This window comes from Pelobates fuscus, chromosome 5 (genome assembly GCF_036172605.1).
Source record: "Pelobates fuscus isolate aPelFus1 chromosome 5, aPelFus1.pri, whole genome shotgun sequence".
In the NCBI taxonomy this organism is placed as follows: domain Eukaryota; kingdom Metazoa; phylum Chordata; class Amphibia; order Anura; family Pelobatidae; genus Pelobates; species Pelobates fuscus.
The window spans coordinates 168444003-168516091 of record NC_086321.1 but is presented as its reverse complement, the minus strand read 5'-3'; the positions used below and the strand labels follow the sequence as shown (position 1 = coordinate 168516091).

The following is a 72089-nucleotide window of genomic DNA, read 5'->3' as shown; positions in this document are numbered from 1 at the left end:
CACGCAAAAATAAATAATTTAAATTATTACAATTATAAACACAACACTTATGTTTTTGCCTCCATTTTTCGTGAGCTGAACTCATAGAGCTAAGACTTTTTCTATGTACACAAAAGGCCTATTTCTCTCAAATATTGTTCACAAATCTGTCTAAATCTGTGTTAGTGAGCACTTCTCTTTTGCCAAGATAATCCCTCCACCTCACAGGTGTGGCATATCAAGATGTTGATTAGACAGCATCTTAGGCTGGCCACAATAAAAGGCCACTCTTTAATGTGAATATTTACTGTATAGGTGGAGTCCGGGGGGGGGGGGGGGGGGGTTTCGAGTTGATCGGGTTGTTGATTGTGGTGTGTGGAATGTTGGTCCACTCCTCTTCAATGGCTGCGCGAAGTTGCTGGATATTAGCAGGGCCTGGAACACGCTGTCATATACGCTGATCCAGAGCATTCCAAACATGCTCAATGGGTGACATGTCCGGTGAGTATGCTGGCCATGCAAGAACTGGGATGTTTTCAGATTCCAGGAATTGTGTACAGATCCTTGCAACATAGGGCCTCAGAATGGGCCTCAGGATCTAGTCACGGTATCTCTGTGCATTCAAAATGCCATCAATAAAATGCACCTGTGTTCGTTGTTCATAACATACGCCTGCCCATACCAAAACCCCACCGCCACCATGGGCCACTCGATCCACAACGTTGACATCAGCAAACCGATCACCCACACAATGCCATACACGCTGTCTACCATCTGCCCTGTACAGTGAAAACTGGGATTCATCCGTGAAGAAAACACCACTGTAAAGTGCCCAACGCCTTTGAATGTGAGCATTTGCCCACTCAAGTCAGTTTCTGACAGTATGTGCGGAAATTCTTTGGTTATGCAAACCGATTGTTGCAGCAGCTGTCCAGGTGGCTGATCTCAGACGATCTTGGAGGGGAAGATGCTGGATGTGGAGGTCCTGGGCTGGTGTGGTTACACGTGGTCTGCGGTTGTGAGGCCGGTTGGATGTACTGCCATCCAATTCTCTGAAATGCCTTTGGAGATGTCTTATGGTAGAGAAATTAACATTCAATTCACGGGCAACAGCTCTGGTGGACATTCCTGCAGTCAACATACCAATTGCACGCCCCCTCAAAACTTACGACACCTGTGGCATTGTGCTGTGTGATAAAACTGCACATTTTAGAGTGGCCTTTTATTGTGGCCAGCCTAAGGCACACCTGCGCAATAATCATGCTGTCTAATCAGCATCTTGATATGCCACACCTGTGAGGTGGATGGATTATCTGGGCAAAGGAGAAGTGCACACTAACACAGATTTAGACAGATTTGTGAACAATGTTTGAGAGAAATAGGCCTTTTGTGTACATAGAAAAAGTCTTAGATATTTGAGTTCAGCTCATGAAAAATGGAGTAAAAAACAAAAGTGTTGCGTTTATAATTGTGTTCAGTGTATAATATATATTAAGGGTACTTAAAAAACACAGCCTTTAATTTCGTTTTTGATCGCGATTTTTCACCTATTGTTTTTTCGTATTGCTTTTTTTATAGGAGGTTTTTGGCAATCCTTGTTGATTTACTGCTGCCAATCACCATACATTACAAAGAGTGTTCAGACCTTTTTCTTTTTACATCCCTTGTATAGCACAAATGCCCGAGTAAAATAATTAATTATAATCTACATGTACTCTAAGTATCCAGTGTTGTGAATGATGATTCACCTGTTGGTGTTCTATACTGGAGGTTTGAGGCTCTCAAGTCCATTGGCATTTATACACAATTAGCTTTTGATCATTATTCTTTAGTGATAATATTTTTAACCCTCAAACCCTCCGAAAAGGAAAAGTATAACACAGAAAAAAACAAAAGAAGGGCTGCGCCTAAAGAATAGCAATACAAACAAACACCAGAAGCAATACATTTTTTTCCATATTATAGTAGTAGAGTCTTTGTTATGAATAAAAAGTCTAAAAACTTAGAACATTGATGACTCTACACCAAGTACCAAAATAGACTTTTTATTCATAACAGAGACGCTCTACTTTTTGTTTTGATTGCTGCTGGTGTTTGTTCGTATTGCTATTCTTTTTGGCGCAGCCCTTCTTTTGTTTTTTCTGTGATATACCATAGGATGGATGAGTTTTCTACCCATATTGCTCGGTTATCTATATTCTCTCCATGGTACTAGGTCAGAGCACAGGAGCTCCACCACACATAGCCATAAAAAATGAGGGTCTATTCCAGCCTGGAATGTTCCTTAACTAATAAGACAAAGCATCATTATACATTGTCTTGAAGTGTTTGTGTAGGAATATTAGTTTTATTTCACTTTGAAAAGTCTCAACAGAAAAGGAATTGACAGCAAGAGATTTCTAACAATGAATAGAAACAGTATATATCAACCAAATTGAAACAGCAACTTGAAGTTTTGTAACCAATGAGCAAGACATTGAGGCTGGTTCAGGATTTAGTATGGCATTTAAAAATGAAATAATGGATGGGACATTAAGTAATGCTGTCAGAGTAACTAGTAGCAGTAGAGAGACATGGGGACAGGACTCAGGGACATAAGACTTTCACAAAGACTGAGCCCTTTGGTTTGTTTGCCACTGGGATTTAGTGACTAATAAGAGTCTGTACAGGTGACGTTCTTGAACAAAAGTCTGGAAATTGGATTAGGGACACAGATAAAACAGTTTCATAGACAAAAGACTTATAAACAAACAAACTGTGCACACTGAAATGCACAGTAGCCAAGCCATAAAGATATGAACCGGCAAATAAGTCTTGACTATTTGTAAAAATATGTGGCTGGGTTATTATGGAAACTAATTAGAAACATTGACATATCTTTCATCAGGATAATCTGAGCTTTCCACTCCTAATTTAAAATTACCCATCGCCACAGTTACTAAGTAGTTGGGAAGGTGCTTAAAAACAGATGGGAAAGAACACGCTGATAATTTGAGAAAGGACAGTGAAAACCAAATCATTGTCACCCTTTGCTTGTCGTTTCCATCAACAGTCTGCACTTATATTTGAGTGACTGGATCTTCATGCTATGACCTGGGAGCCCCTGCCCATCCTTGTGCAGTATCAAGGACAAATCATGAGTGCGATTCCTCCTATTTATATGAGGAAAGATTACCCTAACCAACAGTCTTTGAGACTAATTATTATTAATACTATTATTAGATTTATATAGCTCCAACGAATTTCGTAGTGCTTTACAATGGGTGATTGAGTGAAGGTCACATTTTTACCTCTTATCAGTGAGTGTTCTCACTCACTCTCAAAGTATCAATACTTTGTTTCTGACCATTTTCGTCAGTACAATGTTTTTAAAAAAAATAAATAAAATAAGATAAATAAATGAATAAATATTCATTCTTGGGTTATCCAAAAACATTTCAAACCTCTAGGTAATTGAAGGAAAAGATACTTTTCCAATATTTATTTTTAAGCTATTTTACCATTTGCTTCTTTGCACTAGACTAGACTGAAAGAAATTGCTTTTGGTGGGAAAAATATATAAAAATAAATAGATGTAATATAAAATGTCAGGCATAACAAATGTTTTTAATGTAATGCTACCACAAAAAAATGCAGCTGATGGGGTTGTGACCTTTTTGGAGCGAAGATTAATACAAAGCCAGCAAAGGATCAGACTTTACACAACTTAAAGCTTTCCTACAAAAATGTCCATTGTTATTTCTCTGCAGTGTATTTTATTTGTTACAGATGGTAAAAAAAATACTTTTCAAATGACAAAAACAGATGAATCACTGTAGCTGGTTCCCAATGTGACTTTTTTAAATCTTATATCTTTCACATTGTAAATAATTCAGATTAATGATAGTATATAGGAGTACATGAACAAAAAATACAGAACAAAACATTACATTAAAGGGATCCTAAGCCGTTTTCCTGTCACTATAGGTTCATGCAGTGCCCCCCTCCCTCGCGACTCCCTCCTGAACCCATTGCCGATGTCCCTCGGCGCTGGGTTAGGCTCCACCCACGCTCCTCAATGGCTGTGCTTGCATTGGGATTTCCCCATAGGAAAGCATTAAAAGTGGTAGGCACATATACAAACTGTTGTAATGCCTACACCGTTCACCTGATTTGGATGTAAATACCCTCAAATTAAAGCTGAAAGTCTGCAGTTAAAGCACATCTTTTTCATTTCATTTCAAATCCATTGTGTTGGTGTATAGAGCCAAAAAGATTATAATTGTGTCAATGTCCCACTATTTATGGACCTGACTGTATTTCTTGTTATTTGTTTAATGGTTTTATTTCCCTACATGAATAACTCTGTCTTATCTATGTAATTTTCAATCGTTCCCTTTGTTTTTGCTTAAATGACCCTCAAATCAAATGTCCATAGATGCATCTCCCCCATCCTTTAGCCCATTTGTCCCTAATATATCTCTCTTCCTCAGCCTGATTTTAAAACTTACACAGCCCAGCAAAAAACCCAGAGCTCCATCAGCTGTTCCACTGCCCTTTGCAACAGGTAGCCTTCTGGAAGACCGTTTCCCTCCCACCCTACCCCTCACCCACCCACAGCTCATTTCCTCATTTATAGTCTCCCACAAAACTTTCATTTTCCTGAAATGACAGGTGCAAACACTGATCAGCACATCCTTCCAGTCTCTTAATCCTTTACAATACATACCCACTCTCCCTACAAATAGCTATAGATCACACGCCAATATTATATACTTTTATTTATTTTTTCATTTTTATTTTTCACCATTTGTGTTTCATTTTCATCTACACACCTCATACCACTAACATGAATCCAAATACGAATATACTGTTATTCTTAATAACCCTTTTCTCACTCCAATTTTGTTCACATCACTACCGCCATAAGCACACACCTCAAACTGGAAAACAAATTATCATACACCATGGCCTGCTCTGTTGCTGTAACTAATCTGCTGAGTGCTGGTGGAGAGTTATAAAAATAGCCCTCCTACACCCACGTAAAAAAATTATAAAGTATCCCATTCACTATATGGCCAAACAAAAATGATGTCCAAATTCCTATTCCTTAAGTTAATTGCCCTTGCAAATGATGTGGAGTCTAATCCTGATCCACCAGCTACTTCTAGTCCTAATCTCCCCACTCAAAAAGGCCTCTCTTTTGTGCACTGCAACATCCGTAGCTTACTCCCTAAACTGGATGCACTGCAAGCCCATTACAAACCAAAAATTACTGTGTTATCAGAATCACGGTTAACGACTAAAATACCAGACTCCGACATTGCAATACAGGGTTATTCATGTTTTAGAAATGAAAGAGCAAAGAGAGGAGGAGGCATTGTTATTTATGTTGACAAGTCCATAAAATTTACTCCTTTAACCCCTTAACGCCGTTACGGCGTGCTATGCCGTCACGGGTTAAGTGGGCTTTAAAGCCGTTATGACGGCATAGCACGCCGTAACGGCTTGCAGCCCCAGGAGGTAAGTTATACTTACCTCCGCCGCGATCCGCTTCGGGAGGACTGCCTCACAGCCCAGGCAGCCCTCCCACGGCAAATGAGGCCCCCGGGGGCCATGTGATCGCTCTCAAAGAGCGATCACATGGCCCCCTATAGCTGGCTGTGGATCTGCCAGCAGGGGGACTGTTTGAAATATCAGACAGTCCCCCTGCTGGTGGGAAGTATAAAAAATAAATAAAAGACAAGTGTAAAAATAAATTAAATATATTTTTATATATATATAATATGTATATATATTATATATATATAATATATATACATATTATATATATGTAACGTCATACAAAGTGTATTTTAATATTAATATACCGTATATACTCGAGTATAAGCCGAGTTTTTCAGCCCATTTTTTGGGCTGAAAAACCCCAACTCGGCTTATACTCGAGTCAGAGTCTGTATTATGGCAATTTGCATTGCCATAATACAGACTGGGGGGAGAGGGGGGCTGGCAGAGCTGTACTTACCTTTCCTGCAGCTCCTGTCAGCTCTCTCCTCCTCCGCGCCGTCCGTTCAGCACCTCGGTCAGCTCCCAGTGTAAGTCTCGCGAGAGCCGCGGCTCTCGCGAGACTTACACTGGGAGCTGACAGAGGGAGCTGCACAGACCGCGCGGAGGAGGAGAGAGCTGACAGGAGCTGCAGGAAAGGTAAGTACAGCTCTGCCAGCCCCCCTCTCCCCCCCACTGAACTACCAATGCTGGACCACCAGGGAAGGAGAGCCCCCCTCCCTGCCATATATCAAGCAGGGAGGGGGGACGAAAAAAAAAATATAAATAAAATAAGAAATAAAATAATAAAAAAAAATTAATAATAAAAAAAAAAGGGGTATAAGGACCACTATGGGAGGGGCGGGGGGGGGGTATAAGGACCACTATGGGAGGGGGGGGGGGTATAAGGACCACTATGGGAGGGAGGGGGTGGGTTAAGGACCACTATGGGAGGGAGGGGGGTATAAGGACCGCTATGGGAGGAAGGGGGGTATAAGGACCACTATGGGAGGGAGGGGGGGGGGGGTAAGGACCACTATGGGAGGGAGGGGGGGGGGGGTAAGGACCACTATGGGAGGGAGGGGGGGGATAAGGACCACTATGGGAGGGAGGGGGGTATAAGGACCACTATGGGAGGGAGGGGGGGATAAGGACCACTATGGGAGGGAGGGGGATAAGGACCACTATTGGAGGGAGGGGGGTATAAGGACCACTATGGGAGGGAGGGGGGGTATAAGGACCACTATGGGAGGGGGTGGGATAAGGACCACTATGGGAGGGAGGGGGGGTATAAGGACCATTATGGGAGGGAGGGGGGGGGTATATGGACCACTATGGGAGGGATGGGGGGGGGATAAGGAACACTATGGGAGGGAGAAGGGGGATAAGGACCACTATGAGAGGGAGGGGGTGGGATAAGGACCACTATGGGAGGGGGGGGGGGTAAGGACCACTATGGGAGGGAGGGGGGGGGGTAAGGACCACTATGGGAGGGAGGGGGGGGATAAGGACCACTATGGGAGGGAGGGGGGTATAAGGACCACTATGGGAGGGAGGGGGGGATAAGGACCACTATGGGAGGGAGGGGGATAAGGACCACTATTGGAGGGAGGGGGGTATAAGGACCACTATGGGAGGGAGGGGGGGTATAAGGACCACTATGGGAGGGGGTGGGATAAGGACCACTATGGGAGGGAGGGGGGGTATAAGGACCATTATGGGAGGGAGGGGGGGGTATATGGACCACTATGGGAGGGATGGGGGGGGATAAGGAACACTATGGGAGGGAGAAGGGGGATAAGGACCACTATGAGAGGGAGGGGGTGGGATAAGGACCACTATGGGAGGGGAGGGGGAAGTAAGGACCACTAGGGGAGGGGAGGGTAAGGACCACTAGGGGAGGGGTGAGTCAGGACCACTGGGGGGGGAGTGAAGGAACACGGGGGTGGGGAGGTAAGGACCACTGAGGGAGGAGGAGGGGAAGTCAGGACATATGGGGGGGGAGGGGGCGGCAAAAAATGTTTTGCCTACGGCGGCAAATATCCTTGCACCGGCCCTGCACACACTGCATTCACACACTGCATTCATGCACACACACACTGCATTCATGCACACACACACTGCACTCATACACACACTGCACTCATACACACACGCTGCACTCATACACACACACACATACGCACACACTGCATTCATTATACACACACTGTAAATAAATATTCAATTAATATATTTTTTTTAGGATCTAATTTTATTTAGAAATTTACCAGTAGCTGCTGCATTTCCCACCCTAGTCTTATACTCGAGTCAATAAGTTTTCCCAGTTTTTTGGGATAAAATTAGGGGCCTCGGCTTATATTCGGGTCGGCTTATACTCGAGTATATACGGTAAGTATATATATTAATATTAAAATACACTTAGAATGACGTTACATATATATAATATGTATATATATTATATATATAATAGATGTACATATATATATTATATATAAATACGTATAATTAAAATAATAAATAAATTAAATAATAAAATAAATAAATAAAATATTGAAACAAAATTTAATATAAATTATATATGCATATGTAATTTCATTCTAACTGTATTTTGTTATTAATATATATATATCGGTAACAAAATACACTTAGAATGACATTCTATATATATCTATATATATATAAAATACAAATAACCGCAAATATATATATATAGATAAATACATATAATTACATAAAAGATTACATTAGTATACACGTAGAATTTAAATACCTATAAATGCATATATATTAAAATTCTACATGTATATTTAAATAATCTTTTAACGTAATTATGTGATTTGATTAATTAAAATTTGATTGACATGCATGACAACACAGGGAGAAAGTGCAGAGAATTTAATTCGCAAGCACTATATTTGACCCTGTAACTCTCCAAGACACCATAAAACCTGTACATAGGGGGTACTGTTTTACTCGGGAGACTTCGCTGAACTCAAATATTCGTGTTTCAAACTGGTAAATTGTATTACAACGATGATATTTTAAGTAAAAGTGACGTTTTTTGCATTTTTTACAAGCGAACTGCACTTTTATGGTCTATATTATTGTTGTAATATGTTTTACTGTTTTAAAACACTAATATTTGTGTTTAGTGAAGTCTCCCGAGAATAACAGTACCCCCCATGTACAGGTTTTATGGTGTTTTGGAACGTTAGAGAGTCACATATAAGGCTTGCATTTCATTTTTTTCACATTGAAATTTCAATTTGAAAATGTAATGTTCTATATTTGCCCCTGTAACTTTCTAAAACAACATAAATCCTGTTAATGGGGGGTACTGTTGTACTCGTGAGACATCGCTGATTACAAATATGTGCATTTTTTTTGCAGTAAAAACAGTATTATGACATTCACAGTTAAAATGTCAGACGGAAATGCAAATTTAAAAAAAAATCTTATTTTCTCACATTTTTACTTTTATTCATAATAAATGATGTTCCATATATGAATAGTTAATGATAGATTAAAGCCCTGTTTCACCTGAACAAAATGATATATAATAAGTGTGGGTGCATATAATTTGAAAGAGGGGAACTACGGGTGAACAGACACATAGCGCAAATTCCAGTTTTTGTTTACGTTTTGTTTTGATCAGAACGTGCACTATTGACTCCGTCCTGAAGGGGTTAAAAAACTATAACTTCCCTTCTGCCTTTGATTTCCTTTCTGGCACAGTTGAGATCCCTTTCAGTAAAACTATCATTGTTGCTGGAATCTACCGCCCACCTAGCTCTCCGGTGCACTCCCTTTCCGACATATCAATAAACTGCAATCTTTGAGTTTGGATTCCAATATTGTTGAATGGGTAAGGCAGTGGCTGAGTGACAGGCAACAGAGAGTTGTAGTCAATGGAGTATATTTGAAGCTTGGGCTTGTCACCAGTGGGGCACCTCAGGGATCTGTACTTGGACCCATTCTCTTTAATATTTTTATTAGTGATATTGCAGAAGGTCTTGATGGTAAGGTATGTCTTTTTGCTGATGATACTAAGATATGTAACAGGGTTGATGTTCCAGGAGGGATAAGCCAAATGGCAAATGATTTAGGTAAACTAGAAAAATGGTCAGAGTTGTGGCAACTGACATTTAATGTGGATAAGTGCAAGATAATGCATCTTGGACGTAAAAACCCAAGGGCAGAGTACAGAATATTTGATAGAGTCCTAACCTCAACAACTGAGGAAAGGGATTTAGGGGTGATTATTTTTGATGACTTAAAGGTAGGCAGACAATGTAATAGAGCAGCAGGAAATGCTAGCAGAATGCTTGGTTGTATAGGGAGAGGTATTAGCAGTAGAAAGAGGGAAGTGCTCATGCCATTGTACAGAACACTGGTGAGACCTCACTTGGAGTACTGTACACAGTACTGGAGACCATATCTTCAGAAGGATATTGATACCTTAGAGAGAGTTCAAAGAAGGGCTACTAAACTGGTTCATGGATTGCAGGATAAAACTTACCAGGAAAGGTTAAATGATCTTAACATGTATAGCTTGGAGGAAAGACGAGACAGGGGGGATATGATAGAAACATTTAAATACATAAAGGGAATCAACACAGTAAAGGAGGAGTCTATATTTAAAAGAAGAAAAACTACCACAACAAGAGGACATAGTCTTAAATTAGAGGGGCAAAGGTTTAAAAATAACATCAGGAAGTATTACTTTACTGAGAGGGGGCAAGATGATCTTTACCACAGGTCAGTGGAGCAGAGCATTTACAATACATGAAAAGAACACAGCGTGCATCACACACTTTGAACAAATACGAAAATTACAATACAGGATGTATTTAGTCCCAACGAGGCTGGCACACATATATCCTGGCACATCCAATCAGTGTTGGAGATGCAGGTCTGAAATAGGCTTGATGTACCACAAATGGTGGACATGCAAACTTATCCGCCCTTACTGGACAATGGTGAGTGAAATTCTTACCCACCCACTACCTATGCCCCTAGAGTTGACACCTGAGGTGTGTCTCCTGTATATATGGCCTGAGAATCTAGTGAAGGTCCACGCCAAACTACTGTTCCATACATTAATAGCTGCACCCTCATTGCCAGAGCATGAAAAACACAAGAAACTCCCTCTAAACACAGGTTGGTGCAACAAATCCAAACGAACTGCGAATATGAGTTAATGGCAAACCGACAGACTAGAAAGGGAGGAGCGACAGAAGCATTTGTTGTTTCATTTGTTCATTGCAAACAGCTATAAGTCTGTACATTTTGACAATAAACCTGATTTTCAAAGGGGGTTGAATACTTTTGATTACAACTGTATAACAAATTAGTGATATAACTAATTGCCAATTATCTCTTTTTTTTTTTTATAATTCTTTATTTGACATTGACATACAGAGTTGACATGCATATGTAATTGACATTGCCTTTAAGTACATTGTTAATATGGACAGGTGGTGGTCCCATTTCGCAACACGTTTGTATATCATAATGTAGCTGACCCCATATGGTGCATGATACAGGATTTCTGGGTGTCAAGTTCTCATGTTTGGCTCTCTGGTGTTAGGTTAGATGTCAATGTTAATTTTCTTTTATTGTACACACAACAAAAACACTGTTCAACCTTAAACAGAAAAAAATTAAATCAAAATAAACTAATGGTGAGTGTTCGCTCCATGTCTCTGGGTCTGAACTAGTGGTGCGCTGACTGAGTTCTGTGATGGCCGTGCCTGTCCTGTCTCCCTATTGGTGTGCTCGTCAGAGGCCAATTTTCCTTTGCCTTCGACCCTGGTTTTGTCTCTAGCGTTTTGTCCATGGTGTCTTCTTTATTTGTGTTTTGATTCTCTTGTTAGCTATTGTGCTTTTTATGTACCTTCCAACCTTATAATGTCGGCGTCTACCCTGTCTCTCTAGAGGGGTCAACCGGTTTTAGCTTTAGTCCCCTGAGCTTGGTCAGTGTTCCCAGAGAGTATGTTGCGCTATCTGAACTGTTGAGATAGAGAAAGAAGAAGAAAAGTGGGGAAAGATACGGTAGGAAAGGGGGAGGGGGGAGGCCCTCCCATGGTTCCCATATTTTTTTAAAGGACTTTTGGGTACCTCTGACCCTGGCTGTCAGATCGTCCATTAAACGTACTTCTTTAATTCTAGTGATTACCCCTGTTATCGAGGGAGTATTCTGTTTAAGCCAATCTGATGCCACTGCCCTCCTTGCTGCTAGGGTAATTTTATGAATACGTTTTTGCTTGCTCCGGGTCCACCCATAGATAGATCTGCTTAGTAAATACAGCCATGGGTCTAGATCTGGGGCCCTGGAGAAAACCTGTCTCATTAAGTCCCTGATTTGTGACCAAAATCTGCTAATCTTTGGGCATTCCCAACACATATGTATGTAGGTTCCTTTCATGCCGCAGCCCCTCCAGCACAAGTCAGTGTCCTCATGTGGTACAATTTAACAGGAGTGGTATACCATCGGAGCATTGTTTTTACTGATTGCTCTTGTAATGTGACGCATATGGAGGAGGTGTTATTAGCTTCCCATATTTCTTGCCATTCTATCCCCTCTATTTCCTCTCCCCGGTCTCTTTCCCATTGAGCCGTGTATGTGAGGCCTCCCCATTCCTTGGTTTCCGCGCATAAGTGGGCATATAGTAGTGTTATCAGGCCCTTGGGCATGTTTTCCTGTAGGCATATGCGTTCGAAAAACGTCATTGATTTTTGTGCTGCTGCTTGTATGTGTGGCTGTTTGGCATACTCTTTGACTTGTATGTAGCGAAAGAAGTCGGCTGGTGTAAGGTGGCCCCTCTGTTTTAATGTGTCAAATGGAATGATTTCCGTGCCCTGGTATAACTGACAGATTCGTTGTAGGCCTATTCTTTCCAGGTTCCGGAAATCTCTTGCTGTCATTCCTGGTATGAATTCCCTATTGCGTAGGTATGGCATAAGGGGAGAGGGGGCCGACGCAAGGCCATTTTTATGAGCCGTGGAGTCCCACGTTCTTATGGAATTAAGGATGGTCTTGCATGTGGCTCTGATCATTGGTCTAGATGTTTTGGGTACCCATATGAGCAGTTGAGGCATGTCTGCCCCCACCATAAAGGCTTCTACATCTGCCCATTTCCTTTCCCCTGGAGGAGAGTGCCACATAGCAACCTGTGCTAATTGGCTCGCTACATAGTAGAAATATAAATTAGGTAGACCTAGTCCACCTCTAGTTTTCGGTCTGTGTAGTATGTGTCTCGAGATCCTATGGCGTTTGTTTTGCCATATGAAAGCAACTATTGCCCGTTGAAAGGGCTGTAGTTGCGCCCTCGAAATGTGCATGGGAATAGTTTGGAATAGGATCCTAGGCAGTATATTCATTTTTACTGCGTGGATACGTCCTATCCACGAGATAGGCCTGTCTGTCCAGGTCTCTAGTTCCTTAGTTAGCGTTTTAAACATCGGTGTGTAGTTGTGGCTATATAACTGTGCTGGATTTGCCGTCAGGCGTATCCCTAAATATTTTAGTGACTGGTGTACAACGCAGATGTTGTGTGTTGTCCGTATTGTGGTTACCTCTCCCCCAGCGATGTGTATCGGAAGGGCGCTGGACTTTGACATGTTGGCTTTGTAACCAGAAATTTGTCCGTAGGATGTCTTGGAGGGCACCCAAAGATCTCGTGGGGTCGGTGAGCGTCAGGAGCACGTCATCCGCATAGGCCGATACCAGGAACTCTCTCCCTCCCACCCTAACGCCCTTTATGTCAGGATGTTTCCTCAGAGCCTGAAGCAACGGTTCGAGCGAGAGCACAAACAGCAATGGGGACAGGGGGCACCCCTGTCGTGTTCCATTGTGAAGTTGGAATGGTCGGAGCTGGGCTCCTGTAATTTTTACCTGTGCCTGTACATTGGTGTACATGGCTTTAATTAGTGTTGTTGATTGTTCGGGGAAACCTAGGTGGGATAGAAGCGTAAACAGATAAGACCATTGAACTCTGTCGAAAGCTTTTTCAGCATCGATCGAGAATAACAATGTTGGGGTGTTGGTGGCTGCCTGTTTCCATATGAGGTCAATGTTTCTGCGGGTGTTCTCGAATAGCTGCCTGCCGGGTATAAAGCCTACTTGGTCTGCGTCTATTATTTCTGCCAGATACGGGTTGTTCCTATCCGCTTGTATTTTGGCTAAGATTTTTATATCATGGTTTATGAGGGATATGGGCCTATAGCTTTCGGGGAGTATCTGGTTTAGGTAATAAGATAATGGTGGCTAGGGACATGTCCTGGTTCGGTGTACCTCCCTCTCTAAATCTATTGAATACCGCTGTCAGGTGACGCGTGAGTTCCTCCCTAAAGGTCTTATAGTATGTCCCGTCAAAACCGTCCGGTCCGGGGGCCCTATTTCATTTTAGCTCAGCTATGGCCCGATCTACCTCTTCCGGTAGGATTTCCGCGGCCATTTTATCTCTCGCTTCTTGCGATAGTTTAGGTAGACCTAGGTTGGCTAGGAATGTGTGTGTCAGTTCTGTGTCGTTCGCTATATGTGTCTTTGAGTTTGGTGAGTGGTTGTAAAGGGATTTATAGAAGTCTGTAAATATGTCCGCGATATCTGTTGGCGCAGTTTTAATGGAGCCGTCCGGGTGTCGTATGGATGTGATATGTCCGCTCCTCCGTCTGGGTTTAAGAACCCTCGCTAGGAGCGTGTCCATCTTGTTAGCTTTTTCGTAAAAGGTTTGTTTTGTCCATGTCATTGCTTTGGCCGTATCGTCTAGTAACAGGGTGCGGATGGTATGTCGTTTTGCTTCTACCTGTCGTAGTGTCTCTTCGTTGGGTCTATTCTGGTGTTGGTGTTCCAATCTCCTAAGGTCGGTCAATAGTGCGTTCAGTTGTTGGTATTTGTTTTTCTTTTTGTCCGTCGCTATTTTAATAAAAGTGCCCCGTATCATGGTCTTGTGCGCTGCCCATATAGTTTCCTGTCTCAAGTCAGGGGTGGCGTTAGTGGTGAAGTAGTCTAGTATTTCAGTCCATATCTGTTCTATTATCTCTTGGCCTCCGAGTAGTGAGGTGTTGAGTTTCCAGGTCCATGGGGACGCTACGCCTAGGTTCCCCAATGTAAGGGAGACATCCGCATGGTCAGACCATGCGATGGTCCCGATTTCGGAACCTGTGACCTGGGTCAGACATCTTTCGTTGACCAGGAATAAATCTATCCTAGAATAGGTATTGTGTGCGGCTGAATAGAATGTATAATCGACGGTGCTCGGTTGACGTGCCCTCCAGACGTCCACCAACCCCACCCCCGTCAGAAATCTGTGGAACAGCTTGTCCTGACCCCCGTGGGATCTAGGTGTTCCCTTATGTGCGCTCCTATCGACGGCTGGGCATGGCGCCGCATTAAAGTCCCCTCCTACTATCAGCATGCCAAATGGCAAATTCTGTATTTTGGCCTGTAACGTGTCCCAGAATTCTGCCGCTGGCTGGTTCGGGGCATACACATTAACTAAGTGTATCGTATGTGAAAGTAGTGTGCCGGATAGAATGACATATCATCCTTCTGGGTCGTAGTCAGCGGAAGTTATTGTCATCGGGCAGCTGTTCCGTATCAGGATAGCCATTCCGTTCTGTTTTCGGTGTGCTCTGGCTTCGTGCGTCGTGCTATATGTGTGGTCCAGTAACTTGAAACTAGCCTGTTTTGGCAAGTGTGTTTCCTGAATAAAGGCAACATCTGCCCTCATCCGTTTGAGTTCCCTGAACATCAGCCTCCTCTTCTTTGGAGCATTGAGGCCCTTCACATTTAATGTAGTGAGTTGCAGTGTCATGGTCCTATCCTAGGTGCAGCGCTATCATTCAGGACCACGCCCCCCCACCCCCACCCCGCCACCCTGCCCCATGAGAGTACAAGGACATAGGGGAATAGGAACAGATAGAGGGGGAAGGGATGGAAGAAAGATATGTAAGAAAGTATTTACAAGTGATCCACTGCGGCGCACGCTGTACATGCCGCCGCAATCGTCTGGTCTTACTGGTGGCCAGACCGTGATGGGGTTCAGACTCCAACACCCCCCTCGTGTCCAGTGTCGAAAGAAGGTGTTGGTCCTTCAGCCTGCGTCCGTGACACGCCAGTGTGCTCTAACTCAATGCCTTTGTATATTACGTTTGTTTCGACTCCTATGATGTTGCTTTTCTAGTGTCTGGAAAATGTGAATAAACATATTAACTATAAAACTAAATGAACTGATATGACCTCTTGGCAACCCTTGGGCTCTCTGCCTATCCTTAGTCTGTGTGGTGAATTACTCTGCCTGCCGGGGATGGGGATGCGCACAAACCTCTCAGGCCCCGGAGCAAGGGCAGACACCGGCGGGGCTCCCACCATCCACTGTACTACCCGGGCCATCTAGGGTCAGTCCGCGCTGTGGTGGATCTATTCTCGTGGGGGCTGGCTTACTGTATATAATTCTCTCACTACTCGTTTTGGGGTTGCTCTCTGCCCGCTTCCTGGTTCCTGCAGAGATGCGTACCCTGCTATTTTGGTGTCTAAGGCTACGCTTGTCTTTTAACCTGTAGGGGCCCTCACTATGGGGTTATTGGTTTCCTTGTGCTTGTGGTATGCTGTATGCCCACATACTCAGTCATTGTTGCTGATCTTCACACACATACATGAATATATATCCATATAAACCTGTCCATACCCCTTTGCCCGTTCATAGGTACTCCCCTAGGCCCCAACCTGTGTAGGTATTAGTTGTGTTTCCCTCACTTATACTATCGTGTGTGTTTGATCCCTTTGTTAAATTTGGCCTGGTTGATGCTGCTTGGCCCCCCTCTGTGCCCGGCCTCTCTCCCGCCAAGCTCTACTTAATCAGCATGGCTTCCCTCTAACCTCCCCCTCCACCCCCGGTATCTCTCCTCTGGAGCTTTGTGGACAAGTGAAAGGACAGTATTCTTGTCTGCTTACTAGTACACTTGGTAACTAGTTCATTTTACTGTCCCAGTTCGTAGTGCAGCCCCGGGTCAAGAAGAGCCCCACCCCCGTGCCTCGAACACCCCTACCTCGTTCCCGGGGCACAGTCCGTCAGACCAGTCCACAATTCGCCACGGCCATGTAAAATAGTAGGCCATCTGCTCTCCGGTCCGGATCAAATAGCGGGCACCAACTTTCCCTGGCTAACCTGCGGTCCTCCCGCTTCAACTCCTCCTGTCTCTGTTCGTGCCCCGTTGGGTAAGCCCCTTACCGCCCAAACCGCCCTCGGACATTCTCGGGGCCCCCTCCCAAATAAAGACAGGCCCGGCGTCCCGGTGTATGTCCCCGTGTGTCAGCGGTGGGGTAGATCCCCACTTTCCCCAGCAGCGTGCCCAGGTCCCGCTCCGCACCCTCCCAAGCTGACCTGCCGCTCATGTCCCCGGCCCATCAGGCAGTACCTCACGTCCCCTCTAGGGTTGCTCCGGTCCCCATCATCGCCTGCTCCCGGCCGCCTGCCATTCTGTTGGGAGCATTTCCAGCTCCGCCGTGTCCTCTGTAAGTTTCGGTAGGCCCCGCGGTGGCGCCACTCCGAGGGCGCGCAGGAAATTCTGTGGGTCTCCCCCTGGCGAGAGGACATGGATCTTCCCCTCTCGGAACGCCAGCAGCTTAAAGGGGTACCCCCAGGCGTATCTTATGGAGGCCTCTCGTAGGGATTCCGTGATCGGTTTCCACTCCCTTCTTCTTTGCAGTGTACTGGGTGCCAAATCCTGGAATAATTGTAGGGCTGATCCCTGATATACTATTTTTTCTTTTCTGCTCTGCTGCATCAAAGCCTCTTTCGTTTGATAGTGGAGGAATTTTATGATGATGTCCCTTGGGGAGCCAGGGTCTAGGCGTTTAGCCCGGAGGGCTCTATGCACTCTCTCCATCTGCCACTTGTCTGCTGGTAGGTCTGGTAGCAGCGGTTTGAGTACAGATAGAATGGTGGTGTTTAAGGGTCCCTTACTCTCTTTTTCAGGGAAGCCCCTCAGGCGGAGGTTATTTCTCCTGGACCTGTTAGCCACATCCTCTAGCGCTAATTCGGCTTCTGCTAGTCGGGCTGTGAGCCTGTTGACTTGTGCGGCCGCCATGTTGTGGGCCTTGACTGTGCCTTTAATGCGGTCTTCTAGTCTGGAGGTTCCCGCGCCCAGTGCGGCGATCTCTGTTTGCAGTACCGCTGTGGCTCGTTCTATCCCCCCCCACCAGAAAAGTCTGTACCTCCGCCAGTCTGGACAGTATTTGCGATGTATCTCCTGCGCCTTGTCCCTCTGTTGTAGCAGAGTGCGGCGAGGGCGGTCTCGATGTGGAGCCCCAGCAGGCGCCATCTTGTGAGTCCGGCGGCCCGCTCTTCTGCTCGGACATTAGGTCGAGTACCGATGTTCCGGACTCAGATCCCTTTTTGGGGAGCTTTTTGGGGTTCCTTTTGTCCATTATGCTTGGAGTCTATATATATTTATTGCTGGTGTTGGCTATTTTTGGCGTGTTGGGCCCGGAGCTCTAGCTAGACGCGTCGAGCTCGGCCCCTGGTCAGGCCACGCCCCCCCAATTATCTCTTCTTTTAGGTTTTTCTTGAAAATCCATTGTATGGTGGCATTTGTAGGAAAATGAAGGTTAGATTAGATGCCACTTTTGCAGTTATGTTGTAACTGCAATTACTTTATATAAGGAACTGCTTTAAACTATTATTGCTGTGCATCTGTTCTCTTTAAAAAAAAAAAAAACATTTATGAAACACCCTGTTATATAAAATATAATGGAATTTAAGAAATGATTGTGCTATGTTGTACAGTTTCTGTACTCTAGCACAATTACTGGAATAACAACTTTTTAAAAAATGAAAAGAAACAAGGTTTTATCTTATTAAATTAATTACACACAACCTCTAACTTGTTTTTTTACACAGTTGATTACCGGCAAAGGCTCGCACTTTATTCCAGAACCCAAGCCAGCTCCCCTCCCCCCTTACGCCCAAATAATAAATACATTACTAAATACTGAAGAGACAATAGTATTCATTTGGATGGAATCCTGCAGCCCATACTGCTGAAAGTATACTACGCATTCATGACCTTCAATTATCAGCCATTATGATAAACAAGCCTACATAGATCATATACATCTTCTTGCCATTCAGGACACCCACCTATATTATGACATATGGCAGAACTAGCATGGCACTTGCAGTCTCATCTGTAAGAGTATTTGTCTTCTAAAACTCATATGAAAACCTCAACACTATGTTGGCTAGATGAACTGAACCTTTCTAAGCTTAAAAGGAAAGGCAAATTATACAAGTTCACATGAATCATTTTACCTAAGGTACAATGCTGGGCTGCCTTTAATATTGATTGAACCCTGGGGCCTGGGCAAGCATTTGCTTGGTCCCTGCTCCCCTCCCCACCCCTCCTTCCTGGCATGCATTCACGCCATCCACCCAAACGCAGGAGGAACGCAAGAGGAACTAAAGTAGAGCCCTGCAGAAAGTATTTTTCTGGGCCCCCCAATCGCAAGGTTAGCCAAAAGGTATATCCCTATCTGTTATGCAACTCCAACAATGCTATGACAACTGGGGTTCTATTTAGCACTAAGCCGTGTTTGAATGTAAGCATATTTTTGTATGGGGTATGTTTGTATGTGGTGTTGGAGTTTGAAAGCAGACGTGCATTTATGTGTAGTGTTGGTTTTTGACTGTAGATGTGCGTTAAGGGCCGGCATTAGACGCCCTGTGCAAAAAGTCTTCACGGTGCCCCGCCCCACCAAGTTCCCTGTATATTATCATACACGCAGGCAGACAGTCACACAAACAGTTACAAGCAGACAGTCAGACATGCTCAGTTACAGGCATAAAGTCACACACACACACACAGTTACAGGCAGACAGTCACACATACTCAGTTGCAGGCAGACAGTCACAGAGCCAAACACACAGTTAAAGGCAGACAGTCACACACAGTTACAGGCACTCCGTCACACACACAATTACAGGCAGACAGTCACACACACATACACAAGAAGAGTCACAGATACTTCATTACAAGCAGACAGTCATACACACTCGGTTACAGGCATGCAGACACTCACGCACGCTGATAGGAACACACACACTCAATAAAAGGCAGATAGTCACACATACAGGCACACACAACAGCACAGCTACAGTGACACACACAATCTCCCCAAAAGCCATACTGCCCCGCTACAGTCTGTAATGAATGCTGCAGCTAGACTGATTTTCCTATCCAGTCGGTCCTCTCACACCTCGCCCCTCTGCCAGTCCTTACATTGGCTCCCTGTATCCTATAGGAGTCAATTCAAAGTGCTAACCCATACATTTAAAGCACTGAACAATTCCAGCCCCTCTTATATCTCTTCACTGATCCAGAGGTATGCCCCTCCTCGGACCCTCCGCTCTGCCCGCGACCACCTCCTGACCGCTGCTCGCACCCGTACGGCCAACTCACGCTTGCAGGACTTCTCACGGGCGGCTCCTCTCCTATGGAATAACTTGCCTACTGCCATCAGACTCTCCCCTAGTCTTCAATCATTTAAGAAGGGCCTTAAATCCCATCTCTTCAGGAAAGCGTATGGCCTCCCAGAGTAATCTCTCCCTTACATACCTGTCCCTATGGGATAGTGCTTTGCTCTCTCCTCCAGCTCTGCTTCACTCCTACTTGATATTTCCTATCCTAATGTTTCTAATACCCCACCTCCTATAGACTGTAAGCTCATTTGAGCAGGGTCCTCTTCAACCTATTATTCCTGTAAGTTTTCTTGTAATTGTCTTATTTATTGTTACATCCCCCCTCTCAAAATATTGTAAAGCGCTACGGAATCTGTTGGCGCTATATAAATGGCAATAATAATAATAATAATAATAATAATTGGAGTCACACACAGGCACACAGTCACACAAACAGGCAGAATGTCACACACACACAGGCAGGCAGTCAAACACCTTTTTTTTTTCATAGACCGGGTGGTGGAGAATAATGAAATCCTCCACCCAGGTACCTGTTTTAGCTCCCCTGCACTCCTGTCACCCGGCCATGTGTAAGCTGTGTCGGCCACATGGTGTCCCCTGGTCCATGGCACCCTGTGCGGCCGCACAGCTCGCACACCCCTAAGGCTGGCCCTGTGTGCGTTTATATATAATTTTGGTTTTTAACACAGAGGTATGTTTGTATGGAGTGTTGACATTTCAATGCAGGAGTGTGTTTGTATGAAGTGTTGAAGTTTGAATGCAGGAGTGTATTTGTATGTAGTGAAGGTGTTTGAATGCTAAGATATATGTACATATACAGATACACTGCCACCAGAGGCGTAGCGTGGGGGGTGCAGGGGGGGGGGCGGCCGCACCGGGCGCACCATCTGGGGGGGCGCCAGGGGCGTATTAGCCGCGAGGCAAACAAGGCATTTGCCTTGGGCGGCATTTTCCAGGGGGCGGCAAAAAAAGCCGCCCCCAAATGCCCAAGGCAAATGTCTTGTTAGCCTTGCGGCTAACAGACATGCCGGCGGGCTGCTATGCTGGGCAGGCGGCCGGCGAGGGAGCACTTCCTCTGAGCTGTCTGCTCAGCTCCCTTGCACGCCGCAGAGTGAGGCTGGGAGCCAGAATATGACGTCATATTCCGGCTCCCAGCCTCACACTGCGACGCGCGAGGGAGCTGAGCAGACAGCTCAGAGGAAGTGCTCCCTCGCCGGCCGCCCACCAATGCCGCCCGCCCAGCAGCCACTGGACCACCAGGGAGGAAGAGAACCTCCTCCCCCCCAGCATTTCCAAAGGTAAGTATGCTGGGGGGGTTACATTTAAAAAAAAGTGTTAAAAATGTGAGTGTGTATGTATGTCTGTTAGTGTGTGTGTCTGTTAGTGTGCGTGTCTGTTAGTGTGTATGTATGTCTGTTAGTGTGTGTGTGTCTGTTAGTGTGTGTTTGTGTGTTAGTGTGTGTGTCTGTTAGTGTGTGTGTGTCTGTTAGTGTGTGTGTGTGTCTGTTAGTGTGTGTGTGTCTGTTAGTGTGTGTGTCTGTTAGTGTGTGTATGTGTGTGTATGTGTCTGTTAGTGTGTGTGTGTCTGTTAGTGTGTGTGTGTGTCTGTTAGTGTGTGTATGTGTGTTAGTGTGTGTGTATGTTAGTGTGTGTGTGTATGTTAGTGTGTGTGTGTGTGTCTGTTAGTGTGTGTGTGTGTCTGTTAGTGTGTGTATGTGTCTGTTAGTGTGTGTGTGTCTGTTAGTGTGTGTGTGTGTGTCTGTTAGTGTGTGTGTGTGTGTCTGTTAGTGTGTGTATGTGTCTGTTAGTGTGTGTGTGTGTCTGTTAGTGTGTGTGTGTGTCTGTTAGTGCGTGTGTGTGTCTGTTAGTGTGTGTGTGTCTGTTAGTGTGTGTATGTGTCTGTTAGTGTTTGTGTGTCTGTTAGTGTGTGTATGTGTCTGTTAGTGTGTGTGTGTGTCTGTTAGTGTGTGTGTGTGTGTGTGTGTGTGTCTGTTAGTGTGTGTGTGTCTGTTAGTGTGTGTATGTGTCTGTTAGTGTGTGTGTGCCTGTTAGTGTGTGTGTGTCTGTTAGTGTGTGTGTGTGTGTGTCTGTTAGTGTGTGTGTGTGTCTGTTAGTGTGTGTGTGTGTGTGTGTCTGTTAGTGTGTGTGTGTCTGTTAGTGTGTGTGTGTGTGTCTGTCTGTTAGTGTGTGTGTGTGTGTGTGCCTGTTAGTGTGTGTGTGCCTGTTAGTGTGTGTATGTGTCTGTTAGTGTGTGTGTCTGTTAGTGTGTGTGTGTGTCTGTTAGTGTGTGTGTGTGTGTGTGTGTCTGTTAGTGTGTGTGTGTGTCTGTTAGTGTGTGTGTGTGTGTGTGTGTCTGTTAGTGTGTGTGTCTGTTAGTGTGTGTGTCTGTTAGTGTGTGTGTGTATGTTAGTGTGTGTGTGTGTGTGTCTGTCATTGTGTGTGTGTGCGTCTGTTAGTGTGTGTGTGTGTCTGTTAGTGTGTCTGTTAGTGTGTGTGTGTGTGTCTGTTAGTGTGTGTGTGTGTGTGTGTGTGTCTGTTAGTGTATGTGTGTGTGTGTCTGTTAGTGTATGTGTGTGTGTGTCTGTTAGTGTGTGTGTGTCTGTTAGTGTGTGTGTGTGTCTAAAAATCCACGGGTTAGGGGGCGCAAATTACTTGCCTTGCCCCGGGTGCTGACAACCCACGCTACGCCACTGACTGCCACACACACACTTTGACACACATACATACACACATATACACATGTACACATATACACAGTGACACACATGCAGATACTCATACACACACTGACACTCATGCAGATATCCAGACACATATACACACACTGACACACATGCAGATACAGATACACAACCTGACACATATGCAGATACACACACTGACTACATACAGATACTCACCCACATACAGAAACACAGACACAGACACGGACAGACATACTGACACACACAGATACATACACTGACAGACATACTGACACACAAATATACTGACACACACACAGATACATACTGACACACACACACAGACATACTGAAACACATGTAAAATGTACATTTTTAACCCCCCCCCCGATTGCTACCTTTTGCTGGAGGATGACTTCCCTGGGGCCCAGTGTGGTGCCTGAGGGTGATGGGAGTGAGGAGCCCTCTTCCTTCTCCCTCACGTGCAGCTCGTCTCTTTATGGGAGGAAGAATGTCACAGCTGTCTCTTCCTCCCATATTACCAAAAAGCAAGGGGCACGGTGGTGCTTTTAAAGGACCCCGGTGCCCGATCAGGCCCCTGCTGATACAAGCCCACAGGGTAGATCTAAGTGCATGGGTCACCAGATGGGCCTTCTTAGTGTGCGTGCCCCCAGCTGCATTGGCAGGTCCATGGTGGTAAAAAAAGAAACAGTTGGAGGCAATGGGGCACATGGAGCAAATGTTTTGGGCCCCCCATGAATAACTAGGCCCGGGGTAGCAGCCCAATTTGCCCCAGGTTTAAGGCACTCTGGTACAATGTATTGAAATATATTTCTACTTTGCTTCCTATTTATTTTCAACAAGCCTGTCTTTGCATTCCCATACCAGGTTCTAAGCACTTGTTCAGTGAGTTAGCAGCTAGACAGCAATTTTTGTTAAAATCACACACTGCTGTTTGCCAAGCAATATAAAGTGCTAAGTTTAAATTTCATGGTGGTGGTGTTAAAAAATTTTTTTTTTAAAAAGTAAAAAAAAATGAAATCTGTAATAATGTTGCCATTATTATCATTTGATAATTATTTACATGAAAATGATTGCAGATTAGTTATAAATAATGCAACTACAATACCATTAGCATACTTTTCTAAAAAAACGTTTGCTTTTATCAGTCTGGAGAAAAATGCCTTACGTTAAACAGTCTAGTTTAAATAATTCAAGTGTTATCAAAACATTAATCAAACCAATGAAAGTTTAGCAAATGTATTACTAAAAAGGACTTGATAAACAACAACAAACTGTTTTCTAATAATTAACTAAAAGACGGATATTTGATAATCATTGTGTTTACATATGAGCAGGACCAACACAGAAACTACCTCCCCTGAGTTTATAACATGTGGAAGCAATATCTCCAAATGTATATTAATGGTATCTCATTAATAGTTAAAGCGCAAATATGCTCCATAACAACAAAATAGTACAGTGAAACTGAGATGTCAGATTATTCCAAAGTGGATCCATTTTGTTTTGTGTAATTTTGCAATCTTGGAGTATAGATCTTCCGATTTTGATTAATTATATGACTGAACTTAATCTTAAACCAATAATAATTTCTAACTTTACTGTTGCTACAGGCAGACACAAATGTGATATTTTTGGATTACATACCTCCCAGCATTTCAAATGGACAAAAAGGGATACTTTAATTTAAAGGGTGTGAGTGGGGGTGTGACAAGGGGCGTGGCTGTCCTAAAATACTTTAGTAGGCTTACTAATAACAATTGATGCAACAAAAATAATTTAGAACAAGAACAGAGAGTCTTAATTACACAGACTGATTTCTAGACACATTTATTGTAGTTTAAAGACCTGTTGCTGTGAGTGTTATTGCTGTGGAGCTCTTCTATACACTGATTGCCACCAACAATATGGAAGGGACATTAAGACACTTGGCTGGTAGGGGATTATAATTGCACTGAAAACGTGCAAAACAGTCCGGAAGTTATAAACGTTTAGTGATCACAAAATGGCTGGATATCAATGGAAATGTAATAGGCTGCCATTTGCAATCTAGGTTAGTTTAGATTACAAAACAAACAAGCAACCCAACCCCCCCCAAAACATACCTTAATACATGCTATTAGGGTTAGACAAAAAAAAGGCAACGGCAAGTCAGATGAAAGAAAAATGTTTGACACATTACCAAGGAAAATTCACACCTTACGTAATTGTGATCTTATTACATGCCTACAGTGGACCATTAATATATGCACAATAAAGTGTACATCTCTCTATCTTTATATATATATATGCAAAGTTTAGTCAATTTAGATCCATAACATTCTGACTTGTGTATCTGTATGTGTACTTGTCTCTGTGCCTTGAATATGCATTTATACGTGTCTGCATGAATGTCTCTGTGTAGAGTGTATTATGTGTGTGTTTATGTATGTCTGCATGAATCAATGTGTGCGACAGGGTTATTCACGAAGGCGAGATTTTAATGTGAATTCAGTGTAAATTTCAGTTTAAAGGTCACAATAGCCAAATAGAAATATTCTCTACATAACAAGGTTTCAATTCAGCTACTCTGGCCTTAAATTGGAAATTCACTTTGAATTCACCCTGAATTCTCAATTTAGTAAAAATCCATCTATGTCTTATGTTGAATGAGTATGTCTGTGCATGAGACTTGCATTACTATGTCTGTATATCTATATTTTGTCTCTGCCTATATTTAAGTGTATTTCTCTACATGAAAGTGTCTATATGTATGTTTGTGCATAGCAGTGGCTGTTTTTGTGCATATATGTGAATATGTGTCTGCCCATGGATTTACTAGCTATATAACTATATTATGTGGGATTAAAGGAGTGCTAATTTAAGGTGTTACATTTTGGGGGAAATCATGGAGCATGAAGTAACAGGGGGCATCACTGGTGGTGTTTGCAAAGACCCTTGCTGCATATAAAAGAGAATAAATCACGCCAACACAATATAATCATGTTGTTAACTATAAATATTTTTCTTCATTACGCTTCCGTCTATGCTATGTTTAATAACCATAATTACAGTAAACATTATATTGCACACAGACAACTATTCCCATATCCCTATTCTCCATGTATACTGGTACTCTCACTGTAATCTTTGTCTGCACACTCTGTAAAGACAGTGTTATAAATAAATTATATCGGTACACATAAATATATTTATGCTATGCTCTTCTCTAGACCCATTCATGTATAAAATATAGCATGGTCTATTCATCCAGTTATAACCTAATTAAGGTCAAGTTGACTGAGGCCTGTTTTTATATTGCACGGTAACATATAACTTAAGCACAAGCACCTGCAAAACCTAAAAAATGAGAATACTTTTCTTTAAAATATAGTTAAAATTATTCTTTTTTTTTTAAGACTTTAGCTATGTCTCCTGTGCTTGGTACAGGTTGTTTCAAGTGATAGAAATCATTGGCTCTAAAAGCCCTGAAGCATAGCTGGCATAATTGTTAAATGAGATGTTCCAGGTCTTGGCATTCAGAGGGCTGATGTATGCAAAGTTCAAATCTCCGAACCAACAAACCAAACAATGCCGGCCCAGCTAAATGTGAAAGCTAATGAAATAATTCTCCAACTCTTTGCTTCATAAAACAATGCAGGCTGTGCATCAGCAGACCTGGAGTTTTCAACTGAGCAGTAATCCAGCATTATCGCTTTGAATCACGCTGGAACTATTTTGTAAATAGTCCTGGCACTGTTCTCCTGCCCGTGTCCACTATAAATGTAACCAAGTGCAGTTTGCCTTTTACTGGAACAAGCGGGTACTGGCATACGGGTAAGAACCACTTCCTTATTTTTACTCATAATCCTTGAGTATAGCAAAATAGATTGTGTTTGCAATGTGGGCATATCAAGCTGATTACCAGCTGTTTTATCATATATTTCAAAAAATTCTATTCCTCGTTGAAATAACTTTTGTATCTGGTAATGCGCTACCGAAGGTGGAGGTTCTTAAAAAACATAAAGCTGATTCTCAGTCATAGCAAGGAAACCATCAGACATATGTATACCATCTTTACATGCCTTAAGGAAGCCTTCCCATTACTAACGCGATTAATCTACACAAAATAGTTAATGATAAACACGTGCCCGCGCTGGTGGGCGTCAGTAACATGTATACAGGGTTAAGTTTACATGGCCAACAAAAGTTAAAGAGGAAATATGTCAGTGTTATAAATTTCCCTGGTAAGCAAAGCCTTTGGGTGGTTTATACAATCGTTATTTAATCTCTCTCATAATATGACATTTTGCAGATGCTGTGTCTTCGCCCTGGTCACTGCCAGGTTGATAATGAACAGTAATAACAATACCAACAGTAGGCATCTACTTAAGACAGGCATACAGCATCCAGTCTACATAAACTAATCATTAACAGGTGATCAATTGCCAATAACTTCTATTAGAAACTTAGACCCAAGTATACACACACACATATATATATACACATGCAACAGTTTTTTTTCCCAAAAGTTAACCCAGATGTAGCCTGTCTGCAGTACAGAAGGGCAAAGAAGCAGTATGAGTCCCTCAGTATTGAGAGAATGGAGAAAAACTACAACCAACGAGTAAGTGGACACTTTCAGACTGCTCAACACAGTAGAGAAGGGCACGGTATAATTTTAGAAATATGTTTGTATGACGTATTTTGTAGATATTAAATTAGGCATTTCCTGATTATGTGCTCAGACCTAACAACAATGTTATAAAGGAAGTAAATCGTATCACTCATAGTAGAGTTTTAGAATTGATTAAGGGTCTTACTGGAAGCAGATAATAATAACTAAGTTGTCTGTTAAAATGTTGACATGGCATAATACGCTAGAAGGTAAACGAGGTAGTGAGTTTGTCATGGTAATTAATTCAGGCTGTCATATTGTGTTACACATTAAGTCAAAACATTATTATTTTCTAATTACCTGCAGGACTCCTTACTGTCTGTTGTAGTTTAGGATAATCAAACAATCTTTTAGAAGTAACCTTTAACTTTTGTTATGAAGTGGGCACATTATCTCAAACAGAAATTCACGATCTTTAAATGGCAGGGATCTTGGTGTCATCTCTAGCAGTTTGTTGCTAATGTAAGCTTTTACAATGAATGCAAACAGTAGTATAATTTCTATTCTCTTGTAGAGTTTTCTGCAAACTCTATAAATAGCAAAATTTAACAAGTTTCGCTTTGGAAATTAAACACCAACATTCTCTTTAACTGGCACTATATTTCCCCGACACTGCTTTTACACCAAAACTCTGCTACAGGCCCTGATCATCTCTGTTCAAGTCTTCTGAGGTGTATTATTGTCATTAAAAAGGTAAGAAGATATATGAATAGTACATAGAGACACTTCTTGAGTTTGTTAGATGTTAGGTCATCATATCACAAACTGGCTTCATGTAATGTGATTGTTTCATTTCAAATAAGCAGAGAACAGAACATACAATACAACTCTTTGCTTGGCCATATCTTCCCTGTGATTATTTTCTCTCACAATTATTTGAATTTTAAAAAAATAAATCCCAATATACAGCTCACGTCAGCAGGATGTTCCGTAAACCTTCTTTCACATGGAATGCCCTAGGCAAATGTTGGCCATCACCTGAAATTCCTAGTATTTATGTCTTGCTGGACAAAGTAAAATGTAACTTTAAGTTTAAAAGTGAAACAAAATAAAATTTCTAAAAAAAATCCAACACAACATATAGCCAGGGCTGCTGTCAGACATTATAAGCACCCTTATCAAAGACAACCTACCTCATAACATGTTGGATAAAATATGAGGCTTGCCACATCAACAGACACAGCATCCTCAACGCATTCTGAATCAGTCTCAACTGGGTGGTTTGAAGGAGTAGAGGCTGGTTCTGGGTGGTGCAGTTGTCCCTGTGAGATGCCAAGACTGCTGACAGCACAGAAATCATGTCCCATCATCCACTAAACCACCACTTTGTGCGCTCGGCACCAGTGGCGTACACACAACCCATGGGGCCCCGGTGCGAAAGCTGATCTGTACTCTGTGCGGCTGGGGCCGCAACACATGGTGGCGGGCACCTGGTCGTACGGGTCGCAGGGCTGCGACCGCGGTATGTACGCCAGTGCATCCATATACACATACACTTAAAGGACCACTACAGACACCCAGATCACATCAGCTCAATGAAGTGGTCTGGGTGCCAGGTCCCTCTAGTTTTAACCCTGCAGCTGAAAACATAGCAGTTTCATAGAAACTGCTATGTTTCACTGAGGGTTAATCCAGCCTCTAGTGGCGGTCTCATTGACAGCCGCTAGAGGAGCTTCCGCGGTTCTCAGTGAGAATCACAGTGAGAAGACGCTGAACATCCATAGGAAAGCATTGAGTAATGCTTTCCTATGGGCGGTTTGAATGCGCACAAGCGGCTCTTGCCACGCATGCGCATTTGGAGCTGAGAGGCAGATCGGGGCGGAGAGATCCCCAGCAACAAGGGAGTCCGGCGCTGGAGAAAGGTAAGTGCTGATTCCCAATGAGGGAGAGTCCCAACCTCCAACAGCACGATGGAGCCCCTCATCTGTGCCCAAGCATGCAGGGAACATAGATAGATCTTCCACAGGATGGCACCTCGTCTCTCAGCCAGTCGTCGTTTCCACCAGCCGAGAATCCCACTCAGCTGGTAACATGAGTGATAGGCCACCAAGACCTGCAGGTTGTAGCAGTGTTGTGCGTGGTGATGTGGCTGGGATTGGTGCGAGTTGTGGCAAAGGTGAGTGCCTGAGCGAAGGGGTGCTAACCTCTCTGGCAGTCTCTTACGCCTCCTCCAAGTCCGTTCGTCTCTTAAATTGGTGAGGAAGAAGTCGAGGAGAAGGCTGCCTGGGATCCCTGCCCGGCAGGGGCTGTTCTGTTCTCGGTTTTCCATCCAGAGGCGGCTTCTGGGAAGCTTCACCTCGTTGCTGTAATGTCACCCAGAAACGCCGGAATATCTCCTCCAGCCGCTAAAGGCAAAGATCTGTGGAGTTGTAATGTACCGATTGGGGTAAGCACCCCTCTGGAGTGGTCAGAGTGAGTGCGTCCACAATCATTGGTTGTGCAGCTTTCTCTGGTAATGTCTGATATCTGTGAGTAGAAGCAGCTGAGCAAATCGGTAGCTTGCCAGTAGGGACCAGGATGACCCCTGACAGTCCAGAGGAGGGGAGGAGTGCAACAGGGCGAGTATCAGAGTAAGAGAAGCGGCCGCCTCCTACCAACTCCAGTTCAAGTAGGCCGTGATGCAGCACGTCAGGCTCCCAGCATTGAAAGACTCGGTTGGCGTCTCGAGTGGATTGTCAGTGCACCCCCGACATGGGTAGTGCCCCCAGGTAATCTCTTGGCTTGAAGGCCGGTGGTATCACCCCGATTTTAGGGATATAGACAGGAGCTCACGCTACACCCTTCTGACCAGCTCAAAGGTCAGGGTCCGTCCCCTTTTCAGCTATTTTTAAAAGGTATTGACAAAAACTGCACTAAACCCCTGATTTTGTTTAGGCTTTATTTACATGCCCACTTTGATTTGCACCAAGGAAAGATGACGTTGTGAACGTTTAAAAATGGATACATTACAGTTATATACCATTACACACTGGATATTTTTGTATGTACCGGTATGTGTACAGGAATGCTTGTATAGAATAGTACTCCGACCATAACTGCCACTGAATCTACATAAGCACATCAGTTGTTAACAAAAAGTGTATGGATAAACAAATATATCTTCTAGAAAATGTATCCGTAATTTTGCGAGTAATTTGGCTAGTGCAATGTAGAAGAAGCATTTTATTTACTATAAAAGTGGACCTGTACTAAGTTGTTATGGAGTGAGAGTGTTCCTTCAAAGTGTACCTGTCACTCAAGTTTGAGTTATGGTGCAGCAGTGTCCATCCTGCATGGCTTAAACCATTAAAGGAAAACAAAATAGACTATCCCTGCGTGCTCCTTAAGAACAACACATAAGATTTCTCTCAATGGGTACCCAGTGATATATTAAAGTATCAGCAGACACCCTCAGCCTATCACCTGCCCCCTAGCTAAACCTTTCTCATACTGCACCAGAGAGAGGAAGGAAACCAGTCAGAAAGTTAGATGGCGAATGGACACACCTGCAACCATAACATGTTAAATGAGCTTAAATGGTTATCAGGTTGAAGTGTTCATTTAAAGGGATATCATAGTGCTAGGAATACAAAGTAGATTGTATAGCACCTGCTGAGATGAAGTGGTCTGGGTGCCTATAGTGTCCCTTTAAGTACTGGTTAATTAACTAAGATATTCTAGAACAAGGGAAGCATATACTGTATAGAGTTGCTGTTCGCCAGGATGCTCAAGGAATAACCATGTAAAGTGTTTATTGCCTCAATGAGGGATCATTTTATTCTGTTACTTAATGCAATTGAATTGGCAGCATAATGACACAACTTACATCTCCATGATGGGGGTAGGGGTTATAAGAAAACATTTAAACAGGAATTGCATGACACTAACTAATCAAACAATTGTCCTATTGATTGTTGTCTGCTGATCATATCATGTGTATGAACAAACCATATGGTTTCAAATTTAATTGAATTATGTTAATTTCATGGGATTAGCCTGGTATTAAATTATTTCTCAAAAACATACTTCTCCCTCTTATAATATATCGTCCAGGAAAAACACAAAAGCCTTACAATGGCATCTGACCATCAGACTCCAGCCACCAAACAACAGCAGCCAAATGCAAAGGTAAGCGTTGGTGTGGTTAAAGTGCAGTGTACGAATAACATGCATAAATCAAATCTCATTCTACATCTATAGGAACAAGTTATGCATAAGAGTCTGGCAACCCCACTTTGTACGGCTTCTATATAAAATTTGATTCATTACTTTTCACTTTTGCGTCAGTTTCGTGAACGTGCACCATTTCCTTATCTTTTAAACTTTTTTTGACATTTTTTTTCCAATTATTTCTGTATTGAACCAAAATAACTTGTCTTTTGTCACTTTCCAATCCTTGATGATTTTACTATTGGTTACAGTCACAAAATAAGACAAAGGACTAATATTTCTAAAGACATTCACTATTTGAAGGATTATCTATTCATTAAACAGAAAGGATGATCATGAAAGTTACTTATATGTCACACAAAATCTGTTTCTCTCTTAATGGTGGAAGCAATTGTTGGAAAAATGTGCACTTTTGCTCATCGTTTTCATACATTAAAAGTTACAAATTTGTGGACTAAAAACAATGAGCCAAAATTAAACAAAAAATTCAAATGCACCGTAACAGAGTGCAGAAAGGAATATTGTGCCCAAAGCAGAAAAAGCACAGAAAAGTGAGCACAACACATTTTATACATAACCCCCTGAATGTCCAAACATCTGTTAGGTGACTTACTAATAACGTATGCAACTAAAATGTGATTCAGAACAAGAACAGAATAAGAACAATGTATCTTATTTACACAGACTGATTTATAAACACATTTATTGTAGCTTAAAGGACCACTCTAGTGCCAGGAAAACATACTCGTTTTCCTGGCACTAGAGTACCCTGAGGGTGCCCCCACCCTCAGGGACCCCCTCCCGCCGGGCTCTGGAGAGAGGAAGGGGTTAAACTTACCTCTTTTTCCAGCGCCGGGCGGGGAGCTTTCCTCCTCCTCTCCATCTTGATCGCGACGTCATCGGCTGAATGCGCATGCGCGGCAGGAGCCGCGCTCGCATTCAGCCGGTCGCATAGGAAAGCATTTACAATGCTTTCCTATGGACGCTTGCGTGCTCTCACTGTGATTTTCACAGTGAGAAGCACGCAAGCGCCTCTAGCGGCTGTCAATGAGACAGCCACTAGAGGATTTGGAGGCTGGATTAACCCTCATTATAAACATAGCAGTTTCTCTGAAACTGCTATGTTTATAAAAAAAAGGGTTAATCCTAGAGGTACCTGGCACCCAGACCACTTCATTAAGCTGAAGTCGTCTGGGTGCCTAGAGTGGTCCTTTAACGACATGGTACTGTGAGTATTGAAGTTCACTCACAAACATTATTGAGCTCTTAGAAAAGATGGACATTAGGATAAAAAATGGAGTCAGATGGATTTGAGCCCAAAATAGTGACTGCCACTCCCAAAAAGGGACAGTCAAGAAGAAATATTGCCTACAGAGTTTTCCTAAATATGACATGATTGAAATATTAAATGTAGAACACTTGATGGGAGAGGAAGTCAAGAGTTTGGATGTCTGGGGCATTTATCAGCTATGTAGAAGTATTATGATCCAACAATTAGATTTATAGAGACTTAAGACATGTTTAGCAGCAGTAGAAATCTAATAGTGGCCTTAGTGCGTGCATACTGCATGAACATTATGAAAGAAGTGGATTGGCTGGTTGGGCAGCTTGTTATAGATATAGGGCCAGGCTACAAGTATCTATATGTAGGCCATTTGGTGAGATTTTAGGACGTTTCCATCAAGTCTGGGATTGTTTTATATCAGTGAGAGTTCTAAGGTACCAAGAAATACACTGTATCATAAAGGCCCCCTTGTGTTCTGCATTTGCTGGTCCTGGAGTGAAGAGATTGCTTTGATGGTGCCAGATGGACGTGTTATGTCCACAGCAAATGTAATTTTCCTCTTCTCAGTCATACTACTCAATGTTTAAATGTTCTTACATTGTGAGGGGAGGAGAATGCATTAAAGGTGATAAGGGAAGTTTGAATGGTGTTTATAGAAAGTATAAAATAAAGCTAATGCATTTATTTGTTCTTGACACTCCACATGCATTTACTCATGCACTCAGACCAACACACATTGACAGCATACACAAATACACACATGATTTCTCAATTATATTATGCAAAATGAATACATTAACACTAATAATATACCCTGAGACGGCATACTAATACACATGCACGTACACTAGCTGTACACTTTACAAATACACTTATAATATAGGGAGAGCAAAAAAACTGTGTGCAAGAGAGTATTGAGAACGAACAACAGCTCAAATAGCCTGCCCTTCAGTTGGTTCCCGCTTAGATCTCAAGCTAGTTTTAGCTCATCCTGTGCCATTACAAAGAAAACCAACCCATTTGCATATCAGACTGATCCCACCCAAAAGGGTGGTCCAAATCCAAAATACATCAACCTCAGACGATCATTTCAGCCTTGTTGGGCATAGTCAGTGAGGTTTTTGCAAAAATCCATCTAGACACTGTGAGCAAGGGGTCCACTTCTGGATTACCATTTAAACTTAGGGAGAGCAAAAAAACTGCATGTTAGAGAACACTGAGAACGGACAACAGCACTTATAGTATATATACACAAATAACCCAGATTATTCATGCATGCACACAGTCACAATGACACTGAGCATGCTTACACACATGGCTAGATAACAGCATATAAATGTTTGCAGAACTAATAGTTTGTTGCTTTAATTGTAAATTGGACTTACACATGGTTACTTACAAAAGGTGAAAATTGACAGGGATTCAAAGTACATTTTAAATTTAATGGCAAAATAGGTGATCTAGAAGCATATCTGACTTGGATAATTTTTCCAGTTTGTCTGTTTTGGCCTTAAATTAAAAATTGACTTTAAATTCCAAACAATTATATTTAATGAATGGTAACATTAAGACTAAGATTCAATGAGTATGAGTCAAAAAGCTTAATAAGTGTGACAATGTCTATTGCAACCTCCTGTACATCAGGTTGAGATGGTTAAGATTTGGCATCCCCTGGGGTTGTCTGAACGTGATGGGAGATTTACTCCACAAAAGTTGGAGTTCTAAATATCAATACGTTTTCTATGATGCGAAAAATGCCTCAGAGTGTCGGTATTAGGTAAAAAGAAATTCCTTATGAATCTAATTAATTTTAGGCCAAATACAAGAATAGTGAATTGGTTAGAAAGAAAAAATAACAGAGTGCAAAACCTGTTAGTTAAAATGTTTTGTGCAAACAATTCATTTGTTATAGCTAAGACACATAACCTGTAAATATTGGCACAAATACATTTTGAACGTTAAAAGCTAGTTTTGTAAAACACAATAAATTGGCAATATGTGCTTTAACCTACATACACCTAACCACACTTCTTGAAAATGAGCATTTTAGGGAGATTGTGTGAATATTTTGTATTTACTGTAATTTGAAAACGCCAGTTTCCACAACCAGGTTTCACAAATTCACAGAGAAGCTTAGGTGCTGAGAATAGTGATATGTTGAGCTTAATGGATTGCAGAGGAAACAGGAAATTGGACAACTCAGTACAGATATACCCGATTTTATAGGCTTAAAGCTAAATAATATAGAAATATGAATTTTAACAGCTATTTGCTGCTCCGACAGAGTGGGACTGCGGCGCTTCTACATAGCCAATATGTCAACATTATATAATAGCATTTTAATTTATTTCTATATACAGTTTATAAATACAATTTAAAAATTATATTAACAAAAAAAAACTTTGTTCAGAATAAGCTTGTCATCTGTCATTTTCTTTACATTAAATCCGTTTAAAACAATGCTAAACTATAGCAAATTTAACTGAAATAATCATTTGACGATATGTGATGTTGGCTACCAAACAGAATGTGGGATAATCACAGTTGAACTGATTAGCTTCCAGCATTCATCTGTGCAAAGGAAATATAAACTGCATGGTGAGGATTCTCCACGGGAGAAGTTGTAGTTAGTTAAACAAGTGATAGTTACATTTGGCATTTCAAGGCAGTTTTAATAAGCAATATGTCTGAGGAAATATATTTCTGGTAATAACTTTAGACACTGTAACAATATAACAAGAACAGTTTTTTTATTTTCACTTTTTCGAAACACTGCTTGTTTAGTGTTGTAGTTTTCCTGTTTTGTTTTTCTACACAAAAAACATGTATTACGATATATAGAGATTATTTCGGTTTTGTTTACTTTGAATTAAAGGCATGGTGAGTTATTACGTTTGCTCATAGGAAAAAAAAATGGTTGTGATATGTATAAAGTTAGTGGCCTGAAACTCCCCAAACGAGTCTCGGTATGGAGCACATTGATTGATGGGTAAGGTGAACAGCAATAGAGAATCTATCATTTCACATGATTTTTAATACTATGTTTACTTATCGTATATACGTATTAGTGAGGTGTAAAATACAATTAAACAGAAATCCACTCATCTTTATTCTGCAACTAGGTACCTGCAGCTTAGCGTCCTGCCAGTCATTGTTATAAGCTCTGCCCTTTGCACATGGTAGTCAGCACAGAGAAAACAGAGAAAAGGAGACATGAAACAATATCTCCTTCTCATTTGCAATGTGTGCCCTAGGGCTACTTGGACTGAAATAGGTTGTGATGTCATTTGCTAAATCTATTAGTATAAAATCAAAGTTAAATGAATAGTCACATGAAACAAAGGTGAATAATAGGTGATTTCCAATGTTTTATTCAATAGAGTAATTTCTAAAAGTGACAGTTCCCCTCTAATAACTAAAGTGAAGGTGAAGGTGTCATTTCACTTTACCTGGGGAAGAGTTGAGAGAATCCGTTCTTAGAAAACACACCAGGGATCAGTATACTTTGATAGGAGCTTTCTGGAAAAAGACCACAGTGAAGTCTTAACTTTGGGAGCCAGTGTTACATTTTGTAGCCTGACCATACAGTTTCCATTACATGATTACAATTATAATGCTTGTTCATCTGGTTTATGTTTGCTCAATATTAAAATGTTTTGTTTGTATATTGATTATTTTCTCTAAACCCAATTCTTAGCTACACGGATCAACTCGGAATTGATTAGACATTGCTTTCCCTAAATCCACATAACCAAGAATAGAAATGCTAGCAGTTATGCCGGTCAGAGGCTTAGACTTGCAAATATATACATTCAGGACTTTTCTCTAAAGTCAGCTATGCTTCCAGTTCAGCTACTTTAATTTTGAATTCCTGACAAAATTGAACTTTACTTATTATGTCAAATTATATTTATAGGTGTGGATAACCTAATTTAGTAAATCATTACGTTATAATATCAAGACTTAGACAACATCAAGGTGAGCAGTCCAATGTGGGAAAATCTAAAAAAAATTAAAATTGTTTTTAAATTGAGGTCCATCTGTTCTTACAGGATCTGCAGAATGGTGCTTCTATCAATCCTTATTAAAGGAACACTTTAGTGACCTAGACCACTTCATCTCATTGAAGTGGTCTGGGTGCAGGCCTTAGTCCTGCAATGTAAAACATTGCCGGTTTTGAAAACCTGCAATCACATTACAGCACTAAGACAGCCTCTAGTGACTGTACACCAGACACCCACTAGCTAGAGGCTCTTCTAGGAGTTAACCGGACTCTGGGTCCCCTAAATAATGCTGTGCATCCTCACAATCTGCATTAGGACAACAAGCATTAGTGAAATACCCATAGAAAAGCATTAAGGCAATGCTTTCTTCTGGGGAGGGCCTAATGCGCTTGTGGCGCTCACTGCACATGTACATTAGGCCCCCTGATGGGGATGACGTCGGAGGAAACGTGTCAGTAAATAAAGTTTTTTTTTAACCCTTTATAAACCAGGGGAGGCGGTGAGGGTGGGCTGAGACAAGAGGTCTCTGTAAGGTTAAAAAAAAAAAAAAGCAGGTAAATATGATGTTCGTTCACATTTACTTGCTTCTTTGGTCTTATGCTTCCCACACCCACTGCTGGAGGGACGCTGATCTAACCAATCAGTGTGCTATCCCTAAGGGTGCTGCAAAAGTGCACTGGGCATTACTGGAAGGTTTACACATATGCTGTTGGAAGATTATTCACCTTGCAACATACTGACAAGGGCAGAGAGTGAGTCGGATTATTGTTATAATGCACAACAGGCATGATGCCCTGCTTCTGTCATTAGTGGACTAGTCTGAAACTGAAATGGGATGGAGGGAGGGGGGCTCTGATGAAACTCCTCTACCTGAGAGGCATGTCCAATAATGCAAACTGACACAGTTTATGGTAAGTTTAGAAATGTTTATTATATACTATCCAAAGCGTTTCTTGCTTTATTCTGGTTTCTGTATGTGTTTAAAATGTTTGCATGTTTGTTTAAAAAGATAATGGTCACGTGATGCATGTTCCTTAAGGTCTGTACCAGTCCTAGTCTAGCATGACACAAACTTCACAACAGGGGGTTGAGCTGACCGATTATGATAGGTGGCCTATAGGCTGGCTGGCACCATGCTAACATCTGTTCAGTTCCACTTAATTCAACCAGTATATGGATGGGTTTTTAAAAAAAAAAAAGAATAGTTTGATATTAAGGATTGTTAATTAATAACCTACCTGGTAAATTAAAAGTACGCTCCATTGCTCAAATACAAAATAAATAAAAATCACTGTTTATTAGATATACCTCAAATGACAACTTGCATGCATTTATTCACGCATTTTTTCCATTGGGGTTATATCTTAAAACAGCTTGCAAAACCTGCAGTTCATGCCTTTGCTGCTTTTACAAGCCCTCTTCTTCTGACCCCAACAAGACTTTCTGTTACTCTCCAATCACAGACTTCCCAATGCAGCCCAATGACATCTTCGCAAGGCAGGTGCTCTAAGCAATTGCTGCCTGTTGAGTTTAGCTCCACTGTGCTAACCAAGCCAGGAAGTAACAGAACCCGTTGCCTGCCTGAAAGCCAGAGGTTATAACCATGTTCATTTATACAAGTGTCACTGTTTGCAGAATAATAAAAATAGGACACACTCTTCACACAACCTAAAGTGCTTTAGTGTTCTGGAGTGTCCCCTTGAAATATTAAAATACGACTAAATGCTTAAGCAGCAAGGACAATTTTAGAAGGTAGCAGCATGGCAATTCTTTATTTCATCAATATCTGCTCTCTTCATGGGACCGACACAATAAAAAAACAAAAACCACACTGTAATCACACAATACACAATCAGACTTAGACATGCCGTTCATGGATGTGATGTATACTGTAGGGTACAACTTTATGTGAATGCAAAGCGGTGTACACACGGAGTGGAGTCAAGCAAATAAATGTTTTTACAGTCTTGATATATACATTTATTTAGATACATCAGCCCATATATGTTGTGCTATGTGTACATGCATACACAATAAAATAATTTCTCTTCATAACTGTTTATAGTGGATCAGTATATTTGTGTTTAAAAACATTTTAGGATGATTTTTTTTAGAATAAATGTAAAATTATTATCATGGTTTTTAATCTGTAGATTGTCATCTTTGAGCAAGAGAATTTCCAAGGCCGATGCCATGAACTCAGCGCACCCTGTACCAACCTAAAGGAGGCTGGCATGGAAAAAGTTGGCTCCATGCTTGTGCACTCTGGACCGTATGTACCAACACATGAATACTAACAAGTATTTTTCCACCCTAAACCTGTATGATTTCTCAATATGTTGTTAAAGGGATTTTCTTACATAAACTCAACTTTAAATTTGGAGATTAAAAATAACAAGTATCTTGTGCTAGCAAAAACAATTAAAATGGTTAGACCTTGATGCATTATATATACTTTCCTGCCAGCAAACACTTTTTACATTATAATTAAAAGTAGTCACATTTTTAAAATGTTAAAGGGACAGTCAGGGTTTTAGATCCCATGACAATTTAATCTCAATGAAGTAGTTATAGGGTCTGGAATCCATGTTACCTTGCAAGGTAAAACTTTTTACAACCTGAAGTTGTCCCTTCGGTGTCCATCTGCACTGCACTCTCAGTCTATCCCCTGCACCCAAGGCAAAACTATTGCATCAGTGCAGCGGCTGGGTAGAAGGACAGAGATTAAGTTGCTTTGCAGATGGAGAGATCTTTAACTACAGTTTCTAGTTCATAAAAGGTAATTGCTTATTTATGAATTGAAGCGTGTTCCAAATTTTCGAATGACCTAGTTCTATCACTCCAGGTTTCACAGGTTTTGTTTTTTATAATCAATTTTCACAGAAAACTGCTGTGATTTCTATATATCTATTGTGCTTGTTCTATATAGCTGAAAATAAGCAACTCATGACAATACTGCGCAAATGCTACACACGTCTTGCTAATAACCACATGCCATAAATATACTCAAGTAAATACACACACACACACACACACTACAAGTACATACACATAAGACTCCTGACTTGCTTCAATTTAAATAAAAGTGGAGGATGGGATGGGCTGTGCACACTCACTACAGAGGCAGCAAGATAGAAGAAATTAAATTATTCTTATATCCTAACTTCCCTAATTAACGAGCATGCAATAGAGGGAAAAAAAAAAATCTGAACTATTTACACCATAATCAACTTTAGTTTGCATACTAGTAAATGTTTTCCCGGAGTGAACTTTTCAATATGGCTAGTTTGCAGATCCTATTGAGTGACAATTTCCTTTCACTTTGGCAGAATACACCAATCACAGTATCTATATATGTGGATTTATACTGCGCACAAACGCTGCAATAAACAAATGGCATTACTGGAACACTCCAAGCATCATAAGAACCACTGCGTGCTATAGTGGTTATAGTTTAAGGAATGACCTGGCGCCGCAGAGTAAGCAGTCAAATTGGCGCCACTTCTCACTTGCAATGCTTCTGATGGTGAGACAACTTTTAAACAGGAGCTTCCTTTAGGTCCCCTGAGATATGCCCTTCATTGCAAGGCTAGTTCATTGACTGAGAGCAACAGCTGATGACTCTCAGTTAATAAGCTATGCCCTGCACTGCCAAGCTTAGTTTACACATGGTTTGAAAACATACAATGAGTGGGTGCCAGGGCACTCCAAGCACCAGAAGCACTACAGGGCAATGTAGTGGTTTTGGTGCTAGCAGTGTTCCTTTTCTTAAGTACATAGATTACAGCGCATAGAGAAGCAAGAATTACATTTTCACTAAATTAACTTCTGTCCAGGTTATTTGCAAAAACAGATGCTTCTTATTAAATGTTCTTTCACTTGGACATTTTTAGTGTTGTAATAACAAATTTTCTCTCAGAAAGTGTTTTTTTTTTTTTAATGGTGAATTAAAGCACATCTGTCACCTCACCAAACATTTTGAGTATTCCATTAAGATAGACTCTTAATGAAATACTCACATTGACTGTGTTGGTCTTTCATTAAAATTCCAACCCAGTCATAAAAGAGTCCTACAATATTGTAAAGCACTACGGAATCGGTTAGCGCTATATAAACGGCAATAATAATAATTAAAAAGCTGCTTTGTCTTATACCGTTTTTCCTTGAAAAGAAGACCAGGTCTTATTTTATTTCCCCCCACACTAGGGATTATTTTTGGGGGATGTCTTATTTGGGGGAAAAATTATAGAAAGCCTGTGTTAGAAAGCAGGTCTAGGTTGGGGGAATTCCTTTCAGTGAAAGGTCAACACAGTCAATATAGAAACATAGAAACATAGAAACATAGAATGTGACGGCAGATAAGAACCATTCGGCCCATCTAGTCTGCCCAGTTTTCTAAATACTTTCATTAGTCCCTGGCCTTATCTTATAGTTAGGATAGCCTTATGCCTATCCCACGCATGCTTAAACTCCTTTACTGTGTTAACCTCTACCACTTCAGCTGGAAGGCTATTCCATGCATCCACTACCCTCTCAGTAAAGTAATACTTCCTGATATTATTTTTAAACCTTTGTCCCTCTAATTTAAGACTATGTCCTCTTGTTGTGGTAGTTTTTCTTCTTTTAAATATAGTCTCCTCCTTTACTGTGTTGATTCCCTTTATGTATTTAAATGTTTCTATCATATCCCCCCTGTCTCGTCTTTCCTCCATGCTATACATGTTAAGATCCTTTAACCTTTCCTGGTAAGTTTTATCCTGCAATCCATGAGTATTTCATTAAGCTTCTATATTAATGTAAAACTCAAATTGTTTGGTGAGGTGACAGAGGTGCTTTAATTTACCAATTAAAAAACTTTCAGAGATTAAAGTTGTTATTATTTGTAAATTAGCTTACTTGTGCATGGAATCACAGGAATCTATGTTCGGGGAAAATTCCCTTAACATAGATTAGCGAACTAGCGATAGCGACTAGCTTATTTTCTGGGTAGGGCTTATATTACAAGCATCTCCTGAAAATGAGCTAAAGCTTATTTTTGGGGGAGGTCTTATTTTTGGGAAAAAAATGTAGTAAATCCCAAGGAACACATAACTTGACAAATGGCAGAACTTCCGCCATCAGGTTTTATAAGATGTCGTTAGCGGCGGCTGCTTGAATCAGGCTGCTTGTAGCAGATCTCAAGAGTTTGTTTATTGCAGGGGTGCCCAAAAGGTAGATCCCCAGTTTATTGCAGGGGTGCCCAAAAGGTAGATCCCCAGTTTATTGCAGGGGTGCCCAAAAGGTAGATCCCCAGTTTATTGCAGGGGTGCCCAAAAGGTAGATCCCCAGATGTTTAACTACAACTCCCATGATGTTTTGCATGCCTTTAGAATGGCAAAGCACCATGGAAGTTGTAGTTCTACAACATCTGGGGATCTACCTTGTGGACACCCCTGGTCTATTGGGAGTCTCTTGGTCTCATGGGATAGATATCAGTTTTGTAGAACATATAAGTCAGTGTTGTACTCTCATGCATGCGCAAGCACTGCACTGATATGGCTCCTGGATGATGTAATACTGGGAATTGAAGAAAGAAGATGACAAATATGCAGAGACACTTGAAGGTAACAGAGCCCAAGGCCCATTTTCTAAACCATTCCATTGTTCAATAGAGAGCAGTGCTCTATACAGTGGGAAATGTTGGGAACTCAGGTCCCTTACCATATTTGAAGATGTTTTTTAGTTCCCACACATCTTACCTCAAAGGGATTAGCGCTGCTTACAGTACCGGATCATTGATACAAAACATTGGGCATTTTAACATTGCAAATAAGCAGATGAACAAGTTTTTTCCTATGCAACTCTTAAATCTCAAGTATTCTGTATATAATCTTCTGCTTCTCCCCTAACATGAGGCAGACATCATTTTGACTTTCAGACACCCTGCCAGTCAGCCTCCAATAAGCTAGGAGGGATTAAAAGATCAACTTTCTGTATATGTTGAATGTGTGTAAGGCTCTATCCTGTAAAACAGAAGCAATGATGGAAGATTCAATGGTCAGATATTCATATTTTGTATGAAGTTACTAGTAAAATGTTTATTTTTTCAATATTATTACTACCGCTACAGTATTGCCCACATTTTCATATACACCGAACTTTTTTACAGTTTTAGGCTTTACAGTTTTAGTTTTAGTCTCCTTAGTTATTATTTTTACAGTTTTAGGCTTTCTATTGCATTTATGTATTCTGTTATGCAAACCATACCTAAAAGGTGACTATATATATATACCGGTATATATATATATATATATATATATATATATATATATATATATATATAATACAAGTGTGTCCTTGCACTCAGACAGACCAGTTTAACAAAATGCCGGGTGCCCAATAGCCATAGCCAAAAAATACAAGTATAAAAAAAACAGAGTCCACAAATCCAGGGCAATGCCTCACATTTTCACTCTCTCAGCCCTATTCCGAGTTCAGTTATTCTCCATTTCACTCCCCACTGTCTTTTCTAATTTTTTTTCCATCCTCCAGTCATCCTATGGAGAAACATGAGAGAGAGTCTCAAACTGGTAAAGCCATTTTCCTTTTATATTTCTCTTATGGCATTTCTGCCAACAACATCGTAAAATATAAGTATGACATTGCTTCCACTGGAGGTTCCATCTAAGGGATGGAGAATTGTGGTGCATAGCTGCCTGTAAGAGTGGTGACGTTTGACTATATGAACTGATTTATCAATACTTACTCTCTTCAGGTTTCTGCGGTTGCTATTGTTATCCAACTCCTCCACCCATAATTGAAGTGCTGCTTGAGGTTTCTGCAGCTGGAGGGTTCTTGTGTCAATCCCCCCTCCTCCATGCAGTTGTCCAGCCAGCTAAGTTCCTTTAGCCTTTGGTGTCCCCATCCAGAGTAGTGATTCTCTGGTGGCCTGCCAGGAAGAACTCTTCCAACATGTCCATCGAGGGATCCTCTGAGGTATGTGAAGTGCGACATTTGGGCCTCTTGGACCTCTGAAGAAGTTATCCTATATTCGAGGATCTCTCCGGTCTTGTTAGTCAAATTGTTTTCACATTTTTACCCATGGCTGGAGAAAGAGGTCTGAGCATCTTGCTAAAGAAAATAGGGTTATAGGTCCCCAAAACCAGGCAACGGTAAGTCAAAATCACAAGGCTTGTCCAGCATTCATCTGCACTCGGTTAAGACAAACAAGGCAATTACAATAATCCCATTATACACATTTAATTCCATATAAAATAATGCTCTTAGAGTTAAAGAATATTTGTGTATATTAGTGTTCCTTTAATGGGTGCTACCTTACCCAGAATTCTAACATTCTATTTCATCTTTCTTTTGCATTATTCTACAGCTGGGTAGGATATGAACAACAAAACTGCAAGGGGGAACAGTTTGTCTTTGAGAAGGGAGAATACCCCCGCTGGGACTCCTGGACGAATAGTCGAAGAAGTGACAGCATCTGCTCCTTGAGACCTATCAAAGTGGTGAGAGCATGACTAGCTGCGGTTTTCACTAAACATTTCTATAAAGGACACTTTTCTGCATCATCAATGATCATTAGAATTTATTGGTCCTGATTTCCCTTATATACATTGCAATGCCTGACTGAATTTCCCTATGATATTAGTACATATTATGACGGACAAACATGTCATCACCGTATATCCCCACTATTACCCTTAACATTCCCACTCTGTAGACCCAGAAAAACATGAGGGGAGTTGTAAACACCTTTTGAGTCAGTCGCTCAGGTTCTTTTCCATCCTTCTGTTTATCTGGGGATTACATGTTATATATTTTTTTTATTAAAGCTACAGTAGCAAAGCCCCATAAAGACCTATTCACATATATGTAAACAAATAAATAAAACATAATAAATGTCTTTGCTTTCCTCAGATCAGTCTCTCTAAAATGACTGCTGGAAGATGAATCCATAACACCACATGCACCTAAACATAGCAGTGGAATTTTTATATTTTACAGTATTGCGCTTGTTTCTTAACTAAGAATGTGTCAGCCAAATTGAACATGGAAGAGCTGACTTTATAATTTATGATGTGATCACTGTTGGCAGTAATTCTAAGTATCCCATAGGACATGGCACGTATTTTAAATTTCTTTCATGCTTTCCCCCTAGTCTGTCATATTCAAATTTTAAAGTACGTAGTATTAAAACAAACTCAGGGATCTCCTTTCACCTTGCCAGCTAGAGGGAGTTGTAAGACAGTGGAGTTAGAAATGTGCCTTTCCTCTGTCAGTGTTGCAATCTGATGATTATGAACATGTTGCTTACTTATAGGGATGGGGTTATGTGCACAAGAATGTGGCCTATACATTTGTACTGTGACAATATTTGTGAAAATAAATCCAAAAAATCACTATGCCACTGCATACAATGCTAAATTTCTATCACTAAAAAAATATATTTTGGTAACATTTAAGAACAAATGATTAGTTACTATTGATTAAGTCCCTGGTAACATTTCTTTTCCCTGGGGTAGATAGTTCTATATCACACTTAACAAGTAATTACAGTTAACAAAAAACGTACAGTCCCAATGTGCCCAATGTGCATTTGAAACAAAATCATGCAATACATATTTCTTGTATATTTAACATGATGCCTGATACTAATTAATTATTTACCTCTGGATAGTCTTGTAGTGAAAGACTGTATTAATAGTTTTTTAAGGTAAGGTTAGGCTTTGTGGGATTGCATTCAATGTGTCTCTGATTTAAGATTAGGGGTGGCATGTTTTTAAAATAAGTCCATATGGCATATTAACGTTAATAAGTTTGATCATTAATACGGTGAGGGATTCTTGTGAAGATGATTAGTTTCAGTAATTATTTTGACTAAACATTGAACAAACACCACTTTCAAATTTAAAGGACACTAGTCGGAATTTTGACACTTTCTTTAATTTAATGCTTTCTAGAAATTATGCATTAAAAATAAAACATTTGGACATGTGCATTTGTTGATTGTATAAGCATGTGGTTGCAAAAATGCTGGATTGTACCAAAACCAAGCTTTTATTGACCTGCAGCCAAACAGGCCAGATTCCTGTTGGACTATGATGATTATGACTTGTGGGCTTGCTAGTTTGGTTTGAGGATCTATCCGACTGATCCAGTACAAGTTCAACAAGTTTTTAGCACCAAACATATGTGAAAAGAGGTGCATGATGTCTCATGATTGATGCATAACCCATGCACTGGAACAAGAGTACAGAAAAAGACCTGGTAAAGCTGAACTAGCCTTTAATTTACAATCATCTATGTGCCTACAGGACAGCCAAGAGCACAAGATTGTCCTCTATGAAAACCCTAACTTCAGTGGAAAAAAGATTGAGATAATTGATGACGATGTCCCAAGTTTCCATGCTCATGGTTACCAGGAAAAAGTATCTTCTGTGAGAGTGCAAAGTGGAACGTGAGTATTTTAATATCAGGCAGATATCAATCTTATGCAAGTGACCTATATTTGATGCAGAGACACAAATAGGTCTAACTTTGTGTCCTAGTTTGGTCTTTTTTTCCGTAAACAAAATTTAGGTGCACATGGGAGATATAGAGAGTCTCATCACAGCTGCTTAAATCCCATCTTGCAGCATATGTCAGACACCTCGTGTCTAGGGGATACCTGAGAATTCTAGCCTTTATCAAAAGGAAAAATAACAGAGGCAGATTTTTATTCAGTACCAATATTGTATTTTAATGCAATATATCATATGAAAGTAATTACGGTAGATATATTTTTTTAAAGAATCAGTAGTAAGTTTATAATGAGTGTTCTGTTCTAATAGATACCGTGTAGATACCAGACTGCGAACGTTATTTTTTAAAATGACACGGTTTGAAATTAATGAATAGATTTGTCATGCTTTACAATGACCTATATGTAGGATATTTGGATTCTCTAGTCTAGATCAATATTTTAATAACACTGTGGAGTCTATATAATAGGACCGCAGTTTTAAGCCACAGTGTTCTCTCTGCGACAACACAGTACAAGTTAATTCCTACTGAGTCCATCTACATCCTACGGTTGTGCATATCATTTAGCAGTTCAATTATGGCTGTGAAAGAACATCTTGATTACCACACAGCTGGGTGCTCAGTCTGATGGTATACATAATGTTCACAAAATAAGTAGACCTGCATACAAGCTACAATGCTCTTTATTAGTGTTAAGTACTAAAACTACTTAGGGACTAGAGGACAAATTGCCACCCATTGTCCCTGAGGGTTCTAAATACCTAACTAAATAAGCTACAGGTTTGCTGTGACGCAGACTCATTTGTGAATATAAATTTTAACATTGTCCATGTACTAGCGGTATGCAGTTGAGCCCTGGCTGATTTCTGGAGTGCAGCAGCCAAGCTCTGGAGCTTAGAGCCGAGTTTACGTTAATGAGCACTGAGGTTAATTATCTGTTATTTATTGAATAGACTAATATTTTTTTATTCAGCTTGTATTTGGCTACCGTCATGACAAGTAGAAATGTTTGTTTGCACATACAGAATCTATTGACCAAAGTCCTGTTACTGGGGCTATTCTGTCTGTGCTACAAAAATATAAAGTTTTAAAAGTTTCCCCAGAGGTTAATAGGTTAATGATAGTAGCCATGTTATACCATATCGATTGCATTGCATTCAATTTGTTACTGATAATAGAATCCATTGCAGAGTTTAGTGTCTGTCATCGACTAATCTATACATAAAAATCCAGCAATTAAGCTTAATACTTTTGTACGGTTAAAGAAAAAGAGACATTTAAAAGACCACTCCGGGCTAACACCAACTGTCCTTCCTTGTAGGTGGGTTGGCTACCAATACCCAGGTTACAGAGGTTACCAGTACCTGTTTGAGAAGGGGGACTACAAGGACAGCTCAGAATTTGGCGCTCAGCACCCCCAAATCCAGTCTGTCAGGCGCATTCGTGATATGCAGTGGCACCAGAGGGGAGCCTTCCACCCCACCAGTTAAGAAACGTACTTCCTCTCTCTAGTGCCACTAAAGAAGAAGAGAAACCAAAAGGCTTTTACGTGATCTGCTGCTGTTTTTCTCATGGCATGGTTGTCCCTAATGCCACTGTGTGAGTAAACCTGCTGAAGCAATTTAATAAAAGCTTTGAGTTCCAAACTCCATATGTTTCCTTGTTTGTCTGATTCAGGTATTCAGTGACGTCAACCTGAAGATCAAAGTCACTTATCAGGGAAAACATTTCTTTAGATAAATCTTGTTCTATTTTTAGCTCTGTACAGCTTTTATAGACACCAGTAAAACTGACTTAACCAAAAAGAAGTCACTGATCAAACAGTGTATGCTGATATAGATAATCTTTAAAGGAACACCATGGACACCATAACTTCATTAAAACTTAGTTGCATTCTGCACCTTATCAATGAATGAGGAGCTTCTGGTCGGCTTAGAGCATCAGTTGGCCGCTCTGTATCAATCAAATGCATCCCTGTCTGATGCTGCCCAAGGCTTTCATTATCTAGAATTTCAGACAGTTGAAAGGCAATATCTTGCATATGCATATCAGAAATATCTACATTTATTTATGAGGTTTATTATAATTAATATTTATAAAGTGCCAACAAATTCTACAGCGCTGTACAATGGGTGTACTAGAAGTATTTATAACTAGACGAAATGGACACACAGGAACAGATTGGGTTGAGGGCCCTGCTCAAAGGAGCTTGCATTTTATAGGGTGTGGGCTTATGATCCCATTTCAGGTTTTTTTTACCCCTTAGTGACCAGGTCGTTTTTCTATTGCTAAGGACCAGGGCTGTTTTTACATTTCTGCTGTGTTTGTGTTTAGCTGTAATTTCCTCTTACTCATTTACTGCACCCACACATATTATATACAGTTTTTCTCACCATTAAATGATCTTTATAAAGATACCATTATTTTCATCATATAATATAACTTACTATAAAACGAAATTATAAAAAACACACTTATTCAAACTTTGACCCCCATAATCTGTTACGCATCTAAAACCTCCAAAACACATCTGTGCTAAATAGTTTCTACATTTTGTCCTGAGTTTAGAAATACCCAATGTCAACATGTTATTAGATTTCTTTGCAAGTTATAGGGCTATAAGTACAAGTAGTACATTGCTGTTTCAAAATATATATTTTTAAAATTTATCAATAGTCACATTGTAACACTTATCTGTCATAAATCTCTGAATCACACCTCACATACATGTACATATTTTTTTAAAGTGGACAATCCAGGGTATGTCCAGTCTTTTTTAGTAGCCACTTAGTCACAAACACACACATATATATATATATATATATATATATATATATATAATTTCATTCAAGTGTATTTTGATATATATACAGTTAGAATAAAATTAAATCGGTCTCTCGCTCTCATATATATATATATATATATATATATATATATATATATATATATATAATTTAATTCAAGTGTATTTTGATATAAAATATATATATATATATATATCTCAAAATACAGTTAGAATAAAATTAAATCGGTCTCTCTCTCTCTCATATATATATATATATATATATATATATATATATATATAATTAAAAACAAAATTGTTATAATATTTAAATTTTTAAATGTATTTTTATTTACTTCTATATGTCTATATATATATATATATATATATATATATATAATATTATATATATACGTGCGCAATTTAATTATAAGTGTAATTTTAGATTAACATACGTATACTTATGTATACACTTAGTATGACATTATATATATCGGTTATGTTGGGGAATGTCCAATCTTTTTTAGTAGCCACTTAGTCACAAACACACACACACATATATATATATAATTTCAGTCAAGTGTATTTTGATATTAAAAAAAAAAAACAGAATAGTCAGTGCTCTCTGCATAGTGTAGGTCTTTGGGTGTATAATATCCCAGGACAGTCAGTGCTCCCTGTATAGCTCCCTGTATGATCTCTATATAATACAGGTCATTGTGTGTATAATAACCTAGGACAGTCAGTGCTCTGTGTATGGTGATGCTCTCTGTATAATACAGGTATGTGTCTATAATAACCTGGGGCAGTCAGTGCTCTCTGTATAGTGCTGCTCTCTGTACAATACAGGTCTATGTGTGTATAATATCCTGGGACAGTCAGTGATCCCTGTATAGTGCTGCTCTCTGTATTATACCCGCAGACTCCAGGAACTAGAAGAATCAGAAGCAGTGGAGTGGTGACTGAAGCCTCAATCTGAGACATTTAGACATGTTGAATTGGTGGCCTGAAAAGGGGCTAATGGAATATGTGCATATGTTTTCCTTTTGTTCCTATTTTTAATATTTCCTCTCTTTAATTTATTTCTGTACATTCTCCTTCTATATCTTTCATTTCATATTTTCAGCTTTTTTTTTTTTTTTTTTTTTACTATATTCCCCAATATAATTATTTTTGTGAACTAATGTATGTTCTATGGAGTAGACACAATTCTCTGACTTAAAGGACCACTCTAGGCACCCAGACCACTTCAGCTTAATGAAGTGGTCTGGGTGCCAGGTCCAGCTAGGGTTAACTAATTTTTTTATAAACATAGCAGTTTCAGAGAAACTGCTATGTTTATCAATTAGTTAAGCCTTCCCCTATTTCCTCTAGTGGCTGTCTCACTGACAGCCGCTAGAGGCGCTTGCGTGATTCTCACTGTGAAAATCACAGTGAGAGCACGCAAGCGTCCATAGGAAAGCATTATGAATGCTTTCCTATGCGACCGGCTGAATGCGCGCGCAGCTCTTGCTGCGCGTGCGCATTCAGCCGACGGGGAGGAACGGAGGCGGAGAGGAGGAGGAGAGCTCCCCGCCCAGCGCTGGAAAAAGGTAAGTTTTACCCCTTTTCCCCTTTCCAGAGCAGGGCGGGAGGGGGTCCCTGAGGGTGGGGGCACCCTCAGGGCACTCTAGTGCCAGGAAAACGAGTATGCTTTCCTGGCACTAGAGTGGTCCTTTAAGCACATCTGCACAAGGTCTTTCTATATTTGTACTCACAGTGTCACCACTGATACCCATCTCATATTAACCCCTTAAGGACCAAACTTCTGGAATAAAAGGGAATCATGACATGTCACACATGTCATGTGTCCTTAAGGGGTTAAAGTGATAAAATGTACCTGCCTGTTATAGATGCTGTGCTGCGAATGTATCTTTCGCATACTAAGGATGCATGGTACTGTTGGTGGGAGCTTGGTGTTATAAAGGTCTACTTAGTAAACAGAGAATTGCAGGGAATTGCGATGGGAATTTCAAACTTTATGTCAAAATAGTGTAGCTGAATAGGAGAATTTTTCCAACTTGGATACTTTGGCCTTAAATTTAAAATTACTATCTCGGGGGGCGGGGCCAAGCCAGCAAGCAGAGCAGACGCATGTAAGCTGGGAACCCAAGGTGGATAGCTGCGGCCTACTGATGGCGGAACCGGGGAGAGACGGCCGCTCTCCTCGCCCAAACATTGGTGGTAAAGATCCACTGAAGCCCTGTTCCCCCCCCTGGACCGGCGGGGGTTATCCCGGTCCAGCCCTGAGGGGCAACCTCCCTACCCGAGCCTCTGGGGAACAATCTGATGAGCAGCGAGCAGTGGCACAGCCAGACAAAATGGCCGCCGCCACATGTCCTCGAGACATAGAGCAAGACGACCTTGAAGCCAGGCTGGATGAGTTATTCGCCAGTTTTTGGAGAAAGATAAAGATCCGGGAGTTTCAGGCCAAGGTACACAGGGTTACCACCACGGTAAACCCCCAGCATGAGCGCACGCCTCCGCCTGTTTTCAAAGCAGGCAACCGGCGAACTAGAGGAACCCGAAAGCCCAAGAGTCTACCACTGCCAATGGCGGCAACCCACCCACGCCAGCCCCAGGCGAAACGAAACCTACCTGGGATACAGCGGTGGCGCAGTGTGTCACATCAGGTCTGGTCACGACCAAAGGTTCCCGGGCAGACTGCACCGCAAAACCTCAGCCGACACCAGCAAGCAGCAGACCCTCGCCTGGGCAGACCCTGGAGGAGACACCACCACCCGCAGTACACAGCCTCACACGGCCTCCCACGTGCTGGCAGGTCCGCACCATGGGGCCCAGATCTCGCTGATGTGTCAACCTCCTGCATTATGCGGACCGGCTGGATATACTACAGCACAATAAAAATCGGGGCCACTGAGACCTTTACAAAACGAAGTGGGCAGAAGCCAAGCCAGGGGATAGGATGAAACTCCAACTGCACGCAGCCTGATGTGCATGTCTCAGTTAGTGCCTTGCTGTTACTCCACAGACTGATAGGTATCAACCCCAGACTGGACTGTTTATTTTTCTTATTACTTATCATTTAATGTCATCCAGCAACTAATTGTTTGTTATTAACCATCTAGTTTAAATGCCTGTTTTATATACACTATAGTATTGCTAGCTTATGCTTAAACGCTATTTGGATTGTAGGCTCACTGACCTTTGGCGGCACTCTGTTTTAATTCACCGGTTACTAACGTAATTCTGTTAAATTCAGACTCTAAACACTGCAGCGCTGCAGTTTCTCCTCAATACCCCCAAGATATTGACCCTCAGTGGCCACTTATTTGGTTGGACATTGATGTTTCTTTTTATATGTCTCCTCACTGCTGCCAAAGGCCAGCATAGTTTAGCATGGTTCCTACCCTAAGCATTTACTTCCCAACCGCCCACATGTCTAGCATATACAGCGGGTATGTATAGTCACTATAAACTTGAATTACTATAAACTTGAATTACCATGACTCTGTTCAGCTTACACCTTGCTGTATAGTCTGACATGTCATAAATACCTAAGTTATGTGTGTTCTATTCCTACATAACTTACTCAGTGTTTTGGTATGTTTCTAAGGCCGGTTGCCCTCTTATTTAATCTTGTCTTCAGTTGCCAATGTGATGCTATTATGCCGCCATAATACCCTCTAACTACATATTATCCGCTGACATCATATTCTCAACAACAGTTACTTCTTAACCTTTACTTAACCATACAGTGAGGACTAATACAGTTACTATTCCATCTTTGCTTAACCAAAAATTCTAGATATGTCAGAGCGCAGCCCTCTACACAGACACCCATTGCCGATACAGAATGGCAAAGAAATATACACTGCTTGACCGCTCTTATCTAGCTAGCGCTCTCACAACACACCTTATATAAATGTATGCTGCTGTACCGCAGGTAACACTCGCATCATCTTAGAGCCTGTCACCTAACCACCTATAGACATTGGGCTTGGCGGCCTGACACTCATGCATAATCCGCATTCTTCGCACTCGCAAATTCCAGACATACATCATACCTATGACTTCACTGTAGAAACACATGTTCAACTGCAAGACTGCACTCTATGCTCCAGTTACTCTTTATTAATGAATCTCACATTTGCAGCAATAACTAGTCTACTCGCAACGAACTTAATCGTGCATATAACCTGTCATATAATTAAAAAATGTGCAATTGTTTATCGCCATGACATTGTATACGTTACCTTGCCTGTGTCTGCTGTTGTGGCATCACAGGACTGTTTGTAATCTTTACTGCACCAAAAATAAAGAATTAAAAAAAAAAATTACTATCTCAATTCCCTGTAATTCTCCCTTTATTGAGTAGACCCTGTAATCTGCACTATAAGTAGGCTGAGATTAATTATGTGGGTTGGACATAGTAGGCAATGCTTTGCGGCAGTGGGTGTGGTAAATTTTCAAGGTAGTAATTGAAGAAAAGCAAAAATAGCCCTGAAACAGGGACATAAACAAAAAATAAATAAATAAATAACACACACACATAACCCCATAAAGAGGAAAAAATAAAGCTCAAAGGGCTAGGAAGGGAAAACCAAATAAAGGGGCAATGCCAGAGGTTAGTTGCTCCTATATGGCATATGTACCACATAAGAATAATATCTGAAAAGCCTATAATGTCTACTAAGTGGATCTCCCTAATGTATAATCCATCAGAGTCCTAAAAGGAATAATGTCTACACTATAAAGACATAGGCTAAATCTATAAATCCTCTGGTCCCAAATATTTCAAAACTCCAGGATTAGCCGAACTATTGGTAAATAGTGATAGACACAGATAAACAGCTATTAGGAAAAAAATCCCCACTGCACTGTTACATATATTAGCCAAAAACTAACCACTGCTAATCTTCTATGAAGCTATAAGATCATAGAGAAGGCTAAATCCCTTGCTAAGCTGTGTTTTAATAACGGCTTAAGTTCACCATAAAATAAACAAATAAATAAACAACCCAAAAAGTGCTTAAAATAAAATGTGATTTAAAAAAATCATCATAATGAGCCGAACGCGTTTCAGCGCTTAAACGAGCGCCTTTCTCAAAGGCTATCAAGGAGGACACTGACCTGAGCGTGTCTTTATACCTCAAACACTGTAGTGGAGAACCAATCCACTAGGCAGTAGGCGGCCAGGGCCGGCCTAAGGGGTGTGCGAGCTGTGCGGCCGCACAGGGCGCCATGGAGCAGGGGGCGCCCTGACAGCCGACACAGCTCACACATGGCCGGAGTGCAGGGTCTAATAAAAAAAATAATAATCGCAGCAGAGGGGGCGGGGCTTATCGCAAGGCAGAGGCGGGGCTAATACCTCCTGAAGCCCCTGCTGCACAGGAAGAGGGAAGGAGTCCCTGCTTCCCCATCAGCTAACTGCATCCACTGGAAAGAGGTAAGTGTGACTGTTTGCCTGTTTGTGTGACTGTTTGCCTGTTTGTGTGACTGTTTGCCTGTGTGTGTGACTGTCTGTCTGTGTGACTGTCTGTCTGTGTGACTGCCTGTCTGTGTGACTGCCTGTCTGTGTGACTGCCTGTCTGTGTGACTGCCTGCCTGTGTGTGTGACTGCCTGCCTGTGTGTGACTGCCTGCCTGTGTGTGACTGTCTGTCTGTGTGTGTGACTGCCTGTGTGTGTGACTGTCTGTCTGTGTGTGACTAATTGTGTGTGTCGCTGTAGCTGTGCCATTATGTGTGTCTGTGCCTGTATGTGTGACTACCTTTAACTGAGTGTGTGTGTGTACATGCCTGTAACCAAGTTTAAATTTCCCCCACCCCTTCCTGTCAAGGCCGCACTTTGACTTACAGTTGCTCACTCACTGACAGACACACACTCACTATTACTTGGACACACACTGACAGACGCATGGACTCACTGAAAGACACATGCCCCCACTGACTGTCACATACACACTCATTCACTGACACATACACACTCACTGACCGACACACTCACTGACCGACACACACATTCACTTACAGACACACACACACACTTACAGACACACATTCACTCACAGACACACACACACACACATTTGCTTAGACATACACACACACACAGACATTTCCACTAACACTCACAAACTAATTTTTTTTAATGTTATTTTAAATCTACCCAGCCTCCCTGGGAGAGCTGGAGTTGATTTCTTACCTGCAGTCCAGTGTGGCTGCTGGGCAGTCAGGCAGAGGGCGCACAGGCTGAGTAGGCGGCGCTTAGTGATGCCGGGAGCCGGACTGACGTCATATTCCGGCTTCATTAAGCGGCGCAGAGGGAGCTGAACAGGAAGAGCTCAGGTGAGTATGCTCCTTTGCTGCCCGCTGCCAGCCTCGGGGGGGCTCAAAAGTGGCCAGCTGGCCAGCTCTTGAGCCCCCCAGGACGCGAGGCAAGCAACGGATCTGCCTGGGGGTTTGGGGGCGGCTTTTTTTGCCGCCCCCTGCAAAGTGCCACCCAAGGCAGATGCCTTGTTTGCCTCACGATACACACGTCCCTGGTGCCTGTGTGTGTTACTGTATTCAGGCAACTTGGTGGGTGGTGGGGGGGCGCCATGAAGACTTTTCGCACAGAGCGCCTATTTGCCTAAGGCCAGCCCTGTAGGCGGCATTTCTATTTCACGCCCCCCAGATCGGATTGAAAAGTACCTTCTATCAATCATCAGATAATGGACCAATCGTGTTAGAATGGGGAGGCTTAATGCCGATAACGCAAATCAAGTGTTTACTGTGTTGCCATAGACACCCTCTCACCTCATAGATACATAGGGTCATGTCATAGGCAAACAAAGCCTACTTACTCAAATAACACTGACCATAGCAAACATATTGATGTGATAAGCACAATGTCTCCATTAACACAAAACAACTTTTGATATAGACATAAAAATAAATCCTTCCAGTATTGGACAGTACTATGTATTATATTATAATAAGGTACAACAGCCTTATAAGTATAGTAAACCATAGATTACCACCAACAGGAGTGAATGTGACAGGTCTTAAATAAATGAAAGAAAAGAATGCCATGTATAATATCTTGAGACAGGTAAATATAGAAACACAGTATTAACTTACTATAGCATCTTGTATGTAGATAGATAGAAGGAGGTAAGGAGGTAATAGAGTTTATATACAGCAGTATCAGACGTCATTTCTTAGATTAAAAAGGCTAGCGTAGACTGATATATAGATATGGGTATAAAGACTGGCCCAGTAATACAATGTGACAGAATATTATCCTCAGTAGTCCATGGTTATGATGTGATTCCTAAAACGGTATGAGTAGTAACACATAAACTAGTATATACTCATTAAGATATGGGCTAAGATTCAATAAAGGGGGTAAACGTGAAGCCTTCATTGAGGCCATTTGGAGACAACGTGTCCAGTTTGTGAATCCAGAAGCATTCTCTTCTTTTCAGGATCAAATCCAGATCGCATCCCCTTTGCCCATCTGTACCTTTTCAACACCGACAAATTTAAAGCAGCTAGGTGAGTCGCTATGATGTAATCTAGCGTGTCTAGCAACAGGGGTGTCTCTTTCAGATGTAACTGAATGGATATGTTCCATCATGCGTCTTTTTAAGGGACGTATTGTTTTCCCTACATATTTTTTTCCGCATTTACAAGTGAGAAGGTAGACTACCCCTGTAGAATTACAGTTAAAGAACTGTTTGATTGGGATCCTCAACGTACCAGGGGAGTCGGTTATAAACTTAGAATCTCTATCTATGTAGCGGCATGCTACACACCGCCCACATTGATAAGTACCTTGCACATTAATCCAACTCTTTTTATTCGTATTAGCTTTAGAAAAATGGCTTGGTACCAAAAGATCCTTTAGATTTTTCCCTCTTTTAGCAGTTATAGAGACTCGCGGGGGGGATTACATCTTTCAAGTGGCGATCTTGAGTAAGCAATGGCCAAAATCTTGCCAAGATCCTTTTCGCTGTATCCCACCCTGCATCATTATTTGCCACACACCTGATTATTTTGGGGGGGCAAGGCTTGGGTTCATCCTCCAAGAGGATCTCGCGCTCGCTCTGAAGTGCTCTTTGGTATGCCTGTTTAAGGCACCTGTTAGGGTACTCTTTAGCTTTAAATCTAGCTTTTAACAGGGCAGCCTTATGTACGAAGTCCTCAGAGGAGGAACAGTTTATTTTAAGTCTCAAATACTGCCCCACTGGAATGCCTCTCTTGAGTGAGGTGTGGTGATAGCTTTCCCAACTTAACATATTGTTGGTAGATGTAGGTTTACGGTATAGAGTACTATGAATCTGTAGTTCATCCGTAATAGTAAATGTACAGTCGAGAAAGTTCAATGTGGATATGCCTATCTCCATAGTCAATCGTAGATTTAGGTCATTCTCATTAAGAACTTCCACAAATTCAGTGAAAAGTTCCTTTGTACCAGTCCATATTGCAAGGATATCGTCTATGTAAAGTTTCCATAAGTAGACGGAATCCATGTAGTGTTTCAGATGTTCTGCACGTACTATATGGTTCTCCCACCAACCCAGGTGCAGGCTGGCATAGGATGGGACACAAGGCATCCCCATCGCTGTGCCCCGCACCTGGTGGTAGAACCTATTGTTAAAAAGAAAGAAATTGTGGGTAAGTATGAACTGTAATAAATCAAGAACAAAATATGTTGTGAGTGGTGTGGACCCCTTGTTTCAAGGAATGAGCCTACATGTTCAATGCCACTCAGATGGGGTATAGAGGAGTACAATGCCTCCACATCAAGGCTACACAAGATGGCTCCCTGTGGGACCTTTAAAGACTTCAAGCATTTTAAGGTGTCTTTAATGTCCTTAAAATAGGAAGGTAGTTTTTCTACATAGGGCCGTAGAATCTTATCCACATATACGCTCCCTTTGCATATGAAATTGTTAGAACCTGACACTATTGGTCTAGCCGTCAATGTCTCATACTGCTTATGAACTTTCGGAAGGCAGTAAAAGGTTGAAATTATCGGATTTTTAACAAAAATACTGCTGTATTCTTCCTTGGTAAGTACCCCATGGTCAAATGCCACATCCAATAGAGTTTTATACTCCAGCATAAACTTAGATGAAGGGTTAGATGTAAGTACTCTATACGTATTTTCATCATTGAGTATAGTTTCAGCTATTTGAAAATAATGGGGTCTGTTCAAAATGACAATGTTTCCCCCCTTGTCTGCTGGTTTAATAATAATAATATGTTCATTCTCCCTTAATTCACATAATGCTTTCCATTCTTTTTTCGTGAGATTTTCCCTAGGTTTAACCATTAGGGTATCGATGTTAAGTTTTTTAATCATGTTGGTAGTGGATTCAACAAACATGTCAATGTTTTTAAAGTCACGAAAATTAGGAGTGAACTTACTCTTCTGATGCAGATCTGTATAAGGTGGGGGGGGAAACTTTGTCATTAAATTCCAGAAGTGACACCAGATCCAAGAGGCACTGATATTCCTTTGAATCAAAACCTAAATCTTTTGCCTTTTTCTCATCTCTCACTTTAAAAAACGTATGAAGGTCAAGTCTCCTCCCAAACAAATTGATGTCTTTGATCCATTCAAATTTACAGAATGGAGGAGTTGGGACAAAAGACAAACCCTTCATAATTACTTGGCTTTGTATCGTGGTGAGAGGAGTCTCTGAAATATTGATTATTCTGGTGTCCTTCCCTAATAACGTCTGCGAGTTCTCCCCCTGTTGCGAGTTTGTCTGAACTGAGCTTGTGTCTCCCCCTCTCGGGGGAGTTGTCCTAAAAAAGACATCTTTTTTAAGAATCCCTTTGCCAATCTGTGTAGTTTGGGGCTGTGTCCGAGGTTTATTTATTTTTTGTTTATGTCTATGATGTTTAATAAACTTATGGTTTTTATTAGTAACAGTCCACTCGATATATCCTACCTGTGTATCCTGAAAATTGTGTCCTAGGATCTCTTTTTCCTTTGCAAGGTAGTAATTGATAGCTGTTCTGCAAAGTTTCCCTGGAATTTTTTTTCAAATGTTGGCAACTATGTAAAAATGCCAGTGGACACTTCCCTGAGATAGTGAGGAATCCAAAATCCCTGACACTGATACTATCCTCAACATCACCCCTGTTCTGCCCTGCCCTGCATAAGAGGAGTTGTAGTGGAGGAGGTGTTGCTTCGGTTTTTGACGCCCCCTTCCTTTTTTTTAAATGCCTGTCATTGTAGTGATTACATCCTGCCTTATGTTAGTGTTGAGAAATGGGTTGCTGCTTGGTGGACTTACTATTTCTGTAATGTTTTTGTGTTTGATTATAGTTCACGCAGTGCATAGACACTTGCACATCAGACACTTACTTTTGCAAATGTATTCTTCATCTTTAGTGATGATGTACCCTGCCTGAAACACTACTACTGCCACATTCAATGTAGGAAGGGTTCACTTGTGCAGTAACACTGTGCCTTATCAGCTTCTACCTACTGCATCTGTGAAAGTTGCAGGCATAGCTATGACAGATGAATCGTCGCCATATGGGGGCAGGTGGAATTCAACACCCAATAAACACAGACAATACTAGTGTATGGGTCAAATATGCCCACAGCTTTAAAATGTTAAAACAAACATAAATAATAAAGTAATTGCATCACCCCAGTCTACTACCATAGCACATTACTTATGTCATAAAAGGCAATGACCCATAATTGTAAACAATAAACATTAACAATATCACAAACAATAAATAACAGCATAACCATTGATAAGTAAAGTGCCAACATATTCTTTAAATAACCATGGTAGGGGTACACCCGAATACCCCTAACACCCACCAGGTTCTGAGCCACCGACAAGCTCGAAGCCTACCAAATTTTATCCAAGCAGTATTAAACCACCTTCCTAACCAGATTAACTATCATGTATTTTTGAACTAAAACGACCCTTTCCCCCTTAATAATTCTGTCACTAGCCCTGCTGCTGTGACAAAACAGGACAGACATTAAAGTAACCAACCTAGTGGAGGGAAGGTGGGACAAACTCAGTCAGGTAAGTAAAATTATCAGTGACAGGATTTAAAATGGTTTCCCTAATTATACTAAACCCACCCCCAACTACCATTAACCTATCAACAGCTAACTCCACCTAAACCCATCTCCTAGCCCTGTCAAGGCTCCTTTCCACTAAGCTGCGTTTGCTATATGGGGATAAAGCACAATTCCTTCCTACTGCCTGATTCCTGCAGCACTCTGCTAGCAGACATCTCAATGCACCTCCTATTTGAATCCATAGAAGAATGGCAAGCAGCTGCCAACCCTGCCCCACTTGCCAGCATTCCCATGGCTCGACACATATTTGTCAATGGCTTCCTTCCATTGCTTTACCTGTGCTGATTGAGAGGGTACATGCAGTGAACAAATGCCTACTATAGTAAGCATTGGTTTGCACACTCAGTTTTGTAAACCATTGAATGGTGTTTCCACGGTGTCAAATTCAATGTCTTCAGAGCAATGTATGTATCTTCAAATGTAAAGTGAAGAAAGAGATATCAAACAGTAAAAAAAAGATGGTATTACTCAATATCATGGATAGGGGAGGGAGGGGTTACTGTAAAGAGAGTTGACACATTGACATGAGAATTGTAGTCAATACAGTCATATCTGCAACATTTGTGCAGTTCCTGTGTGGTTTTGACAAAGAAGAAACATGAGAAAGAAAATAATTCACAACTAAAAAAAAGTTCAGCTTCTATTTGAAGACCTATAGTAAATCACATGATCAGAGTGCAGATTGTGATAATAGGGTCAGATATTTAAAGAATATTGGAAAGCGTTTTGTAGGAGCATTCATTTTGAATTTTACATTTACTTTGCCCCAGCTTAGTTCTCAGCATATAAACCCCTTTTATGTACACTTTTAGAGACATCTTAAGAAAAAATACATGGAGTCTTAATTAGTATTGGTTATTCACTAGTTTGAGAATGGAGTAGAGAACAGAATATCTAAAAAAGTTAAAAAAACAAAAAACAAAAACAAAAAACACTCAAGTCCACAAAGTTCAATCTCTCACACATAATTTTTTTTTTTTTTTTAAAATTCTTTATTTTTGAAGTGCACAGGTTTACAACAATCGCTTATGAGGTACCCCAAAGGTAGCCCCCTAGCGCAATAAAACAGTTTGGCTAACAGGTACTTGGTATGTCAGGCACATTTTTTTTTTTTTTTTATATGGCTATGAAACAGTACAGAATAACTTTGCAGAGGTATTTTCGTAACATAAAATGAGTCAATAACGGTGGTAGGTATTAGTTAAAGGTATCAAATTGGACGCTGAGCGTAACAGTTTAGAGCTGGCAATAGAGTCTACCTATGTGTTTTAGGGTATCACTAACATGTGTGAAGGAATAGTTGCATTGGGTGAATAATTACTTTTGGTCTATCCCTTACTAAGCTTAACTTCGTTTAAACGTTGTCCTCACATAGTAGGGATTAAAGGGGGTGTTCTGGTCGGGCACGCATTTGTACAAGGCGGGCATACCTTGGGTTTGGGCTTGAGGGCATGAGACCCCGAGTGATTTTAGTAAAGGGTACCAGTGTGGGAAAATGTGGGCCACTTGGTGGGTTGGCGTGTGAGGGGGGGCGATCGCAAGAGATGCTGATCTTAGCTTGCGATTAGGCAGGGAAGGGGTGATTTCTCCCGGCCGTGTGTAATGCAATCCAGGGTAATGCGTCCCTCTGTGTGGATGACTGTTACTCCTTGTGGCCTGGTATATTCCCCGGTGTTGGGGTGAGTTACAGCAGTTAGGGCCGTCGTCCCTGGGTATGGGTGGGATAGGAGGCTGTGCTGCCCAGACTTCGTATGTATGAGTAGTTGCGTGGGAAGTGTGTGTGGTTCGGTGTCGTCAAATAGCTGAGGTATCCCTAGTAGGGTGTAGGGGCTGTGTGAGGGAGGTGTGTACATAGTGAAACCGACATCTTTACCACAACTAGTCAGCTACCTGGGCTTCACATCTGGTGCTTGTAAGTTGCATTAATGCAGATGCCATCATGATGAGAAGAAAATAAACACAACAATAAAAACAAAAACAAAAAATGAAAACGTTAACTATAACACACAGTCATGTCTGAGCGGCACCAAGGCTGCGGTAAGCGTGGGTGGCTTGGCCCTGCGGGATCGTTAGTGGTGCTCAGGCCGGGGCCATATTCCGAGAGGCGTGGGTGGGCCCTTTTGGGACAAATGTCTCGGAGGTAGCCGGGTTCCACACATGGGGCCTAGAGGATGAGCGGGATTGCTGCAAAGAGTCTTGCGGTAGGCCTAAGGCTGAGAGGTGTCCCCTCGCTTCCTGCAGGTCTGCTATTGAGTACGTAGTGCCTCCGTGGGTTACATGGAGCTTGTATGATGAGCGCCATTGATATTTGATGTTATGTGCGCGGAGCAGGGTGGTGAATGGTCTCAGGGCTGTTCGCCTTGCCATAGTCCCTCTAGACAGGTCTGCATAAAACGTAAGGGCCATGCCCTCAAAGGCATACGGTGTGTTGCCTCTGATGGCTGTCGTCACAGCTACTTTATCTTGTATTTTCTGAAATTTAACTATTAGGTCCCGTGGTGCATCCGCTGGGGCCGTCGTCGGCTTGGGGATCCTAAACATGCCATCCAGACACACTCCCTTGGCCTGCTTCAGTGGGATTATTGAGCTCACCAGGCGCCTCATGAAGTGAGGCAGTTCGGTGTCTGGGACCGCTTCCGCTATGCCCCTTACTTTAAGATTTTGAGCGCGCCGCGAGTCCTCCAGTGCCGCCATTTTGTGCTCCATAAGTAGGTGCTGCTGTTGCAGTGATTGTAGTTGTTGTTGTACAGTGGATAACTGCTGTGTGTGGCTGCGAGAGTCTTGTTCCAGGGTTTCAGTGCGGTTTGCCAGGCCCTGGATGTCCTTTCGCATGTCCGCAACGTCAGCCTTGATGTTTCGGCGCAGGTCCGCCAGCAGTTCCTGCATGACCGCTTTCGTGACCGGGGCTGAGTCCGGTTGCGGTGTGGGTGGCGCTGGAGTCTGGGCTGTGAGTAGGACAGGGTCCTCGGGGTCCGAGAGTTGATCCTCGGAGTCGAAGTCGTCCAAATAAGCGGCCATTTCAGGCTCCAGGGCGCCATGTGCTCGCCGCCATAGGTCCCCAATGCTCGTGCCAGGTCGTGGTGGGTCTGGTTTTTGTTTCTTACTTTTCCTGCCCATTTCTATCTCGTTTGCCAGGTAGGGTCAGGTCAGTTTTTCTAGTTGGGGGTGAATTTAAAAGGGTTTTATCCGTAGTTTAATGCAAAGGATCACGGAGCTCTCAGTGCATGCGACCAGTCGGTTCAGCTGTCGGCTCCGCCCCCCTCTCACACATAATTTTATGCTGTTGATCTAAAAGACTGATTTTTTTTTCGTGATTGCCCAATGAGCCACAAAAAGTGAGAAAACCCTTCTTCACTCAAAACGCACAATCCGATATCTCTTAGGATATCAACAAAATGTTCCTATGCATTTTAATTATATATTTTAATTTTTGTTTTTTTAAACAAAATAACATCCAGGTCTTTAAAAAATATATATTAACAGTTTTTAATGTTTTTACTGTAATAGAAACCTTTTATCTGCTGTGGGCGAAATCATCTTTCTTCAAGTCTCAATAGACCTTGTCTATTGTATGCTCCTGATAATTAAGTAGTTACTAGATAGGTATTTGCACTGGCCCTGAGTATGTGTGTATAGTGCTATCATGTAGAAGAAAACATGCAATTTGTCTAGCCTTTCTTCAAAACTGAATGGTTTGATTCTTTTTATGAATTTTGTAGCCTGCCATTGCATTTGTTCCAGCTTTGTAACAATAGATTATATTATCCTTCTTCAAAACTGGCAGTCAAATTTGCACTGCACATTCAAAGTAGAGTCTTATCATTGATTTTTAAAGATTTATAATTATATTTTATCGTGTAAATGAATACCCAATTTTTATGCATGGGTGTACCTTATTGGCCTCTCCAATGGCAGACTGAAATTGTATGCGGTTTTCCAGACTGTTGTCTATAATTGCAACTCTCCTCCCCAGCCCTCTAATTCATTAAATCTCTCTCTAGAGAAATATAATTCCTATTTAAAAGGGACACTAGATTCATCAAAACAACTAACTTTATGGACCACTATAGGCACCCAGACCAATTCAGCTCAATGGTTGCCAGGTCCCCCTGGTTTTAACCCTGCAGCTGAAAACATAACCGCTTCAGAGAAATTGCAGGGTCAGTTCAGCCTCTCCCTGACAGCCACTAGAGGCCGATTTTGCCATTCTCAGTGTGAAAATTGCATTGAACTCACGCAGTGCGAGTTCAGATTGAGTAATGCTTTACTATGGGCGGTTTGAATGCGTGCGCGGCTCTGGCCGCGCATGCACATTCGGATCCATTTGGGAGCTGACGTTGGCAGGGTCAGGAAAGGTCACCAGCGCCAAGGAAGCCCGGCGTTTGATTAAGGTAATTGGCTGAAGGGGTTTAAACCCCTTCAGCCCAGTGGGAGGGTGGCCACAGGGCAGGGGTGGGACCTAATAACCCTTGTTGTGGGCAAATGCAAATATTGTATTTCTCAAACTGTGACCAAATACCAACACCATCACCACAGTGATAACAGATGATGCTGATACAATACCTGCAACCAATTCTAGCCAAATATTCTACAACCAATACTATACAACTAATGTTGTGGACAGAAGAATTAAACCAAAATAGCTATTTACTAATGTCTATTTATTCTGTGTTCACTATGTTAAAACTGGCTGCTAGAGTAAATATTCCCTTCCCCCTTTATGGTTCAGTCATTATTTCCTCTGCAAGTTTCTTGTTACACATTCTTGTGTTAATAGGTAGCCTCCTTTGCTAACTCCTCCCCCACTTCCTTTGTGCCAATTCCACGTGCAACAAAATGGAGAATCACTGTTAAAGTAACAAAGAAACTACTCACTTCCCCTTTCTTCATGTATCCAAGCCAGAGCTGGAATATGGGGGGAAGAGCTCTGTAATGATGACATCACATCCTGTAGGGTGGGACCCTTTTTGACTGTTAACCAATTGTTGAATTGATATTGTATGTTTAAACTGTGACGTATTTTTGCTTTAAGAAGGAGACCCCCCTCTGGGGAAAAAAGCATTCCTTAGTATTTCACTGATCAGAAACTTTGTCTCCGGTGTGAATTACTTCTAGGGAAAGCGTGCACGCATTCATCAATCAATTTGGAAGGTGTAGATAGACAAATAATCAAAGTTTTCTTTGATCCAAAACAAATTGGCGCCTGAACAGGGACATTAAGGGTAGTTAATTCACTTGGAAAGCCGTATATACATTACAAGACGGGAGAACAAAAGGACTACCAGAGATTGGAAAAGGAGACTGATCAACTCTGGCTATGGTAAATGAGTTAATTACCTACCTATATTTTCCTTTCTTTGGATTTCGTTTATTCTCCGTGGCTTCACTACGGCTTCGTGTGAATGACGTCTTCAGACAGGTATATATATACCCATATGTCCCCTTATAGAACTGTATAAACCCTGTCACTTGTCTATCTACAGCCTAACTAAATCCAGAGTTTGAGTTTTTATGTGTGAAAGTGTCTGTTTGAGAATCTGTTTTGCTTTCTTTTGATTATTTGAGGTCGGGGTGTTGAAACCTGGCGTTTGTGGCCGGATTATATTAATTGATAATCCTGGCGTTGTTTTTATTTTGAGATCAGGGGGTTCATAAGACAACCCTGGCGGTTTTTGGCCGGATTATATTAATATTTTAATATTAAATCCTGGCGTTTCTCTATTGTTTTTATTTTAAGTTCGGTTTTGGGAAATACCAAACTGGCGTAATCGGTTTTAGTTTGTTGAAATAATGAAAACAACAAACAAAGAGTTAAGTTGTTGTATGTGTGCTTGAGTGTGAGTTTCTATGTGTATATGTACTGAGTTTATTTTAAGGAGTCTATTTTCAGCTGGCATTAATTTTAAAGAATTTGTGTGCTTTGGCATATATATTGTGCTTTTGCATGTATACTGTTTTTTTTTTTTTTTTTTTTTGGGGGGTATATGTTACTTGTTATATATTCTATCTGTGTCCTGTAGTTCTCCTATTCTATCTTTTGTCTTCAGGAGAGCTGTGCTTAGGCACTCACATGGTTAAATACTTTGTGCTGCTTGCAACTCACTTTCTCCTACTTCCCCCCTTTCCCCCCCCCCTTCTGCCCCCTCCATTCCTTGGAGTCTGTGCTGCAAGATGTTAGTTTTTTTTTTTTTTTTTTTTTTTTTGCATCACTCTGGGTGTTTTCTGTGCTCTGCTAGCTTGGTGTGACACTTTATGCAAGTTTCTTGCAAGTCTCTCTCTCTCTCTCTCTCTTTACGTCCCTCTTTCTCTCTCTTTCAGTCTCTTTCTCTTTCAGTCTCTCTCTCTCTCTTTCTCTCTCTCTCTTTGTCTCACTGTCTCTCTCTGTCTCTTTAAGTCCCTCTCTCTCTTTCAGTCTCTTTCTCTCTCTTTCAGTCTCTCTCTCTTTCAGTCTCTTTCTCTCTCTTTCAGTCTCTTTCTCTCTCTTTCAGTCTCTTTCTCTCTCTTTCAGTCTCTCTCTCTCTCTTTCAGTCTCTCTCTCTCTCTTTCAGTCTCTCTCTCTCTGTCTCACTTTCTCTCTCTCTCACTCACTCTCTCACTCACTCTCTTCACTATCTTCACTCTCTTTTGGTCAAGGGTCTGCTTGCTGTCTCTTTTCCCTGTTTCTCTCTATCCAGTTCTACTGTAGTTTAACAATGGGTCAGACTCATGTTAACCCCTCCCGTGGTCGGTTAGCCTGTGATCTTGTAAAGGAAAGAGCTGGGGACTTAGCTGTGGTCAAACTCCGGAAAATTATTAAACTGTGTAGTATTAATATGTCCCCCAGTGGCAGATTGCAGGCGGAAGACTGGAGAAAACTTTTAAACGACAAACATGGGATCTTGGTAGATCATGGGTTGAAGAAATCAGCTGATGCGTGGTATAAGGTTGCTTGTGTAATTAAGAAGGAGGGGTGGATTGAGGAGGAGATAGACCTAGAAGGAAAAAAAGTCTTTGTATATCATGAAAAAGGTTGTTTTGTTGAATCTGTTGCAGACGTTTCCAGCCCTCCTCCATATGATAAAGCCTGGCCTAAAAGGGAGGTGGCTCAACCTGCCTCTGGAGCGCCCCCACAGCCCATTCATGCTAGCTCCCTCTCTCCAGCCCCTGCTGCCTTGTACCCTGTTCTTAAAGCAGATGGTTCATGTTATTTTCCAACCCCCACTCCTTCTCCACTCCAAGTCTCAGTTCCCCCTTCCCTTCCTGTTTCTCTGCCTCCTCCTCCTCTCTTGCCCATCTCTGCAGCTACACCCTCTCTTTTGGCTCCTGTTGCTTCTGTCCACGCCCAATTCCTTTCACTTCTCCCTATAACTTCCGCCCTTACTTCTCCTGTGGAATCCTTCCCTTCTGCCCTTTCACTGACACCATTTCCTGTTTCTAACACACCCATCCCTTCCATGATGGTAACGTACCCTACCAACACCCCTGTGGTCTCTTCCCCCCCCCCCCTTCTGTATCCTCTTCCATTCCAACCCCTCTTATGGCTGTCCCCAGTGTATCTTTCCCTATTATGACTATTGGATCCACTGTTCCTACAGCATCAGGCTTTCCTCCTGCTGCGACCCCGGCAGCATCGGGTTATTATCCTGCAACCTCCACAGCTTCCTTAGCCACTTCTCCCCCTGCCTCGCAACTTGATTCGGTCCAAATTACTACTACAGTTAATCACCCTGCGACCAGTACTACAGCTGGTCTGATTCCCATTCTCACTGCCGATAGTAGTGTCCAAGAGGCGCAGCCTCCACAGACCACAACTAATCTACCCTCCAGTCCTATAGCAGGTGCTTGCGGTGCCCAGCATGATCAGGAGGGTGCCCCTTTGATGTATGTTACCTTCAATCCGTCCCAAGCTGCAACACTGGTACAATCACTTCCTGACCCTGAGAAACAGCCCATGCCCTTTTTCCGTCGGATTGTTCAGATCCGTAAAACTTACTCTGCAGCATGGCGCGATTTGTTTAGTCTGTGTGAAATTAAGGCAGGGGATGCTTACTGGCCCGTAATGGAAAGGAGCTTTGATGATGCCCGTCTCACTACGGATACAGATTTTCAGTCTGGTATCACATTTTGTGAACAACTCCGTGCATGGGCTCAAGATAAGTTGACTGATCAGGCTATTTCTATTGCTGATATTGTTCAAGAAAAATCAGAAACAGTTGAAAGATTTCATTCTAGGTTAACTCAAACCTTTTCTGATCTAGGTTTCAACACATGTAATAAGTCCCACACACAGATGCTGTCAGCTGCTTTCGTTGCAGGCCTTAAGGAACCCATAAGGAAAGGCCTGGTCCAGTCCCGTCCCGAATTCAGGATAATTCCCCTGGACACTCTCCTCCTGGTCGCTAAAGGCCTGGAGTCAATCCAATTGCCCCTGCAAAAGAAATCCAATCCTTTAATGTTTTCCTTATCTGACCCTGCAACTCATCTTGCCCCTGGCGGGTACCCTATTCCATCACCTCTGGACCCTTTCACAGCTCAGGCCCCAGGACCACCACTCAAAACGTGTTATCACTGTAGGCAACTAGGACATTTTAGAAATGAGTGTCCAAGTCTGCATGCACCTAGGCAGCGCACACATGCTCTACGACCACCATATCCTGTGGCCGGTTATCCTCCTGCCCAGGCGCTTGGTTATCCGTTACCTGGTTCTCATTATTATCCTAATAACCTACCCTCTGCAACTTATCTGCCCACTAACAATCCAATGCCTAGACAACGACGCCCTACACAGCATGCTCGGCAACCATACTATCCAACTACACCTACACGTACATACCCTGGTCCAGACCAGTCTCATATTGATCTTGTCCAATAGGTAACAGGCAAACCTGTGTCCAATGCCCCTGTCATGGCAGTGTATACAGGGGATAAAGGGGGGCCCCTAGCTACAGTGGTCCTACCTGTGGAAGGCTGCCCAACCACCTTCTTAGTTGACACAGGCGCAGCCCGTAGCGTACTTAGAGCATGTGACCTGCCTGACGATTCCTTTCTCTCTAATATAGATGTTTCCTGTATAGGTGTTGATGGAACCCCTCGTAGCAACCCATTAACTAAGCCCTTACGGGTGGGTACTTTCCCAGATCTCCTTACTCGTTTTGTAGTGTCTTCCTCTTGTCCTCTTAATTTGTTAGGGGCTGATGTCCTGTCCCGCTTGCAAGCCTCCGTCTCCTTTACTCCAGATGGTAAGGTTCAGTTATTGACCCCTCTCTCCAGTGATGATACCTCAGCCCTTTGTTCTTTACCCCTCCTACTCCACATGGAGTCACCCCATGGGAATGCAAGGGTCCCAGATAATTCCCCCAGTGCGCTTGACAGAGTTCCTGTGCAACTGTGGTCTACTGGTCCCGATGATATTGGACGTCTTAAAGTTCCTCCGATACTTGTGCAGTTGCTCCAAGGTGCAAGTCTGCCCAGAAGACCACAATATCCATTGACTCCTGCTCAGTCCCTTTCTATCTCCAAACAAGTTGAAACTCTGCTGGCTGCGGGTGCTCTGGTTAAATGTGTATCGCCTTGTAATACTCCTTTGTTTCCAGTTAAGAAAAAGACCGAAAAGGGTGAGCCGGACAAGTACAGGATGGTTCAAGACCTCAGAGCAGTCAATGATGTTACCATCTTGGAAACCCCCATTGTTCCAAATCCTCATACTCTTCTATCCCAGGTCCCTCCATCAGCTAAATTCTTCACAGTGGTGGATTTGGCAAATGCCTACTTCAGCGTGCCTTTGCATCCCTCTTGCCAATACCTGTTCGCATTTACTCATGACCGCCAACAATACACCTGGACTGTAATGCCCCAGGGAGCACAAAATTCCCCAAGCCAGTTTGCAAGAGCCATGGCATACATCCTGGAACCATGGCAGAAATCACACACAGACGTGGTCCTCCTGCAATACGTGGACGATCTCCTTCTCTGTGCTGATGATCTCCCGACTGCAGAATGTACCTCTGAAGATTTCCTCTGTTTCCTGGCCGCCCAAGGTTGTAAAGCATCTAAGAAGAAATTGCAGTGGTGCCGACCATCGGTGATCTTTTTGGGGCATTGTCTTTCTCATGGCACCCGGCACCTTACTAGAGACAGAGTGCGGGGTATTACATCACTATGCCCTCCATCGGCTCATAAGTCCCTCCATGCCTTCCTGGGTCTTATCTCTTACTGCAGAGCCTGGATTCCTGAAGCCTCTACACTTTTGCAGCCGCTCTACGATGCCCTCAAAACTGAACCATTTGCTTTATCTCCTGAAGCCCTTACCAGCTTCTTCGCATTACGACGTGCTGTTGTTACTGCTCCTGCTCTGGGCCTTCCCAATTACGAGAAGCCCTTCAAGCTCTTTGTCTACGAAAAGATGGGCCATGCATCTGGTGTTCTCACTCAGTCTCATGGGTCTCGTCAACGTCCAATAGGGTATTACTCCTGCCAGTTGGATCCTGTGGCCAGAGGAGGACCCTCCTGTCTTCGGGCTGTATTTGCAGCAAGTGCTCTGCTGGACAAGACATGTGACATAATCCTTGGTCACAAGCTAACCATTCTCGCTCCACATGATATTTCTGCGATACTAAACCAAGTTCAACCTAAACATCTCTCTACTCAAAGACATCTTCGTCTCCAAACAACTTTAATGTTACCCGATAATGTCTCTTTACAGCGATGTTACACTTTGAATCCTGCCACTCTTCTGCCACTTCCCAAGGGGGGAGTACCACACTATTGGTACAGTCTGAACATAGATCCTGATGCCTTCCTTGATCTGGATGTCCATATGCCCACAGTACCACACGATGAACAGCCATCTCCTCTATGGCATTGTACTTTATGGTTCAGAGACGTGTCGGGGCCTGACCCTCAGTATGAAGAAGAACTGTTTCAATTGATTGAAGTACCTCTCACTTTGACAGACATATACTGTGATACAAAAGGTAACACTGTAGTTTTAGTCCAATTACCCACAGAAGTGACTCATATGTACCACCATTGGGAGATGGCAGTTCCTCATGTCTCTATTACTAAATCTCCAAATATCTCATGGAAGGAACTTGGTCCATTAGCCAAAGCATGGAGTGCAACAGATCAAGACCAACTTTCTGCAGAAGGTGTTACCAAACGAACTGTGAATTGTAAGACTACTGGTTACCCACAGTATCACACAGAAATATGTGAAGATGCCCCTCCCAAAGATTCTGACCCAGACATCCCCCATGATTGTTTTGAACAGATGAAGATGGAAACAACCCATCTTCCTACAGTACATGAAACGGCTCTGCCAGATCCTGACTGCACACTGTTTGTGGATGGCTCCAGATTTGCAGATGAACAAGGAAGATACCACACTGGATTTGCAGTGACCACAGTAGATCAGGTACTTCAAGCATCCCCACTTCCTGCGTCTATGTCTGCTCAAGAAGCTGAACTAAAAGCCCTCACTGTAGCATGCCAAATGTTTGAAGGGAAGCGTGTTAATATTTATACCGATTCAAGATATGCCCTGGGCGTAGCACATGATTTTGGATTAATATGGAAAACAAGAGGTTTTCTAACAGCAACCGGTACACCAGTTAAACATGGTACAGCTATCAAGGAATTGATGGATGCTTTACTCCTTCCTGAAGAAGTGGCCATACTGAAAGTAAAGGCCCATGGAAGACGGAATTCGGAAGAAACATGTGGCAATCATAAAGCTGACCAAGCTGCCAAAGATGCTGCATGTCAATCAAGGGAAGTGGACAGAAAAGTGTCCGGTGAGGAAATTACTATTTTTCCCATGCAAACCTTACCTACGGACCTCAAGTTTTTGAAGGAACAGCAAGCAGCTGTAAGTCCCGAAGAAAAGCAAAGCTGGAAACAGAAGGGAGCGACCTTA

At 41.9% G+C, this 72089-nt stretch overlaps 1 protein-coding gene across 1 annotated transcript; it reads left to right on the top strand.

Moving 5' to 3' along the window:
- The first annotated feature begins 26406 nt into the window (after window positions 1-26406).
- CRYBB2 (crystallin beta B2) lies at window positions 26407-47953 on the top strand. Its single transcript, XM_063454646.1, has 6 exons — window positions 26407-26509; window positions 31383-31457; window positions 38942-39060; window positions 44155-44287; window positions 46097-46239; window positions 47626-47953. The coding sequence occupies exons 2-6, from the start codon at window positions 31404-31406 to the stop codon at window positions 47792-47794; spliced, it is 618 nt and encodes a 205-aa protein (XP_063310716.1). The 5' UTR covers window positions 26407-26509; window positions 31383-31403; the 3' UTR covers window positions 47795-47953.
- Window positions 47954-72089: the final 24136 nt, after the last annotated feature.

What these genes read in the sequence shown, in the direction of transcription:
- CRYBB2 (XM_063454646.1), top strand. Translation starts at nt 31,404, where the DNA reads ATGGCATCTGACCATCAGACTCCAGCCACCAAACAACAGCAGCCAAAT. An exon ending in ATGCTTGTGCACTCTGGACC is followed by an intron (nt 39,061 to 44,154) that starts GTATGTACCAAC and finishes ATTATTCTACAG; the next exon opens with CTGGGTAGGATATGAACAAC. An exon ending in CCTTGAGACCTATCAAAGTG is followed by an intron (nt 44,288 to 46,096) that starts GTGAGAGCATGA and finishes ATGTGCCTACAG; the next exon opens with GACAGCCAAGAGCACAAGAT.